At 39.4% G+C, this 72089-nt stretch overlaps 2 protein-coding genes across 13 annotated transcripts; one reads left to right on the top strand and one right to left on the bottom strand.

The window, feature by feature from the left end:
* Positions 1-39855: 39855 nt before the first annotated feature.
* AUX1 (Transmembrane amino acid transporter family protein) lies at positions 39856-45140 on the top strand. Of its 2 annotated transcripts, XM_077358798.1 has the most exons (9): positions 39876-39892; positions 40014-40814; positions 40943-41128; positions 41442-41554; positions 41630-41813; positions 41948-42045; positions 42847-43054; positions 43158-43415; positions 44556-45140. In XM_077358798.1, the coding sequence occupies exons 2-9, from the start codon at positions 40659-40661 to the stop codon at positions 44763-44765; spliced, it is 1413 nt and encodes a 470-aa protein (XP_077214913.1). In that variant the 5' UTR covers positions 39876-39892; positions 40014-40658; the 3' UTR covers positions 44766-45140. The 2 variants fall into 2 exon arrangements, with proteins under 2 accessions (XP_077214912.1, XP_077214913.1); XM_077358797.1 differs by having other exon boundaries at positions 39856-40814.
* Positions 45141-51958: 6818 nt separating this feature from the next.
* LOC143851522 (uncharacterized) lies at positions 51959-68375 on the bottom strand. 11 transcript variants are annotated; one of them, XM_077360973.1, is made up of 8 exons: positions 67688-68375; positions 67586-67606; positions 67439-67487; positions 67156-67194; positions 66330-66368; positions 66201-66238; positions 65403-66089; positions 51959-52274 (listed from the first exon to the last, which is right to left on the bottom strand). In XM_077360973.1, exons 1-7 carry the CDS (start codon positions 68240-68242, stop codon positions 65406-65408), a joined length of 1425 nt encoding a protein of 474 aa, XP_077217088.1. In that variant the 5' UTR covers positions 68243-68375; the 3' UTR covers positions 51959-52274; positions 65403-65405. The 11 variants fall into 11 exon arrangements, with proteins under 11 accessions (XP_077217088.1, XP_077217089.1, XP_077217092.1 ...); XM_077360974.1 differs by having other exon boundaries at positions 66201-66235; XM_077360977.1 differs by lacking the exon at positions 66201-66238 and having other exon boundaries at positions 65403-66088.
* Between the last annotated feature and the right edge of the window lie 3714 nt (positions 68376-72089).

Below are 72089 nucleotides of genomic sequence, written 5' to 3'. Positions count from 1 at the left end.
AACCTTTTCCTACACAGTTTCCCTGGATTTCTTTTCCTAATGCCACGTCAGATTCCCAGGAAACCTTTTCCTTTCCTTTCCTGGGAAAACAAGTGAATAGAGTCTAAGAGTGACATTGTCGTTAGCATTTTACTTTGGTAATAAATTTGTAATTAATGAAGGATAGTTTGGGAATATATGAAAAAGAAGTGGGCGTGTATGTGCAATATGGTATGGTTATCTCCTCACCGTTCATTATTAGTTATTAAATGATAAATGAAACATTTTTTTTCTATGGCTTTCCAATGCGCTTGTTTTACTTGTTTTCAATTAGCTAGAGGACGAAAGTTTAAATAAATATCTAGCATGAGGCTGAAGGACGGACGGTCCAGAATAAAAGTTGCAGTGATGCCATAAGCCAACTTGGTATTCATGTTTACATCATGCAGCGGAGCGATAATGACACGCCAAACAATAGAGATCGTCCGGAAATATTATTAATGATCGAGATTGAAGTCTATGCAAACCCAGATAGTATACATACAGAAGAAATTGAAGGTGTTACTGTCTGTCAAAAAACTACTGAGTATACTCTCATTATCTCGGGTTAGAAAAACTTGATGGAGATTATGTTGGACTTAGCCCTGGCATGTATGATTATGAGTTTATGACATTGAAACTCGCCCAAAGGTAAGTGGTAATGTATTATGTAACAATTAATTAGTTTTATTTATGTTTAATTACGACTTATGTTTTTGTTGTTGGAGTTCCACGCAAAAGCAAATAGTCCACATCGGTAAAGTTGATTGGATGGAGATGGGTTATTAGGGAATGGGCACCCTCTCTCTATAGGCTAGCTTTTAGGGGTGAGTTATACTCGGTTAAATTCCCTAAAAATGATATCAGAGCTCAGGGCGTGGAAACCCTGGTTTGCCTCCGAAGACGGGAATGTCCATTGGGGAAGATTTCGGAAACCGCAATGTAGCATCTTGTGGTTCCCACGTTGTCGCCGCTTAGAGGGGTGAGATTGTCCACATTGCTTTCGCGTGGAGGGGGAGATAGTTGGGGTTCCACGCAAAAGCAAATAGTATCACATCGGTAAAGTTGATGGGATGGAGATGGGGATGGGAATGGGGATGGGGATGGGGATGGGAATGGGGATGGGGATGGGGATGGGTTTTAATTAAGGGAATGGGCACCCTCTCTCGAACGGCTAGCTTTTCTTTTCGGGGTGAGTTCTACCCGGTTAAATTCCCTACATTTGTAACTTATCATTTCTCTATGATTTATGCTTTGTGCATGTTTAAGACAGTTGTTTCTCAATGGGTAACAAGAAGTAATAGAAAAGGAAAAAAACAATTTTAGCAAAAAGCAAAGCCCATGTAAAATGAGAAATGCAATATTTAATTGAATATATTTCCCAAAATAGAAAACTTCATATGGCATCTTAAAATAGTCATACAATAAACTATTCTGAAAATTTCCATATGAGTCTTTGTTCATTTTCAAGACTCTTGTTCATGTGTCTTTGTTCATTTTTAAGACCTCTATTCATTTTTATGGTTTATATAGTAAAAAGATGTATGACTTATCATTTCTTTATGTTTTATTATTCATTTTTAATTTAGATTTTGAAGTAATTTATTGGCGAATTTTGTTTAGGTAAGTGATATAGGCACAACCATGTTGTGATAATAGGCACGAACTCAACTTGTCATGGCCCATATGCTTTAACCAACTGTCAAAGTCTGCTCGCGATATTTTTAGAATTGTAACTGCTGGGTAAGCATATTGGACAAGGTGAGTTCACATCTATTATCAAAACATTCTTGCGCCTATATCGTTTTCTTTCTTTACTATTACTTATGAATATGCATCTTTCAAGGGGACTTGAGTTATTTATGAACTGTTTGTAGATATCAAGAGTAACTAGAGGCAAGGGTAACTAAGTACAGTAAGTACTCAAGATCCGGGGTTCTTAAAGCTCTTGGTGAATGAAGGCAGCAATGGTGCTAGGGAGACCGATGAGTCTTTCTCAAAGAATCTCATCACCGAGAAAGTCCTTGTGGCCATGAATTCTACAGAATTATGCATAACTACAGAAGATGACTCTTGGTGTTTTATTTTCCTTGTAGGTCTAAATTATGCATAACTACAGAAGATGACTCTTGGACATCTTATGGGTAATAAAGCTGAACAAATGGTACATAGGATGTGTAGATGCTCAATATGAAATTCAACACTAGATTAGAGAGATAATATTTAATATTTGACGGCTGGGAAAAGAATCCAGTGTTGCTGTATAATATTTAATATTATCTCTCTTATCAAGGTATTATCAAATATTAAATATTATCTCTCTAATTTTGACAATATGCATCATAAATATATGTTTTTGTATAATAAAACTGAAAATATTATATTCCCCTTGATTACTCTATTGATGGTTGGATTCTTAATTTTTCTTATTTTGATTGATCTATTTTCATTAGATTGTAATAGTTTCAATGGTTAGTTGAAGAAAAAGAAAGAAGAAGAAGATTTGCCTGCAACTTGATTTTGTCTTTCGGGCTCTGTTGGATTATTCCTGCAATAGGAACACATTTTTGGGAATGTTATTGGCTGTTAAAAGGTAGATTTTTATGACATGCCCATATTCCCTTTAGCAAAATTTCCAATCAGACATGATTGTTCTTCTACAAAGTTTTGTCATGACATAGAACCTTGTTTTTTATGTAATCAAATTTTTAGAGAATTTTATTTCTCAAATTTAAATTATGAGAATGTCATAACATTTCAAGAATTGAAAGGGTTAGGGTTTTTCGTTTTATGATTGAAATTTTTTCTTAAAAAAAAATTATAATCATTAAAAGTTTTATTTCTATAAAATACGATCTTCATATGTAGTAGTATGCGTTCTTTCTCTTATCTATCCATATTGTTTGTGGGCAAGTAAGCAACTCCATTTGTACCAGCTCGCTCTCCCTCGACCGAGGTCTTATGTGAGACCATGAAGGGGGTGTTGGATGTGGCCATGGACTCTAATGTGGGAGTGCCATCACATGGAGGAGTGGGAGCTTCCCTTTTGCCCCTCCCGGACTACAAAAGATTACATCATATGGTTGGTGGACAAGAATACGAGATTGCTTGTCATGTGGCAGCCCCATCATTCTTCAACATGCATGGGAGTGGTTGGCTAGACTGGGTGGTGAGATGAGCGAACCTCAGCTTGATAGCCTAATCAAGACATTTGAAATCTAACTGTCTTCCTTTTTTATGGTTTGATGATACTTTTAATTGATGATGACTTGTGAGCGTCAAACCTTGAACACATCTCTTTTTTTCAAGATGGTTCCGAAATGTATAGATGTGCAATCAATATTTTAAAAATACATTTCGGTCTCTTGTTGGTGGCTGCATTTTGTATAAAATATTAGTATTAATTAATAGATAGATGTGGTCAACTCCCCGCCCTAGTCACGTGTTAATTCCTTCGCCCAACTCTTTATTCTTGCTCTATCCACGTTTCTAGAGTACCAAATTTTATACATGTCTGCCTGGCAACAAAAACCCAGTGACCTATTGCCACTGTGGAGCGGGAGTCTAGTGTTGCTGCCTTGCCTATGTTTGCCATTGGTGTTGTCACCGCCATGATAGAGTTCATGGCTATTGCAACAGCCACAATGAATTCCACTGAAGAGACTAAAAAATGTTTCACATATACCTATATACAATATGTACTTACAACATGTACTTTGAACAATACTATTGTCCACGTCTATGCACTTCGAACAATTTTTCCTAAGAACGTACTATTTTATATCTTATAGCACTGGATTTTTGTATTGGGTATTAGAAATTATGGAGTATAAATTACCAGCATAGGAACATTGCTGGTTCTTTCTCGGCCATAAGATATAAGAGATTGTAAATTTATAAAAGCATTAATTATTAGATTCGTTATCTTGATGTACTTAAACAGTTTAATAGATAATTGATGGATGGACCCTTAACATACTTTCCTTTCGAAATTTTAATGATTACTAGATCCATGTATGATGCTTTGATATGCTTGGATAGTAGGAATTCGGCTTTGAACGGTAGCTTGATCCCTTGTGTGATATATGGGTGTTTGAGATTGAATGCTGACAGAGAGATGCCCTCCCTCTTTTCTATCTGATCATATGCTTTTTGGTAGGTAAGCAAGGATCAAACCTCTGACCTCGGGGTTGAAGAGCTAGAGGCTCAATCCCTTTTTGTGATATGTGTGTGTGTGTGTGACATGAATGATGTTAGAATACGTACGGTATGCCAGTCCCATTTGACACTCAAACTGTCCAAGTCAGGATATTTCTATCTTTTCTGCCGAAATATCTAAGAAATATTTATACATACTAGATTTTATATGGCGTAAGGCCTTACAACAATACGGTAGGGTTACTGCCCTTGATATTTGATCCAACAGCTGTTGGATCAAATGTCAGAGTGGTACTTCCACCGTACAAAGGCCTTATTGTTGTAAGGCCTTACACCATATTATTTCTCTATGCATACATGCATGAGTAGTTGATTTTCACAAAAAGGAAATATATGGAGGGAAACGGGCAACCACACACAGTCCTTTCATATCCCTTTACGTAACAAAAGAAGCATCTTTCTATGCCCCGAAAGGGAGAGAGAGAGAGAGAGGGGTCTACCTGATTTTTCTCCACTTCTTGCTATTGTTTACTTTAGAATTTTCTCGTCTAGACTTACTTATTGGCATGTAGAAATAGCCAACAGAGAAAACGTAGGGGCTCAACTTCACGTGGATTCGACTTATGAAAAAATAGGGACCGCTAGCCTTCAACACCACGCCAATCTTCTTATCTTTCTTCTCTTCATTCACACCCACTACTTCCATACAAATAACCCGACCCCATTTCCCCTTCCAATCTCTGTATTTCTTCTTATCCATCATTTCTCCTTTATCTTTCCATGATTCCTTTTTACAATCATTGTCACATGAGTTCATTCCATCTTATAACACATTCTTCTAGCTCTATTCATTTCAAAACAGGATATATCCTCTCTGTCTACACACAGATGATTTCATACATACATACATATACATATATACACATACGGAGTGCCTAGGTAATTTGGTGAACCCCATTTGGCAGCCCTTCTTTTTCACAAAAGAAATGCTACCTATGCAATGAAACAATGGTATTAAATAAAAAATTAAAATCAATGCCTAGGTGGCATTTCTTTTGGGGAAAGAGGGGCTACAAAATGGGTTTTGTGAAATTGCCTTAGATATATAGGCTACTGATATTGGTACTGCCATGTTTAATTTTGATAATTGCACTAACCCACTTTGTCTTTTAATTATAAGAGATGAAAGATAAAGAATTGCCTCTCCTGCACAACCCTTTTGAAGGGGCGAATCATCTGACTGACTACCTATTCTTTATTCTTTCTTTTCGCGAATGATGCAGCTACAGCCTTTTCAACTGCTAGTTGCTCGGTAGAATTACCCTATCTATTATTTTGGAGATTTATAATTCTTCCGTTTTACTGGATGGAATTTCAATGAGTTAGGTTCATAAGAACCATCAAGTCCTAGTTTTCAATCAAAAACGAATTACTTAGGAGTGGCACTTCTCTCATGAGAAAGAAAGAAGGGATGGGAAATCTCTTTAACGAAATCTGCCAGGTCATTATTTTCATGCCCCGGCATGAATATCGATCACCGATGCTTTGTTTTTTCCTGTTTGCTCACTAAAATTTTCTTCACAGGAAATTAAAGCATCTGTATCCTTACTTTCTTCAATGCCGGACTTGTACCACAAATCGGTTATTTTGCAAAGAAATAAGACGGTTTCGGTAAGGTGGCAGATAAAATATCTGGGGTCATTGATTCTAGCTGTTATCAACATGAAATCCGTCTCAATGCATGTGTACTCTTGGGAGTCAATTAAACATGAATGAATGTAGTATATGGGCATGCGTTTGGAAATTTTCTTTTGTTTTAAGTACTAGTAATATTCTGTCGGGGAATATGCTCACATTCAAGCGTAATCCAAATCCATGAATTTCCTTTGTCATATGGGGATTGTTGATTTATGTACGTACTACTAGTGTAGAGTGTAAAGATGGTGGGCATGCACGTGAAGTGTGCAAAAGTGTATGACCTTTAGGGTGCATCTTGCAGGATACGGGTGTAGATTAAAATCTCACAAATTCTCTCGTGATAATCTGGGTTAATTTAATTACAATTTATAGGGATTTTACACGATCAATGTCCACTTAATCTCAGTTAAATTGATAAGTCATTCGTCAAGATAACTAATTTGGTGGCTCAACTTTTTTTCATTTCTTTATTATGGGAAAATCACTTACAGTATGTTTCATTTCTGATATGACAGCAGAGTGAGGGCTTATTTGAATTCACATTGAAATTACACCGTATGAGAAAAAGATGAAATTGCCCCCTCTTCTTCTGTAAGGTTTTTCTGTTTCTTCGTCTCCACCACCGCCAACGACCATCACCATAACTCGGAAGAAGAAGAAGGAAGCAATGAGGAGAAGGAAAAAGAATAATTAACGCCGATGCCCAAAAAATGGAAAAGACGGAAAAAAATAGAATTGAAATCAGAAAAAAGGAAGAATAAGAATAAGAAAATTTAGTGAGATTTCGGGTCGAAACGATGAGATTTGGGATCTAAACGGTGAAATTTCAGGTCAAAACGGTGAGATTTGAGGGTTAACTTGGTAATGTGGCGGGTCGACTTGGTAAAATGGGAGGGTCGACTCGTTAAAATGGAAGGTCATCTTGGTTAAATGGAGACGAGGATGACCCCATTTAAGTGAGACAACCTCCCCCACTCCAATTTTACCGAGTCGACCCTCCAAATCTCACCGTTTTGATCACAAATTTCACCAGCTTTTCTTTTTCTTCTTTTTCCTCTCTTTTTTCAATTTATTCCAGCGTGTTCCATACTTTTTTGTGTTGATTCTTCTTTTTCCTTTTTTCCTTTCTCTTCTTCTTGTTCTTCGTCCTTCCTCTTCTTTTATTCTTGCTCTTCCTCTTCCGAGTTGGAACGATGGCTGCCAATGCAAGAAACACAAAGCAACCCTTGTTCATCCGGATAAAAACGAAGATGAAAAATTAATTTGCTCCTTACGTACACACATGAGGTTAAAAGTCTCTTTTTATTTGTAAAGCGCCATCCGAAGTGAAAAAGGACAGTTCAGCACGGTCATTTCAGAATGAAGACTCATTTTCGCATTCATTATTTACATGAGCTGTAAAAGTCGCTGAAGTGCATTTATTAGCTGAAAAGTCAATGAACATTAATTGCCCTTTGAAGATGGCCAACCAACGGGGCCGCCCTTTCATCCCATTTTTGCAGGGGTGACCCTGAGTTTAGCATTCCTTTCCTTTTTAATTGAGATTATTTTAAAAACCTTCGATATGTGAATATTGATCAGATGATCAAACCACAAGAGATGGGATTCTACTAGGGGTGCAAGTTTGGCCCTGTCAGCCCTGACCCACCCTGAGCCCGAACAGGGTCAGGGCTGGATTTTCCAACCCTAAAGGCGGGTCAGGGTTCATTTTTTTAGACCCTGACTCAGGTCGGGTCGGGTTCTGGGTTAATGCCTCTAGTAACCTGACCCGGCCCGACCCTAAATTTTCTATTATAGAATTGAACCATATATGCATGTTTCTTTTGCTAATGTTTTCTATTATCTTGGATTGGTGTTTCTTTAGATCTTTAGATTAGTATTATTAATTGTCTATGTTGCCCATCATGTTGTTGAATTCATATTGTCTTATTTTGTTCTCTTTCTCTGTTTATTGATCATTTTGTTCTATATGATAAATGGTTGCTTTATTTTTGGCACTCTTAACATGTATTTGCACTAGGGTCAATTAGGGCCGGCCCGGCCCCGCCCTGCCCAATCAAGGTCAATCAGGGCGGGTCAGGGCCAGCACTGAGCCCTGTAGGGCGGGCCATGGGTTGAGATTTTTCGGCCCTGACTCAGGGTTAAGGCGGGTTAGGGCCGAGATAATGGGATCCAGGGTTGGGCTAGGGTTTTGAAAAACCCGACCCTGCGTAGATTCTACTTTCATATATTATCTTCATATCGTATACAAACCTACAAGAAAAACTCTTGAGTGCCTATCAAAAAAAAAAACCCTCTTTAGCGATTGGCAATTAAATTGTTGCTATTATCCGTTGTTGGTTCATCTAGGTTAGATGGTGTAATCTAGATTGCAAAGCGGACTTGCTAGGGACCATCGCAGACCAGCTGATGCATAACAGAGCAGCCACATAAGATCACTTTCTGTCTTATTCATATAATTCATCCTCTGTGGCTGCTCTCTCATGCAACAGCCGTTTCGTTAAATGCCTTCTGTGATGGTCCCTAGAAAATCCCTTGTAAAAGTTATGATCCACACTGAATTCACTCTTTTCTGTGCACTAGCGTTTGGAGTACATGGTGTGATGTTGACTTGCACAACCCAGGAATTGTATCTTTCTCCTTTGTTGCCTTATACGTGGGCCTTCACAACCAATTCTCTCATTATTAAAAGTGCCCATACCGCTTTATGAATAATGAATTATGTCGTTGTTGCTAAACAAAGAAGATTGAGCAATTATGTATACGGATTGCAAGTGTTAAATCGATGTGTAAAAATCATGATTCAGATGGTGACATTTGATTGGATTTGTAATGAATTGATATAAGTTGTAGCTGCAGGTTGAAGGATCTTGCCAGAGAAAACTTCCATTGACGTTTAGCCTACATCCTCTGGACCATCGACCCCACAAATTAAAGTTTCCTTCACAGCCAATACTACCCTTCAAATATTTTTTGGGAGTTTAAGTTGCTAGATCTTCTAAAGGGATTTCCCAACAAGACAATTCACTTTGGAAATCATAGCTGATATGGGTCTTCTTGGCACTAGAGTTGCTGATTTTCCAATGAAGCAAAATTTCAAGCTCGATAGATATATATATATATATATATATATATATAGATATATATATATATATATATATATATATATGAGGAAAGTGAAGCTACACCGCCGGTGTAGCTAACTTAGCTACACCGCCGGCTTAAAATACAATGGGCCCACATTGTTATGGTGATCCAAACCATTCATTTGATTGGCCCTCACATAGATAGGGTGTCCACCAAAAATCAGCTCCATAGGATCATCCCAACCCTTCAAACTGTGGAGGCAAAAATGGACAATGGTGATCCTCTATATATATATATATATATAGAGGAAAGTGAAGCTACACCACCGGTGTAGCTAACTTAGCTACACCGCCGGCTTAAAATACAATGGGCCCACATTGTTTTGGTGATCCAAAGAATTCATTTGATTGGCCCTCACATAGATAGGGTGTCCACAAAAAATCAGCTCCATAGGATCATCCCAACCCTTCAAACTGTGGAGGCAAAAATGGACAAATTTGTGAAGGTTTTTACACGTTCATTTTTGCCTCCACAAATCGTAGGGTTGGGATGATCCTATGGAGCTGATTTTTGGTGGACACCCTATCTATGTGAGGGCCAATCAAATGAATTCTTTGGATCACCAAAACAATGTGGGCCCATTGTATTTTAAGCCGGCGGTGTAGCTAAGTTAGCTACACCGGCGGTGTAGCTTCACTTTCCTCTATATATATATATATATATATATATATATATATATATATGAGAAAACATTTCCTACACACTTGTGTAGGTAAGTTACCTACACACTAGCTTAAAATACAGTGGGGGCCCACATTGTTTGGGTGATCCAAACCATTCATTTGAATGGTCCTCACATAGATATGGTGTCCACAAAAAATCAGATCCATAGGATCATCCCAACCCTACGAACTATGGAGGCAAAAAATGGACTAATTTGTGAAGGTTTATACACGTCCATTTTGCCTCCATAGTTCGTAGGGTTGGGATGATCCTATGGATCTGATTTTTTGTGGACACCATATCTATGTGAGGACCATTCAAATGAATGGTTTGGATCACCCAAACAATGTGGGCCCCCACTGTATTTTAAGCTAGTGTAGGTAACTTACCTACACAAGTGTGTAGGAAATGCTCTCTCTCTCTCTCTCTCTCTCTATATATATATATATAGAGAGAGAGAACGGTTCCTACACATATGTGTAGAGAGTTCTCTACACACTAGCTTAAAATACAGTGGAGGCGCACATTGTTTGGGTGATCCAAGCCATCCATTTTAAAGGCCCTCACATAGATAGGGTGTCTACAAAAAATCAAATCCATAGGATCATCCCAACCCTACGATTTGTGGAGGTAAAATGGATGTCTTTAAACCTTCACAAATTAGTCCATTTTTTGCCTCCACAGTTCGAATGGTTAGGATGATCCTATGGATCTGATTTTTTGTGGACACCCTATCTATGTGAGGGCCTTAAAAATGAATGGTTTGGATCACCCAAATAATGTGGCCCCCACTGTATTTTAAGCTAGTGTGTAGATAACTTATCTACACATGTGTAGGAACCGTTTTCTCATATATTATATATATATATATATACACACACACTAGCTTAAAATACAGTGGGGGCCACATTATTTGGCTGATCCAAACCATTCATTTTTAAGGCCCTCACATAGATAGGGTGTCCACAAAAAATTAGATCCATAGGATCATCCTAACCATTCGAACTGTGGAGGCAAAAAATGGACTAATTTGTAAAGGTTTAAAGACATCCATTTTACCTGCACAAATCGTAGGGTTGGGATGATCCTATGGATCTGATTTTTTGTAGACACCCTATCTATGTGAGGGCCTTTAAAATGGATGGCTTGGATCACCCAAACAATGTGGGCCTCCACTGTATTTTAAGCTATTGTGTAGAGAACTCTCTACACATATGTGTAGGAACCGTTTTCTCATATATATATATATATATATATATATATATATATATATATATATATATATATAGGAAACTTATGGTGCGCTTAAGCACCCAATCACATGGGTCCCACATTTTCTGTGGTGATCCAAATCATTCATTTGCAAGGTCCTATCGTAGATAGAGGGTGTACCAAAAATCAGCTCCATAGGATCATCCTAGCCCCTCCATTTGTGGAGGACAAAACTGGGCAGATTTGTGGATGGGTTAGGATGATTCTCCAAAAATGGATGGGTTAGGATGATTCTATGGAGCTGATTTTTGGTACACCCCCCATCTATGTAAGGACCTTGCAAATGAATGGTTTGGATGATCACAGAAAATGTGGGACCCATGTGATTGGGCGCTTAAGAGCACCATAAGGTTGGTGAGCTTAAGCGCACCAACAGTTTCCTCATATATATATATATATATATATATATATATATATATATATATATATATATATATATATATATATATATATATATCGGCGAACTACTTCATGGTCCTCCATGGTCCTCCCCTTTTCAGACACCTAATAGGCAAACTCATTCATATGACCATGGGATTTGCAAGGGACCATCGCAGAAGGCATTTCACGGGCGGGTGGAATGTTGCATGAGAGAGCAGCCACCTAAGATGGTTTGCTCTCTCATGCAACAGCCCGCCCGCGAAATGCCTTTTGTTTCTTCGACAAAGAGAGTGGCATTGAAGAAAGTTGCCAGGCACAAGATCAAGATCCTCCGCTGTTTTTGCCAAGGCAGACCAAAGTCTTTTTTGGACTCCCGTAAACTCCAGTATAGATCCAGGGGGGAGGCCCCTGGGTGTCAGCTGCGGAAGCCTCATATGGATGCAGCTCTTCGCCTTCTTCGGTATTGATGCAGAGTATCTTTGCGGGAGTTGTCGAAACAAGAGATCTCACAGACTTAGATCAGTTAGATGTGCGGTGAAGGCACTAGTGGCTGAAAATATCAACAAAGGAACCTCATTCAAGTGTCCAATGATCAACTGAAGTGAAAGAGTCACTAGGCTCGGACACTGTTTGCAATTATCTATGATGAACTTGATTTTCCAAATCTGACAAGCGTAAACAATTGAATCCTCTTATCAGATTAGAGTAAGCATGAGAAGTGGCTGTCAGCAACCATGCACAACAGATTCTGTTTGCACACAGTGACATGTATTACATAGGTAATTAAGAATTATGAACAATAACAAAATTCATTTCCTTCAGCACAAGTTCTCAAAAGCCTAACATCTCTGGACAAAGAGACTATATGCAAGCATGGAATGCCATAATAAAACACTTGAAGGCAGAGTATTTCTGAATAGTTACCCTAGCGCCATAAACCTCAAGAATTAATGACAAAGTTGCCTTGGACCCAAGGCTCCTTGCAACACAATTTGAAGTTCAAGAAGCTGGGGTACCTTAAATTTTTTAAGGTAAATTTCAAGGTTAGCTCCAATTAATAGTAAACCAGCTTCTCATGGCAATTCCAATTTAGCATGCAATTTACCTACTAGACAGAACCGAGCAAAGGTGCTCTCTACGTTGGTCAGGTCACTGGTAGGACTTTCCACAAACAGATCCACTCAGTTTATTAGGCTTTTGACGGTCCAATGTCCAATACTCACTACACTTATAGCAAGAAGACCTCGGGCCAAATTTCAAAAGAAAAAGTCACCAACAATTTCGATCTGGATTGTTTTTTTTTTGTTCAGGAATCTTAACAACTCAAAAACGTGCAGCCCAGGCCTTGCAATTTCGTTCAACTTGAATGAATCTTGCCAAGAGACTCCTCTAAACTTCAGATCTTGATTTTTAAAATCACAATGCCAGGCCTTGATTATATAACTATCACAACAATGGGTTCTGTCAATTTGCATGTGCAATGGTTGTTCCACCAAAATCTTCAATGTTACTTGAGATGTAAGCCACAAAAGGTAGAGAGACTAACAAGTTTTTGTGCGATCCATAAGAATTCAGCAACAAGATCCTTTTTTTTTTTAAATCGTAACAGATTTATTAAAGAAAAGGGAAAGACTGAGGAAGTCCGCCCAGAAGGTACATAGAAAAACGCAAAAACAAACAATCCATACAAAACAGCCCACCAATACTGGGAAGACCTATCACGGGTCAAGAAAACAAACAAATCTAAATCTTGCTTATGAACTCTATCCCTAGCAAGCTTGTCAGCAATCCCATTTGCAGATCTCCGCACGTGCACAAAACGATGGAGGAGCTTGCTGATTTGTCCTTTATCTCGTCAAAGAAATGAGCAAATCTCCAAGGAGGGACCGAGAAGCCCTTAAGCCACCTAATGATGTTGAGAGAGCCTCCTTCCACAATAGTTTGGCTCATTCTTACCTTGTCCAAAAGCATAAGTCCTCGATGTACCGTCCTCACCCCAGTTTCACTAGCATCAGCTGATCCAATAGGACCAGAGAAGGCCCATAAAACCTCCCCTGAGAATCCCTTAACACAACCCCAATAGCAGTGGGCCCTGGATTGCCAAAGCTAGAACCATCGAAATTTAACTTCAAAAGCCAGACGGGAGGAGGTTGCCAATGTTGTACAACCAAAGGACGGATTTCCTTACTATTACAAATTTCTCTCCATCCCTCCCACAACTCAAAGGTCGAGACAAAGCGGAATAGAGGGAGTGACTTTGCCCAAGCAATAGTTAGCACTAATACTTTAATAAATAGCCAGTAGGTAATTTGGCTACTCCTTCAAAAAAGCACTCGCGACAGACAAATGTTTTTGGGATTATCTCGAGATACAAGCTGCCCCATTATGCTGTAACTCGAGAGAAAACATAGACCATCTCTTTTTTAAATGCCAATTCTCAGCATGGGTCTGGAGATCTATCCTTCGCCGATTCAACATCAGAAGAAAGCCTAAGAAAACCCTCAGGGAAAAAGAAGGTTGGTTTCAAAGTCATTTCAAAAGTAAAAACCTCATCTCAGTAACTCTAAAGCTTGCTTTCCAAGCTGGTATATACTGCCTTTGGAGAGAAATAAACAACAGAGTTCATACCCAGGTCAGAAATCACAAGCAGTACACTCTCCAGGAGATTATTCTATGAGTGAAAAATCACATAAGTCATCTCAATCTAAATGACAACATTTCCCAAATCAATAATCAGATAGCAGCAAACTGGAACCTTCCCCTTTACCAATCGATCAAAGTTAGGCTACTTGTATTTGGGAAAAACCAGGGGAAAACATCATCAAACTCAACTCTGACGCCTCTTTAATGGCTGATGGAGTGGGAATTGGTGGCATTATTCGGAACTCAGAAAGCAAAATCATTGGCATTTACTCGAAAAACATCAGCATTGAAAAAATTTACAAGCTGGAGATAGAAGCTGTACTCCATGGAATCATGTTGGCCGTCAAAAAATTAGTTCAACATATTTGGATTGAAGTACTCTAAACTGGCCGTTGACGCAATCACTGGAAGAACAAAGGAACCTTGGAAAAAGCTTCCAACAATCATCGCAATTCGGAACTATCTCAAGCAGTTTCAATCTTGAAGGATGACCCACATTTGGCGGGAGGCAAACTCGGCAGCGAACTTCTTATCAAAGACAAATTGCCCTTGTAAAGGAGACAACATTCCCCCATCCCTTTCTCTTCCCTGCTCCTTGATATTGTATCCCGGGATTCCCTTGGGATCCCCTTCATTCAGATGTAATTCTTTCTTTCTTTTAATGAATTCTGGTCGGGGTCCTGCCCAACTCCAGCTTGCCCACCCAGCACATACAGAAAATAGAGAATCAGAGCTTTATCTAGAGTTTCTTTATGGAAATCTTGAAAGCAAGCAAGGAGATGCAAGGCTCGAGTACAACTGGTTAATACATTCCTTGCAAACAAGGAATGTATTGATCAAAACGGAGAGAAGCTGGTAGATGAAGCTCAGAATTCTGACTTGTCTTGAACGAACTCACGATAAAACCAATTTTCCCCAAAACTCCCTCTAAAGTTTCAAATGAAAAAAATACAAGCTCTGAAATGAAAATGTGGAGAGAAAGGTATTTATAACCCCCTTTACAATCAAACTCAAATAAAATTAAATTCCTAGACTAACATGTGCAGAAATTGCACTTATTAGAGTCCTAAACTCCTAACGGATCATGTAAACTAAGCTCCTTTTCTAGACAAGTTCTCAGCCCTTAGATTGGCCATGCATTGGCCCACCACCATGTATTTGAAGGGTAGATGCTAGGATCCCTTGCATCACTCTCCCCTTCTTTGAAGAACTCATCTTCATGGATGAGTGCCATGAAGCAAAGATCATCCTTATTAGCTTCCCCTTCACTCGAGCTTTTTCCCGAGGTACTAGAAGCATCCCAAGCGGCTACAAGACCCTTGTTCTTCTTCCAATCATTCTTTCCCTTGTACTTTGAGGAAGATGACTTGAGAAGTGGACACTCCGGTCTTTTGTGTCCCGTCTTCTTACAATTGTAACACCTTATTCCTCCTTTTACTTCACTTTCTTCTTCTTTTTATCCTTTTTGTGCTTCTTTCTCCATAAGCTTTTGAATTTTCTCAAAGCTTCTTCTTCATTACTATCCGCCTCACTTGAGGATGATGAGTCCGCTTTCACCATGAGTGCTAAGGATCTACTCTCTTTTTCTTTCTCTTTTGGCTTCTTCTCCTCTTGTCGACTAGTGAGGAGCATCTCATGAGTGATAAGAGATCCTACAAGCTCCTCCATGGTTAGTGCCTTGAGATCCTTTGATTCTTGTATTGCGGTGACTTTTGGATCCCAATGTGGAGGAAATGACCTAAGCAACTTACTCACAAGCTCATCAGTAGGATAAGATTTACCAAGATTAGCTAATTCATTTGAAATTTTAGAAAATCGGGTATACATTTCGAAAATACTTTCATTTTGACTCATTCTAAACATTTCATATTTGCTCTTTAACAAGTTTATTTTGGAATCCTTGACTTGTGATGTTCTCTCATGGGTAACGGTAAGGGTATCCCAAATAACCTTGGCGGAATAAAAAAGAGCTACTTTATTAAACTCCTTCGTAGATAAGGCGCAAAACAAAGAGTTTATAGCTTTGTAATTTAAATTTGCATGCCTTTTCTCTACAACATTTCATTCTTCAAATGGTTTGGAAGGCAAAGTGTATCAATTTTCCACAATATGCCAAAGCTCCACATCTATCGAAAGAAGATAGATGCGCATCTTGTCTTCCAATGTCTATAGTTGGACCCATCAAACAAAGGAGGTCTAGTTGTGGAATGGCCTTCCGGAAGTTTGGTTCCATTTATATTTGCCATTTCACAATTAGAAAGTTGCCAAAGATCTTATGATCTTTCCCTTGTTAAATTTTTTTTTTAAAATTTAGCAAAGATTTTAAGAAAAGAAAATCTTTTAAGAGCCAAGGCTTTGATACAAAGTGAAATTCCAAGGGTAGGCCCGAGTACTTACTCTAATGGCAACAATGAGGAGGTAAAATTAGGTTACTAATAAGTTTTAACCTTTTGAAAACTTCTAACCCAATTTTGGAGAATAAGAGATCAAAGATGAAAATTAAGCACACAAGTTAAATCCTAAGTGCAATGCAAATGTAAAGCAAGAGATAAGAGAGAGTGCACCTGAGATTTAAAGTGGTTCAGTCCTCAAAACGCAAGGCCTACTCCACTCCACCAACCAAACCCGTTGATGGCTTCACTATTTGATCTTCTTAACTTCGGCGAAGATCGGTGCCAATTACAATTCCAATCGTCTTTAACCTTGGTGGCAATCCTCACCACGGAGAGAGGGCTCTGCTTCTCCGAACACTCGCCCTAATACAATCGTCTTTGAATAAGAAGGAAAGAACAAAAAAATCCCTCACAAGGGTTTACAGAGTTTACAAGATTTGTAGAAGATGTACAAATTTGAGCCTAATGATCCAAATCCTAATTCTAGAGGATGAGAGGCATAAACAAGCTTGATTCACTGTTAGGATATTCCAATAGGTTTTTAGAGTGTTAGGATTCATCATTTGGAAGTTTAGAATACCCATTTATATAGAAAAACCAAAATATGACCGTTTGGTGGCATAGTGGTAATTCTGGCAAAAACACCAACGGCTCTTTTTTCTTCCCGAAGTAGTGGTCTCAGAGTTCCGAGAAATTCCTCGGAGTTCCGAGAATTTCTCTCGGAGTTCCGGGAATACAAACAGAAGTTAAGAAAATGTTACTGGACCATTTCTCAGAGCTCTGAGGAATGTCTCGGAGTTCCGAGAAGCGTCTCGGAGTTCCGAGAAGCCTATTTCCAGCAGATTTTCAATTCTGTTCATTTGGGCTTCCAACTCTATACCAAGTTGGGATTGTTACGAGGGTTCAAAATTGTTAGAACACCACAAGGACACTCTTAAATATTTAGAGTGTGTGAGATTAATTTATTTATGCCTCTAAACACCTAAACTAGGATTGGATCTTTACATTCTAAAACGACTTCGATCTTCAATTGCGATGCTTCAAGTCTTCATGCGTCTTCGATCTCCGATGTCTTTGGCCTTCCGAATGTGGTCCAATGAGAACTTCTTAGCCTCAATCCAAGCAATCTTGTCTTTATAGAATCAAGATCTACAACTTAGACAATCAAACACATCAGTGATATAAAATCGCTTGTGTATTGGAATCATCAAAAGAAGATGGGAATTGCCAAGGTGGGAACCATTGGGCTTATAGAAGAACTTGCCCTCGAGTTCATTGTCTTCAAATTTCACCTTCCTCCTTACTCACTTCTTAGCTAACCCTGCATCCGCGTCGACTTCCCCGAGTCGACTCCTTGCCCAACAAAGTCAATAAAAACTCCTTTGACTCTACCAAATTATTACCGCGTAAACCGAGGACTCAGCCGCGTCAACCGAATTATTACGGATATTACAGCTCAGCCTCTTCTCATTCAAATTTGAATCAATTCAAATTTGAAAAGAGTTCTTCACTCATTCAACTTCTTCATCCTATTTTTACTCCAGCTGTAAATATTACAGCTCAGCCTCATCTCTTGCTTTTCTGTTTTACATTTCTTCTATTTATGCACCCCTTGTAATCATTGCAGGTATGACTTTGTCTGGTGTAAATTTTTCATCTCTTACACCATCATGGATAATTGACACAAGGGCAACTGATCACATGGCGCCTTCCTTAGATTTTTTAACCAATCAAACGAAGAAGGTGATTGGTCTGGGTGAACAACGTGATGGCCTTTATTTTTACAAGGACCCGGGAACAAAAAATTTCTGTAATCAAAGTTCCCTGTTTCAACTTTGGCACAACCGTCTTGGGCACCCGTGCAACCAACGCTTGAAGGAGCTTTCTCAAGATCTCTCGTTTTCCTTTTCCGACATTAATAGTTGTCCTTGTGAAATCTGCCCTGTAGTGAAGCAAACACGAAATCCTTTTCCTTTAAGTTCTAATAAAAGTCAATTTCCTTTTGAACTCATTCATTGTGATATTTGGGGAGCATACTCATCATCCACACACACCGGTGCACGTTTCTTTTTAACCATTGTTGATGATTTTAGCCATTGCACTTGGACCATTTTAATGAAGTTCAAAAGTGAGAGTTATAATCATATAAAGGATTTTTCTGCCATGGTCCACAATCAATTCAATTTATCCATCAAAGCCATCCGAACCGACAATGGCACCGAATTTCTTTCTCACCAAATGCAAAATTTTCTGAGAGAAAATGGCATTATCCACCAAAAATCTTGCTTCAACACACCCCAACAAAATGGGGTGGTTGAATGAAAACACAGAGACTTGCTTGAAAAAGCCAGAGCCTTGCGATTTCAAGCAGGCCTCCCAATTGCTTTTTGGGGAGAATGTAGTTTAGCTGCAACCCATTTAATCAATCGCTTACCTACACCTATTATACAAGGCCATTCTCCTCATGAACTTCTACTTAAAACCAAACCCAACTAGCAACACTTGCATGTGTTTGGATGTTTGTGCTACGCTCATGTCAAATCCAATGACAAGTTTTCTCCCCGTGCCCGCAAATGCGTCTTTACTGGATATCCCTAGGGGTGTAAATGGATATTCGGAAATTCGATCACCGTCCGCATCCGAATCCGTTTAAAGCGAATATTATCCGAATCCGTTTCAAGCGGATATTATCCGAATCCGTTTATGAGATATCCGGCTCTTAGCGGATGCGAATCTGGTAAATGGTATATCCGATCCGTTTAACATCCGAATCCGAGAAGTAAATCCTTTTTATTTATTATTAATAATATCATTAATATTTATTTTTAGTAATGACACACTATCTTTTGTTTCTATAAGAAAAGTGAATATTCTTTTTAGAAAAAAAATATAAAAACAAAAATAGCCCAAACCCATTCCATCAAAATAGCCCAAACTCATTCCATCATATACAAAAAAAAAAGAGGAAAAACCCAAAGACCACTACCAACACTATCATCCATCCCCATCCCCATCGCCTCCCTCTCTCTCTCTCTGCCTTCGTTTTAAAAGGAAGAAGAGGATCTCATATATTTTAGGGTTTGAGAGTTAATTTTGTGAAGAGAATGTAGAGGTCTAGTTTTAAGGTTTGGAAAATTCATTCGAGTAAGTAGGAGAAAAAAGATAAAGTGCTGCAATAAAATGTTCGAATTTACCGGATAAACGGATACGGATAATATCCGAATTCAAACAATATCCGACGGATACGAATTCGGTAATAGATATTATTTGAGACAAGTTGCTTGAAGGGGTTATTCAGACACAATATCTCAAAACGGGTCATCAACGTGCAGATATCATTACCAAACCTTTGGGTAAAGAGCAGTTCACCTTTTTACAGTCCAAGTTGGGTGTTACTGATCTCCACACACCAACTTGAGGGGGAGTATTACGGATATTACAGCTCAGCCTCTTCTCATTCAAATTTGAAAAGAGTTCTTCACTAATTCAACTTCTTCATCCTGTTTTTACTCCAACTGTAAATATTACAGCTCGGCCTCATCTCTTGCTTTTCTGTTTTACATTTCTTCTATTTATACACCCCTGGTAATCATTGTAAATACACAGAAAGTGTAACAGAGTTATCTGCAGAAATACAAAGCCTTATTCCATTCTCTGAGTTTGGTTTGATTAGATTTATTACGAATACTCGTCCGCACTGTGCCAAGTCGAATAGAATTTTCTTCGGCCGCATTCCGCGCAGCATCCATGTTTTTAAATACTAATCCAAACTAACCAGCAGGAATTAAGTCCTTGTTGCTGCCATGTATTCTTGAATTCGTTAAGTGCTTGTTTCTTCCCAAACGGCTGAACCTGTGTCTTGACAAGAGCCTTCAAAAAACTTGTCCAAACCAATCAGACCTAAACACTAGTAAAGATTGAAATTAGACTTGATTTAGAGCACCTATCATGTGTCCTGACATATAACATACAAATTCAGATCCATGGTGCACTTGGTTTACCGTTTTCAAATTACCTTTGCTGGCCTTGAGCAGCACTTTTAACTAAACCACTTCTCCTATCTGCTTCCTCTTCGCTATCGAAATACATCACATGCCCAGCATCAACACTGACTCCATCATCATCACTCAATCTTGATAAAAGACATTTGATGTTCATTCTTAAGTAGAAATAAAAATGGGGCCAATCGAACCATATAGTTTACCATTTTTCACTTACAGAATGAAGAGATCACTCATTCAGACTAGCAATTGCATCTGGTACAAAAGTGGGCACAATTCGAACCACATTACAGTCTATGCAATGAAACCCATCAATCATTCCACACCTTAACTAATAATGTAATCGGTCGCACTGAAGAGAACCCCATATACATACTTATTCCTTAGTGGATCAAGTGTAGAATAAAATTATTGAGAAAAAGGAGGTGGGGGTGGAATCTAACCATTATTACAGAACCAAATAAATGAATTACCCTGATTATCTAGAAATTCTTTATGAGATCATATATGTATGTTGGTTTGTTTCTAACACAAGATAACAGTCATAAAAGTTCAATACGGAAAATAAACTCTAATGCAAGCGAGGAGAAAAACCCTAATAGGGAAAAAACTCCTTATGATGATTTTGTCACGGAAGAAGACGGGAAAAAAACCCTAATGTTGATTAGTGCAAAACAATAATGATAAAATTAAACGAATCAAAACATACCTTAATGATGTCGTCTTTAATAAGTCCGGCAAGTTTGTTGTCGTTGTTGCAAAGATTCAGTTGGAGAAGGCGTGAGGAATGGGGAAAAAATGGAGAATAGGGTTTCGCGGGTATCGAGTTTGGGGCGAGTGATTTTTATACCGGCGTATGTTACCCGGCGTTCATATAAACACGCCCTCTAAAATGATTTCTCCCGAGCATTTTTGTATGAACACCAAGGAAAGTTCGCCGGCAAAAAACAGACTTTCTTGTAGCTGGAGTGTACGGTTAAAACTTAAAGAGAAGATTAAATACTTGGGATTTGCTAGCGTCCATTGCAGAAGGCATTTCGCAGAGCTGTACTGTCCCAATATTGGGTTTTTCAGGTCTTTGCCATCGTTTTAAAATGCATTTAGGTGCAAATTCTTTCTCCTATAAATTAGATGTGTAGGTTAGAATTAGGGGTGCAACTTGGGTTGTGTTCAACTCGATTCTGACTCGGGTTGGTTTGGCATTTCCTCAGGTTGGGAAAAGCCAACCCAATTTAATTTTGGGTTGGGTTGGGTTGGGTTAGGGTTGTGAGCTTGGGAACCCTACGCGACCCGACGTGAAACCGACCTCCATCCTTTAACTTTATCGTGATTTCGGGTTTGTGTTTTTTTTGTTTTTTTTTTGCATTTTCATGTTTGACCTTAAGTTAGCCCGAACCCAACCCGACTCGATTTGACAAAAAACAGATTAGATGGGTTGGGTTAGGATTGAGAGATTTATAGGTGGATTGGTTTAGGGTTGACCAACCTCAACCCGAGGCTCGGGTTGGGTCGGGTTAGATTGAAGGAATGCTATCTCGGATTGGGCTAGGGCTGTCCTCAATCCTATCCAACCCAACCCTATTTGCACCCTAGCTAGACTTAATACTATGGAAAGTGGCCTGGTTTCCCACTATTAGGTTTTGTGGTTTCGTGGGAAACCAGAGTCTCTTTCTAACCTGAGAACCAAAGGAAAAGGCGTGGCGGCTATAGGTGAAAGATAAGGTGTGTGTATGTGTGTGGCAAGCTAAAGAAAGGAAAAAGTGTAGCAGCTATAGGTGAAGGATAATGAGAGTGCGAGCGTGCGAGTTTGTGTGTGTGCGCGCGCGTGTGTATGTTTGTGTGTGTGTGTGTGTGTGTGTGTGTGTGTGTGTGTGAGAGAGAGAGAGAGAGAGAGAGAGAGAGAGAGAGAGAGAGAGAGAGAGAGAGTTTCCTCTTGGGGTTTTCCTCTCTGGTTACTCATGTGTGCAGTCATGGTTGGGTTAGTGGAAAATCATGTTCTTGCATGTGGATATTGTGAAGCAACCAGTAACTCAAAAAGCCTAAGCTTATGGAGTAACTGGTTGTTTCGCATGGTATCAGAGCAAATGCCCGGGTTCAAACCTCCTTGATAGCAAAATCCACATGCAATGGCAAAACCCAAAAGAGGGGCCACATGTGCCACGTGTAGGCCAACCCTAAAAGGAAGGGCCACACGTGAGGAGGAGTGTTAAAGTATAAAAGATTGATTAACGTCTTCTCCAACAACTTAAGCTTTTGGAGTAACTAGTAGTTTCACAGATGTAGGCATCATGGCCAAACCACGTAAAATTTCAATGTGTTCGTCTTGTGATTGGTTTATTTCTACTATGCTAGTGAGATGCACAGGGCGAAGAGAATGGAGAGGGGTGCATTGCAAAAAAGCCTACTTCTAGCTTGACCCTAACTACATATGAAAGAAAAAGGTATAGCTCTGGGTCATGTGTATGCAACATGTGTAACATCTCGTCCAAGAGAATATATTTTTGTAACGGGACCAAGACCATGTTGGTCCACCAGATCAACGGTCGAGATCAAATACCCATGTCCCACGTTGAACCTAATAATGATTTGTTAAGATTCAATTAGGACGGTGATTTTAAGTATAGTCCACATATGATTAGATGACATGTTGGTGGAAGAGGGGTTGCGCACATCATAGGTTAGGTACCAATCTTATTGCTATTATATTACATTTATAAGTACACAATTGGATCGGAGTCCTCGCTCACTTCAAACAAAGTAAGATAATTCACACATGGAGGGAGGCCAATTCAGCTGCTGATTTCTTCTCCAAAACAGATTGCATGCTCCATGGAGAAGACATCTCTATTTCCCAGATCCCCCATTAACTTTTGTTAGCAAAGATGCTTCAAAGACAATGAATCAACGTTTGTAAAATTTTCATTACCTACGGATTTTTCAACAAATACTATCGTGGTAATAGTTTAAGGGCAAAAATAAATTCGCATCCCCTATAGGATAATTCTATAAAGGAGGATATCTTTAACACTTTCTAACGTACAAGGGGTTCGAATTATCCTATAGGGGGTACGAATTTATCTTCGCCCTAGCTTCAATACGATACGAGATTTGAATTTAGGCTGATTGAAATCGGATCGATAGCATGAATTGGATCTTCCATCCCGTTCATCCCACCTGGTCATGGCTCAACTTTTTTGGATCGGATCTTCTTAACCATGTGGACAGTAAATGCATGACTTTTCTAAAAAATAAAAAATAAAAAAAATATTGAAGCCTCGGCAAGAATTCACATTCACCAAAGGTAGTCCAGTAGATGAATTGTATAGATCATGCTTGTGTCGTATTGATGAGCTCAATCTCTATTTCTAATCAATTGCTAGCCTCTCATAAAGAACACTGAAACAATCTCTTTCTCGTCATGAATTTCTAGGTATTGGTCACTATTGTCGCAATTTTCGTGCTTTTCGGGTCCACCTATCAATTTTTAAGATGTTTACAAATGTGGCCCACTCTATTTTTTTTTTTTGAAAAGGGCAATAGAATATATATATATATATATATATATATATATATATATATATATATATATATATATATATATAAACAGAACCGAGGTGGTCCTGAAGGAACAAAGATAATACAAAGATAACAGTACAATAATTCAAGGAGGTAGATAGTCAAAGCACTCAAACGCGGCCCGAAAGACTCCTTTCTTGGCAAGGGTGGCCCACTCTATTGATTAATGCATTCTCACACTATCAACAAATACTAAAAGAAATTTAAGGATAGTTGTCGCCGCACTTGTTTTAACAAATCAAACATCTTGACTACAAGAAATAAACCTTCTAGCGCCGCACTTGTTTTAATAATTTACTAAACACTCCCCCCATGTGACACCTTTCTTAGCTTGGCTGTACATGTGGCACATGTGGCCCTTCTTTTGAATTGGCCGTACACATGGATTTTTAAGATCAAGGAGTTGTTGGGTTTAGAACCTAGGCCTGTTGTGAGGCAACATCTACCACGTGAAACAACCAATTACTCCAAAAGCTTAAGTTGTTGGGGGTGGTGTTATTTAAGAATTTATACTTCAACACTATTAGTCTTCATTTAAAGGTCACATTACATGATCAAAATCTTTTCATGGCCGGCAAGAAAGGAAAAAAATTGCAACTCCTATGTAAACGAAAATAAATCATAGTTGATTGATTTCTAATGCAATTGAAGTTGTAGGTAGCTGATCTTCTAGTAGAGTGTTTAGGCTAAAAGCAAAGAAATTCTACAGGCAACACATTAACAAATGAATTGAAAAAAAAACACCAAAAGCTCATTGAAATTATAGTGCTTAGCATATTAAAATTGGTCAATATGGCACAGAACTCAGAGAAATGACAAAAATGTGATGTGATGTGATGAGACGTGGCGAGGTCTAGGGAGTTTGGAAAAGGTTTGTTCAGCAGCTGTCTTCTGTGTGGGGTTGGAAGCAAAAACGTTTTCCATACATACAAGCAGCCTCTTAGGACCTTATATCCAAACACCCTCTAGGACCTGTTTCTTTTATCATAAAATGGGCTTAAAACCCCCTTAATGTAATAATACACTAAAATTGTCTCCACCTCCCTTGCCAATATGATAATTTTGTACAAAACTTAATGCCATTTTTATAACTCCAACTTTACGTGAACATTTAGCATCATAGGCTGTGGGACTAGACATGGTAAGTGGGCTCTCCTTTCACAGCTAAACGAAGACAAAATTCTAGGCAGAGAGAGAGAGAGAGAGAGAGAGAGAGAGAGAGAGAGAGAGAGAGAGAGCAATAACTCCAAAATGGCCCCTTATCTTGGGAGATCTATGTTGTTCCCCAAGTTGGAGTTCTGTGATTTTAGGCGAGGTGGGGTCTAGCATCTAATATACAAAAATGAAAGAAGGGTCTTGTCTTAAATAGAGTCATAAGGTGAAGGACACTTAACTTTCTTATCGTGTCCAAATGGCGGTTTATGGCCACATGATTCCAAAACCCAGTCCTCATTTCCATCATCTATGAAAATATTGGTGGAATAGCTACGTGGGCTTAGCAGCAGAAGATTGTGGAAGGGGTTCTGTTTTCAATGCTAATGTTTCGTAGGGACAACCTTTCTGGGTTAGTGGGGTTCAATGGAGATTAGAGGAGAGAGAATGAGAGAGAGGATTTTTATGTATTCAGTTTTTTTTTTTCTTGATGATTAATTGATTGATTCCACTTGAGTCCTCCTTTCCTCCCTCAATTTCTTCTCTTCTTCTAATTGTACTTCGTTTCTTCTTCCGCTTCTTCTTCTTAAAGCTAATCAAGCCTAATTAAAACCCTAAGCACTAAACCTAACCTAATTACATCCTTTACAATACTCAGGAAGATTACTGGTTTTTTTATACTAGTATTTGCATTGGAACAATACAAAGTTGCATGAAAAATCGTGGACATTCATCCAATGGGTCTCACCGTGCATAGCATATGGGGTTTAATTGAATATTACAGTGATTAAACAATCTTAATTGTTCAATCAATGGCCTACAAACTAAGAATTCAAAAGAAGAGAACAATGAGCCACATTCAGTGGAAACTGAGTATTGTATACTATATTTCCTTTTCTATAGGACAACTCCATGCGGAAGAAACCTTCTTCATTAAATGAATGCTTGCTTAGAAGGAAAATCATGCAAAGATAAATGCATTTCCCTAATCCAAGTTAACTAACTTACAAAATCCTTGATCTGACACCAAGCACCAGAGAATCACATGCGAAAATCTTATGCAGAATTACAACTACAAATTATGATAGTAATCAGACTCGCCCTTAACCCTCACATGCCCATGTTTTAACAAAGCCAGGCATCTCTTCTGACATTTCCTTCCTTTCTTCCACGCCAATCTAAGTCTTACCTTCATATCATGAGATTAATATATAAACTATAAATTTTAAATTAACTAAAACTTAGAGTTTCTCTCAAGTCTCCATACAAACATCGCTTCCTCCTTAATTACAAGAAAAGTCAACTTTTTAATGAAAGATTTTTTTAATCACATTACTTACTGATGACAATAAGAGGGAAGAGGATTTGAACAAACATAGCCACAAAATGAGATCTGAACATTAATGGGCAGGATTTGGGCATAACAACTGAATCCAATGCGCGTTGATTGAATCTATATCCAAAGGTCCATAATTATTTCAAATCGTGTGCCAAACATAGCCACAAAATCTGATAGAGCGTCATAAATCCAAATGAGGGCACTCATGTACGAAAATACCCTTCATGATTTGTTCATTTATAGAGGGATATTTTTGTTACATTAAAAAACCATTACTAGAAAATAACATACAACATTTCATTTTTCTTGCTTTTAGTTTTGAGCATGGTTTAAAATTTGGACGGAAATCCGAAATTTCGGTTTTCGGTGGGGACCGAAACCGGTATTTGGCGAAATTAAATATTTTGCCATTTACCAAATTTTAGCCGAAATTTCGGACCAAAATTTCAAGAAAATGCATTTTTTATTTTTTATTTTAAAAAAACGTTGAATTCCGAACAGGAGTACCAAATTTCGGTCGAAATTTCGGAATTTCGGTTTAAATTTCGGTTTTCCGAATGTCCGAAACGGTTACCAAAACCGAAATTTTAAACCATGGTTTTGAGGACAATTATCATATCTCTAGAGTTTCTTTCCTCTTTTCTCTCTTAACCTTAGTCGAAACTAAGATAGCTGGCTCTGCATCTCCAAACCAGTTCAAGACTCTTAGGATAGAAGCTCCAACTCAACGGAACAGTTATCTGGTGGGGTCCAATTTGCCAGGGTCTCCAATCACTCCACAAAAGGGACCAATCCCAATTTTAGAGGATCTTCTAGTGAGAACCAAAACAAATGGAATCGACAAGAATCATTACCACCTCGAGGTCCATTATCAGAAGCTTCCATTTGTGTGCCAGCATGCATGGACCAAAATGGATCCTCAAGGCAACCCCTATGGTAGAAAATCAGCAACACAGTATGGTGCAGACAAAAGACTGAAATGGGCATTCATCTAATCATAGAGATTTGCAGTATGCATATACCTGCGGCTAAAAGATATAAGATTTGCAGTATGGATCTCAACCTAAAGAAAGTAAGAAGATCCCCCATGGTGAGGACTTTCAAGGCTATTTCTTTCGGATGAAGGGTCTCGATGGAACCAAAGAGCATATCCGGATAGAGACGGGCGAAGCAGAGCTTCAAAACCCTAACCATCTCGCACACAAAATCATAGAAAGCCTAGAGATTGGCCTACGCACGAGATGTACGTACCGCGGTGTGAGGAATCGTTACATTCAACCTTAGCAAATGTGGGTGAGGACACAATCACGGAAAAGGAAGGGCTTGGTCTCAGTCCCTTAAGAGGTCTTATTCGAGCTCTTGGAAGTTGCGAATGAGTCGATACGTGATTTGTGCAATTTGTCTTTAATTGTTTGGAAGAGGATTGACTGTCATGGAGTCCATTTGTGTTGACTATAGTCAACACAAGTTCTCAATCTATGCTCTATGATCCATTCAAGGAAATGGGCATTATGGAAAAAATAGAAGTTAGGATTTATTGTTTTGACATGGGAGGGAGTGAACTGCAAATAATGTAGAAAAGCAGCTCTGTAATTAAATCTGTTATAACCACGACCAGAGGAGTTCAAGTGTTCAAAAAATTTCATTGGTAAAAAAAACCCTTATTAAGAAATTTACATAGAAATTGTGTTAAATTTCTAAAATATTGATGGGCTGGTAGCGTATTTTGTTTGCACTGATGAGTTGCGGCCTATGATGAAAAGACTAAAATGCCTCTTCTTCTTCTCTTATTCTTTTTTTTCATCTCCACTAACGCTGCCAACCATCGCTGAACTCGAAAGAGGAGGAAGAGGAAGAGGAAGAGGAAGAGGAAGAGGGAGAGGGGGAAGAAGAAAAAAGGGGAAGAAGATGGAAACATGAAGAAGGAAAAAATGGATGACGCCGAAAAATAAAAAATAAAAAGAAAAAGAAAAAAGAGAGAGGAATATATATGAAGGAGGGAAAGTTAGGGTTGAGTTGTCCTGACATGACGTGAACTTTTACCAACATGACCCGAAGTTACTTTTCCTACTTGACCCCAACGATTCCTATTTAACCCCAACTTTTTCTTCTTCTTCCTCCATTTTTTTCATTTTTTTGGCTCCTTCCATTTTTCTAACATCTATTCTTCTTGTTACCTTCTTCTTTTCTATCTTTCTGATCCCTCCATTATCCAGCATTGATTCTTCCTTTTCATTCTCTTTTCTTCCACTTCCTCATCCTCTTCGTATTTTCCTTCCTCTTCCTCATCTTTCACTTTTTTTTCTTCTCCCTCTTCCATCTCTTTCGACTTATAGCGATGGTCATCAGCGGTGGTAGAGATGAATTAAAAAAATAGAGAAGAAGAAGAGAGTGAATTCAACAAAAAAAATGTCATTCCCTTGTCATTTCAGAAATATAACACAATTACTTCATCAATTATCTGAAATATAAAGGGAGCAAAATGGAAATTTGTTTTCTGAAAATAAACTGTCCTGTATCGTGACATGTGCACAAGAAGACAGGGGAATAAGCTCAAATCCTCACAAAACACCAAAAAAGTTGTCAAAATGACCAAATCAACAGTCATTTTCACTTTCGGTTTTATTTTCCCTGCATAAATATATACAAGGAAAACACTTCCAAAAAGGTAATTCGGTTGGAAAATAAAGATGAAAGTTCGAACACTTTCACAATGTTTTTTTTTTTTTTTTTGCATTTCTTGACGATTCGAGCTCACTTCTTGTCTACTGGAACTTTAGAAGGGCAACAACTTGTGAGGCAGATGTTCTTGTTCATGCGGGGGTGAATAGACCTAGTTTGGAGATGTTTGATTCCCTTCCACCTTGAAGCTGAGCGGCATAATATATTATGATGTAGCTAGTCCTTCCTTTATGTAATTTTAGTTTCTCTCTTTTTCATTAATATAGATCTTTGTCGTTCGGGAAAAAAAGGATTGCCCTACATAAAATGAAGCCCTAGAAGCTCCTGATTTAGCAAGATGGTCACCCAAATCGTTGGTGCTTCTAGAAACTAGAGAAAATGAGAAAACACCATACAAACATATATCTTTTATCTCATCTATATGATTGGCTAGTGTCCACGGGCCGACACCAATTCCTTCGACCCGTCGGGACTAATACTAAACTTACTTAATTTAAATAATATTAGCTTAATTAACAAAACAAATGCTATTCTTATAAGAAAGACTTCTGAACCAAGCTAACCTTATGCAAGGCTCATTCTCTCCCTCGCTGCCTAGGACATCAGCCTAAGAAAGGGTCTGAATCCAATCTACTTGCATAGCTCATAAAACTACTAGTACTTAACAATTCAAAATTTCCACCTCATTGCTAATGTGGATTAGTGTTTTGTGGGATAGGCAATACACCCATTATTTTAGATGGCGTCACCTTTTGAAATGATGAAGCGTATTGCACTCATTGAAAGATTCAAGTGCATGATTAGATTCGTGTAAATGAATCGAGGAAGAAAATTAGTTTACAATTATTCACATTCAAATCTTCGAATCATACATGGTTTCCAATTTTTTGGCAGTGGCATATGTATAGCATGTTCCACCAAATGAATGGTCTCATATCACATGGGTGGGATCCAATCACGAAGCTTCCAACTAGCTTTACATATGTTTGTGCCTCGTACTATCGTTTCCCTTATGTTAAGTAGTATATGAAAATTAATATATAAACTTAATTTACTTTGGCTCTCTTTAACTTAAATAATGATTATTGGAAGATCACGCATGTGAGCATGGTAAATAGAATCAAAGTTCAATCATAGGGGTTCCATAAGATAGATGCACATATTTTCTAATTAAATAGTATGACATGATTAAAGTATGAGTAGGGCCCACTTGTTCCATGATTCAAACTATTTAGGCCGTGTTTGCTTTGGATCTTGAGAATTGATCGCGGGCATTTGCTTCACGGTTGCAAAATCGAATTTGGACTCAAATCTATTATACATTCCAACAAAAATACACTGGATGTAGAATCGATTTGAGTCCAACATCAATTTTACTCAGCAAACCAAACACTTTAACATTGCAAGAATTGGTTTTGGACTCAAATCGATTCTCAAAATCCAACATGAATCGGTTCTCATCTGTTAGGCCTTTCCATAGTTGGGTCATGCAACAAAATCTACTCTTATCGGGCGATTCTAACCCTCTAATTTGTCACAATAATTACAAAGATATACACATATTGATGGGATGTAAAATCAATTTGAGTCCAAAATCGAGTTTATTGTGCAAACAAAATGCTAAACTTTTCCGGGAATCGGTTTTGGACTCAAAATCCAAAACAAATAGGGCCTTATATATTAGGCCTCGGTATGAATGGGTCCTGCATCAAAATCCACTCTCAACGATAATTATAACCCTTCAATTTGTAGTCATGAATACAAGACCGTTGCTTCTTTGTTTTCTCACTGTCCATTTAACGACCGCAAAATAAGGGGTTAAAATGGTTCGAAGATATAAATTATGATGCATGGATAACCCATCGCAACGCCTGAAATATAATGATTTGAATCATTCCTCACATGGCCCCACCTGTACTTCTACCCCACTCATATTTTTCATTCCTCACATTGGAACCCCAATCATAGAGGGGTTTACTATGTATATAATGATTTGGATCATGGCTAACATGGCCCCACCTGTATTTCTACCCCACTCATATTTTTCATTCCTCACATCGGAACCCCAATCATAGAGGGGTTTACAGCATAGTTTAGTTTCCTTTCCTTTCCTTCTACATAAATTGGGCATAAAACAAAGGAAAGTGATATTTACGCCCCTTTTAATCACCAGGGACACCCAGCGCCAGTGTACGTGGCAATCAAACCAACCGGATTCTTCTAACGTCAAGTACATTAGCCCCCTTTAGTCATTGAGAAACTGGTGCCGGGTGTTCCTAATAATCAAAAGGGGCGTAAATATCACTTCCCAAAACAAAGGGCGATAATAAATTCACACCCCTTTAATGCTTTTTAACCTCAAGTCATTTTAAAGGAGTGTGAATTATCGTACAGGGGGTGCGAATTTATCATTTCCCAAAACAAATTATACAGTATACACCGATTTTTTTCACTTCAAAATGTTTCATGCCCATTTTACCTAGAAGGAAACAGCCTTAATAGAGGAGATCGATTTCCATTTCTTTTCCGCCGACTTCCAAGCGCAGGTATTTTTTATACTGTGTAAATGATATTTCCACCCTCTTTTCCTTAGGATACTGATATTAGAAAACTACCATGTTTTAATAACTGCACAGACTCAGCTTGTCTTTTCTTTTTTAATATGCTTCTGACAGTTTTTTTTTTTTTTTTTTCAGGCAGAAATTATCAATAATAACCTTTGACAAATGTTTAATAGTAGAAGACAAGCTGAGTTAGTGCAACTATAAAAATATGGTATTTCTATATCATTAGCCTTTCGTTATTATAACAAGATTATTATCAGGGATCCCTTATTATCATACTTATCCCTTCTCATTATAGCTATCCCTATCAGGGTAGGGAAAGAGGGCTTTCAATCTTGAGAGACGTTTTATCCTGAGTGCGGGTGGTATCGAGTATCCAATGCACACTCACCCAAAAGGTATTTCCCGTCTTAGTGTATGATGTGTTGTTGGCCTCTCTCTTCCTCTCCTTTCCAAAGTAAAAAAAAAAAAAAAAAAAAAGATTCCGAACTGCGTCAAAGAAGCCCCATTAATCAGTGTCAAAAGACGCACGCGTCAGTTTTCAATTTTTCTAAGTTCTTATCCGAGTAGGAGGAGGGGGCCACGGTGTTTAGGAAGAGAGGAACATATTCCGAATTTTTCCAAAGTGGTCTGCGTCAAAATCCGGGTATTAATCATTGCACCCTCCACTAAATGAGTTGATTTCTTGAAAGATTAGGGTTAATTGGGTATTAGGGTGCGGCTATTTGATGGGGCCGATACGAAACGAAACCGCGCACCGAGCCGACAAATCTCGTTTCAAGGGATTTTGTAGTGAATTAAAGTAACAGCTTATCCGATTCTACCAATCAAAAAAAAAAAACTTTTCCTTTTCTAAATAAGAGTAATAAATCAACAATCAAAATGTGCCATTTGTACAAAAAAATATCTTACGTTTTGTGAGTTTCCTAAGATAAAAGAACCTGTACCTCCCTTGTGATGTGGTGGCAACAAGCGATTTGTCTCGTTTCCTTTTTCTTTTGGTAGGTAAATGGGGTTAGGCAAGACCCCAACCAGATTCATTGAAGAGAAACATTGTCTCGTTTCCTACTCGGTTTTAAAACCAGTTTCCTTAGAATTACTCTAAATACAATTAGATTCAGAGGTTAAAAGCCGGGTTTACTCAAATTTCTGACTAAGTTACCTCGGGGTTCTAAAAAGCAAATAGTCATTAAGGTGACAATTTGGCTTCTTTGGGAAGAGGTTAGGGCAGGGCCTTTCTCACTGGTTGCATCCGAGTCTATAGTCCTTTCCTAAACCACTTCCCGTTCGGTTGCGATATACTGAGTGTGGGGATCTCTATGAAATATTATGGGAAACCATCTCTTGCAGCTAATGGAAGTGGGGTTTGGGAAATACTACATTGAATTGCAGGATGTGAATCTTTCATTGATGGGCCTCCAACTTCTTGGCCATATGGTGTGAAAATTACTCAGAGTCCGTTTGGATGCTGGGAATGAAACTGAAGGGGAAAGGAATGATGGGGTGACAAGGAAAGTGAATGGAATGGGAATATGTTTCCACGTAATATTTTTCGATTCCATAAGTTGTTTGGTTTTCAAAATTAGAAAGGGGAAGGGAGAAGAAAAGGTTGATAGCTTTTAAAGGTAGCAACACATATAATCATTCCATCATAGAACTGGTTCATTTGTTGTTCGTGTTTGGCATCCATGTATGTTTGACTTAGTATATGGGTTGTTGCTTGGTACGTAATGAGAGCTATTTAAGTATGGTTTAGTTATTTGAGTCACTTCATTTTTTATATGGTGTTTTAACTTCATAGGAAAATAGTTAGAATGTATGGGAAATATCTTTGGTCTTTATTTGGGAGTTATGCAGTACATCTATATCTCTATGAACATCAATGAGAATAAAACGGAGTTTTCGGTAAAATTAAATTTTCTGGGCAAGCATCTTGCTATAGTTTGGGGGGGGGGGGGGGGGGGGGGGGGGGGGGGGGGGGATATCACTGCCCAAATTCAAAAGACTATTATTTGGAAAATTCCTTGCGGACTAGGGATCAGAATGAACAGTGAACGGCAGCCAAACCAAAATGCCTATGAGAAAGAAAAAGTGATGATCAAGGGTGATGAGGAGGTTCTTGTGGGAAAGTGCTTTGGTAAGGTGCATTAGGCCACATGAGACTGATCGATTTACATTGTTGATTCTATTCCATCTAAGGCAAGGGTGTTTGATTGATTTAATGATTTGGTTGATGTTTGCCTAACCCCACTTACTCATTAAAAAAGAAGAAGGAAAGAGTGATGCCATTTTACATTCCTTTCATCAGAAAACTTTGTTTCGATCGGTGGCAACCAAACGGACTCCCAGGGCAAAGTAAGGTAATTAATAGCTATGAAAAAAGTTAATTTACTTTTAGAGGCTGCTAAGGAGATGAGGCAATTCGTTCAGCTCAACACTCGGTCCCACTCTCCGTTACCGTATCATTTTTCATTTTGTATGCATGCTATGGTGAAAATTACATTTGTAAGGTAAAAGATAGCATGATATAGATATTTAATAGGCGGATGAAGAAATCTATATTATAAGGTATTTAATAGCAGTGAAGAAATCTATTTTAGGCCAAGTGGGCTAACAGTTTGGTGGGTTACTTCCTCGGAAGGAGGTGCTATTTCATCGCCCTCAAAGAATCTTGCAAAGAAACGGAAACTCAAGGTGGAAATGCAGCTCTATGCATAGGAGTGGCCGCGGGGCGGGGCCAGATGTTGCACTCCCAGTCCCCGTCCCCGTCCCCGTCCCCGTCCCCTCAAGAAAAATTCCCCATCCCTACCCCGTCCCCGCTTTGGGGATGACGGAGAATCCCCATCCCCACCCTGCGGGGAAAATCTAATCCCCATCCCCGCCCCACACACGATGGGAAAAATTCCCCGCCCCTTTCCTGCCTCTCTATAATAAAAAAATTCTACTTTTTTAATCTAATTAAACACTTATTAAATAAGAATCCAAATTTCTAAACAAAATTATAACAATTTATGGAAAAATAGCCACTTATAGGGATATTTATGTAATTTTATAGATGATGATTACGAGGCAGAGCGGAGCGGGTCTAGAGGCATCCCCATCCCCGCTTCGGGGATTTTTTGCGATCCCTGCCCTTGTACCTGTCCCAGCTTAAATCGGGGAATCCCTGCCCCGTGCGGGGCGGATCACCGTTTCCATGGGTTTAATTGCCAGCCCTATCTATGCACTTTCAAGGGGCTTTTTCTTATTCAAATTCACCAACCTAGTGCTCGAAGTCTAATGCGGGTGCTTAAGAGGGAAGAAGAAGAAAATTAGAACACAAGAACACAACTTAGAGAAGAAGAAGAAAATGGGAGCAAAGCTCAACCCAATTGATATTCCATCAATTACATAAGTTTATCAACATCCAAAATCCCCTCTAAAGATGGTTTCTAACTCTTTAAATAAAAGAAAACCAAAGCAAATTCGTTCAAGATCATCCACTAGCTAGCTTAGGAACTAACATAACATTAATTGCATTAGAACTCACTAACTTTGACTGTTTTGGGAACCCACAGACACAATCCACCAAAACTGCCATAACTTTCTACCATCTTATCCAATTTCCAAGCACAAATACTTGTTGAAAAGATCTCAAAGAGACCTACAACTTTGTAGTTTACCACTTTCCATAATTCTTCCATTTAGAAGCTCAAAAAGCAGGTTCAAAATGGGCCAGCAACATTAATGAGGGATTGCACCTTGGAACTCCACCAAAACCACTTAGGCATGACATGGGTACCATGTTGGCACTGCATCAAATCCCTAAACCTCCAACCTGATCCTCAGGAGTGGGGGCAGAACTCTAATCCTCTGCAAATGGGTTCCTGGTATGTCTCTGGAAAAACTTACGCTTAGCTCAATCCTAGTTTGGATCCGCCTCCAGGTCTTCCTCTTAAATTCTGGTCCCCTTCCAGTATCAGCCGAATAGCAAGTAGCCTTGGTATTCCACTTTACATGGACTCGCAAACTACTAGCACACTAAGCTATGCTCATCTATGTGTATAAATAGACGCCAGGTGTGAGCTTTCAGATTCTATTGCTATAGTCTTTCCAAATGGAACCATTAGTGAAAGAATCGAATGTGAATGGAGACCAAGCTCATGCTCCTTCTACAAAAATTTCAGTTATTCTATAGAAGCTTGCCATCAATCCACTAACGCCGAAACTCAAGAAAGAAAGGCAAAAATAGAATGGAGACCAGTCACAAATAGGAAGACCGTCCAAGAAACTACCCTTTTCAATAACAAGGTTAGTGACAAGCTAATGACCGAAGATACTTTCAAAGTTGATCAAATTCAGGAGACTGAGGATGGGAATCCAAGCAAAAGCGAACGTCAACTTGAAAAACAGCTTTGCTATCCTCAATTCTTCAATTGGAGATGATAATGGATGATTCATATCAAAGTGATACAGGTCACTCTCTCACAGAGAACAATCCTCTAGATGGATAAGATCTCGACTAGAACTGCTGGAAGTTGACCGGGCAAAAGGAGACCCTCTCCAAGAAAATGAAGTGTGGCAGGAGGTGAGTAGAAAGTGGTACATTTCCAGTCCTCAACAAGGCCACCATAATTTAAGGAAGAACCAGATATCCAGGAAGTTGATGTTGTAGATTTGGGGAATAATACGGCTTACCAGGCTTCTATTGAGAAACAGAAAAAACAAACAAACGATGTTAGTGAAACATTTTCTAGTGCGGCGAGATAAGGTACGGACTACGTCGCTCTCTTTAAGGTGAATTTGCGCCTCTGCGGAAACTAATTCCGATGCAGCAGATTACTGGCTGTAATCACCCCCAAGATACAACAGCCCGACGCACCGACGATCTCTAAGAACTGCATGATCTTAGAGATTCGAACCCCCGAACACTCCAATTACCCAACAAAATACGTAAAATAAGAGAAGAAGAAAGAAATCTCTGTTTACAGTAAAATAGAGAAAGCAAGAAGAAAACAACAGTTTTTCGTTGTGAAGTTCTGTATATAAAACACAAAGAACTTCCTCTTTTATAAACCAAAACTATTCAATGCACCCTTTAATGGAGTAAAGACGACCTTTAAGAAAAGAGCCGTTAAAAAACGCTACAGATGCGAAGAGACACTTCCCCAACAGTCACAACGATTAGGTACGCCGGCGGTTTACCCAAGAACTGCACCGTTATTTACCCAGTAAATTGATGTTCTAGTAAGCTGGCTTACTTCAGGTATGCCGGCTTACCTTATCAATAACGACGAAGGTAAAGGAAAGTTAAACGGACAAAAACAAAAATTAAAATGCAGGGGAAGGAAAAATCTTGACTTACACACGCGGGACCGGGCGGCACGCGTGGTATAACCAAGAGCCCACCGGGTCCACTTGGTGGTTTATGCGCGAAGGCCTACTTTCTCATCTTCTCATTCACAAAGCTAAAAAAGTGAAAAGCTATATAAACACATGAAGTTTTTCTCAACTTTCCAATACGGGACTATTCGTTTTTGTGAAGGAAGTGAGCAAACACATTTTCAAAAACAAAGTGGCTTCTTTTTGTAAACAAAATAACTTTGTAAAATACCAACAAGGGTTATTTTTGTATTAAAATACCAACAGTTAATTCAGAGGAAGAGAGACGTCTTGGAACATTAGGGATTAAAGTGGTTCTTGGGATCTTTTGTGTTTTAACTTTCCCTTAAATATTGTTTGTAAAGGTAATTCTTGTATTTGCTCTCTAGCTTTATATCCCTGTTCTTGTGATAGGGTTTTAATGTTACATTCGCTTATTGCAATACTTTTCACATTTTAATAAACCGGGAGGGGTGACCACCAAAACCCAGCTTGCCTATAAAAAGAAAAAATCTATTTTATAAGGTTTTAAATAATTTGGGGGATTGTCCAAAGCCACCTAGCTTTTCCTGTACATTTTTTCTCCTGCTTGCCACAAGCAGGAATAGAGAAGCTCAACACTCAATTTATGGGCATGCTCATGTTCATGATGGGACCCCTTGATTTCCACCAAGAAGCCTTCCCATTCAATGGACGGCATAGAATGTGAGCTCTTGCTTAAAAGATTAATTAACCATCCCTTTTAAGTCCTCAATCCAATGGTTATTAATGATCAATTGGTCAAATTTTCAATGCATATCATCTATACATGGTGGGTCCCGTGGATGATGAACGGTTGGATGTTGTGTGGGTAAACCGGGCAGTTCTTGCGTTCTTAGTATTGCAGTATGTTGCCGGTGATTAAAAAGAAGAAGAAGAAAATAGCTGAGTTGAGTCGCCACCTAAGAGTCAATCAGATGCATTTGGTTCTACCCAGGTGTGTTGACTCAGTGGATTGTGGATACTCAATATCGTCGCCAAACAAAAGCCAAGAGAGTATCCAGAATTGGAAAATGCCGAGAATAGGGGGACCCCACGATCATCGGCCACTTTCCGATCCATCGAGCCACCAGCAAAAGGGGATCAAGCCGGCGGGGAGTGGGACTAGTGCACTAATTTGTTTTTAAAGGGTGTTAGCTCTTGTGAGTCTGGATCTATTTTACAAGGTACTTTGAGAGGAGGTCTGCCAAGCCCCACATTACCCACTTAAAAAAGGTATTTTGAGACCTCCATATTTGCTATGAAATGGTCCAAATGGATAATATGGTAGGGCCACTTATTTTGTTGATCTAAACCGTTCATTTGGCGGTCTCCATCATAGATGAGTTGTTGGTATTTTAAGAAGATTATTCTACCCTTCTCATTTGGATGGTGTAAAATGAACAATTCTATTTACATCATACTATATTTAGTCAATGGAACACGGAAAGTTAAATACGCTCCTTAGTTTACCTCACACATTAGAGCAACCAAAATTATTTCAAAGGTAAACCAAGTGTAGGGTAAACAAAATACATCAAAATAGTTTACCTCCATATAGTTTACCCCGTCGTATTTACCCTCGCTAAGACATAGCTAAAGACTAAAAATGTCTCGTACTTTGAGAATTTACAAATAGAGTCATCACATCTGAGTTAATTTTGCAAATCGGTTATTGAAGAGCATGTTATCTACCAATTGAGCTAGAGGCAAAGACAAGGTGAGTTTGTGTCATTATCTAAACATGGGAGTGCAAGTATGGAAAGCCCTTTTTTAAATCGGACTTATATCCGCACCACCTTATTTTGATAAAGACACTACTCATTTATTTACACCTTCAATAACTAGGGAAAATTACAAAAATTACATTTACACCCCCTCTAGTTTCTAACACATACACTTCTACCCCTGTGGTTCTAAACATGACAAGTACACCCCCTCTGTCAACGGTCCGTCAGTTTAACCTGAAGGAAAGACTGAAACTAACCATGGTTAATATTTTGAGGACAAAAATACCGTCATTTGCAGAGGGATTAGGGTTACGCCATTTCCCACGGCCGTCGTCACACCTCCGGCCACCGCCATCACCTCCACCACAGAGAATGAAACCCCACCCCCATAGCTACATCAAACCCACATTTCAAGAAAAAATATTGATAAAAACAAAAAAAAAACCCTAAAATACTAGGGTTTGTGTGCAAATCATGACAATTGTGTGAATGAAGACAAATAAAACTCCTAAATCGAAGGTTTATGTTGATAAATAAACAAGGGTTTGAATCAAACCCAAATTTTTAGTTTTCAAGTCTAAAAATCCTAATTTTCAGTTGGAGAAGACGAGGGCATTTTGGTCATTTTCACCTCACCGTCTTGTCCGTCCAGCTAAAAAAACCCAATGGCACCACAGGAGGTGTACTTGTCCACGTTTAGAACTAGAGGGGTAGAAGTGTACGTGTCTGAAACTAGAGGGGGTGTAAATCTAATTTCTCTAATAACTATTAGAGTACTCTAAGATGATGTAAGTCATATGACATCAATCAATATGGAAGAGTGTAAAACAAAGTGAGTGGTGGGATTATCAAAATAAGGGAGTGTGGATGTCAGCGGCTTTTTTTTATCTCTCTGTTTTTACCCAAAGTGCACAAGTAGGCTGCCCACGAAGACAGGTAGGGGTTTGATGGAGCTTCAACAAGTTAAATGTGAGACTGAGAGAGAGAGAGAGTGGCTGGAATTATTTGAGTGAGATTGTGATATGAACGTTTTAAAAAAGAAGATATATATGTAGGGAGATAGATAAAGAGAAGGAAAGTCCGAAAGTTAAAGAAGGTCTCTCCTTCAACCGTACCCTACGCTCTGTTCCTCTTTAAATCAAAAGCCGCAGAGAGAGAGAGAGAGAGAAAGAAATTTTCATTTTCCCTTTTTCTCATCCATTAATTTTCCTTTGCAGAGTAACGGATTTCAGCACAGCTATTTTGTCGTTCCCGTTTGGATCTTTAGTCAGATTTTTCCCATTATAAAAGGCAGAGCTCCATCCCAGTTTTCCCCCCTTACTAACTGATCAGATCCACGTCTTTTTCTCCAGATCTCAACTCTCCCCAAACCAAAAGAAAAGTTCTTATCTTCTCATCCCCGTTTTAGAACTGCTATCCTTAATTTAAAGCTACTACTTCCTTTGCTTTCCTTCCTCTGTTTCATTACAACCCTCGCATTTAAGGTTTTTTTTTTTTTTTTTTCTTTCGGCCGAGTTTCAGTCAGATTCGGCGCCGCGATTTGCTATAATTTTGGCATTTAATCCCTACTGCTACACGTCTGCTGCTAGATATTGATTATCCTCTTAAATTAACAACAAATGGAAGGAAGAAGAGTCAAGATCTGTCTGTCCCTTTAAGTTATAAGTTAAAAGGATTTTTCTTTCTACCATCAGATTTCAGAAAACCCAAAAAAACGTTGGAATCGTTTCCTTCTTGGATCTGAGTTTTCGCTTTCCTTTCCTCGGCTCTAATTTTGTCTTTTTTCCCGTCCGTTTTATGTTTCAATATCTCCAAGGATTTTGACGTAAACTTTCTATCGAGAATTTCCCTCAGACAACAACATGTTACCACAAAAGCAAGCCGAGGAGGCTATAGTTTCGAGCTTCAACGAGACGGAGAATGAAGAAAAAGAGGATCAAACTGTGTTGAGTGTGAAAAGCTTTCTATGGCATGGAGGCTCCGTTTATGATGCTTGGTTCAGTTGTGCTTCAAATCAAGTAGGCAAAGTTTCAAAAAATTCTAAAATGAAGAACAAGAGACTTTCTTTCTTTCTTTCTTTCTTTCTGTTATTCGATTTTAGGAAAGCAAAGCAGTTCCTAAGCTTTTCTTTATCATTTTTTTGTAGGTGGCTCAGGTGCTTTTAACGCTCCCGTACTCATTTTCTCAGCTGGGGATGCTGTCCGGAGTCTTATTCCAGGTATTCTACGGACTGATGGGGAGTTGGACTGCGTATCTCATCAGCGTACTCTACGTAGAGTACAGAAGCAGAAAGGAGAAAGAGAACGTTAGCTTCAAGAACCACGTCATTCAGGTTAACTCTCTCGCTTCACTTCTTCAAATTTTTTTGATGAGTAATCAGTTCTTCTAATTGAATTCAAAAAGAAAAACAAAAATAGATCTCCCGTTTTCAAATAAACCCATGAAACCCTTAGGTTAAATTTAAATTTCAGAGAAATCAGACCCCTTTGGCTCGTTATATTTGATGTTTATGGAAAAGAAAAAAAAACCTGGAAAAATCTCAGCTTTAGGAATCACACATCCTAACTGCTCTCAAAGATCTACGAAATTAACTGCCATTTTCATCAATTGATTGAGATTTTACGGCCTGTATCTTATAATTACAGTGGTTCGAAGTGCTTGATGGGTTGTTGGGACCTTATTGGAAAGCCATCGGCCTTGCTTTCAACTGCACGTTCCTTCTCTTTGGTTCTGTCATTCAGCTCATAGCTTGCGCTAGGTAAGTTTTGCAATTCTACCCTTTCCTTTTCCTTCACTCTTCTTTCTTATTATTCACTCTCTTTTTTTAACACAGCAATATCTATTACATAAACGATCGATTGGACAAGAGGACATGGACGTATATCTTTGGAGCATGTTGCGCAACCACGGTTTTCATACCTTCTTTTCACAACTACAGGATTTGGTCTTTTCTAGGCCTTGGGATGACCACTTATACGGCCTGGTATATGACTATCGCAGCTCTAGTTCACGGCCAGGTATCAAAATCAATATTTCTTTCACCCATTTCTATTAATTTCGTCTCTTATTTACGTCTGTTACTGAGTAAAAACCCCTTTTTGTTTCTTTGCTCTTTCTTTTTTCTGGTTGGGGGAGGAAATGGATTTGATAGGTAGATGGTGTTTCTCACTCAGCCCCCACAAAGCTGGTACTATACTTCACCGGAGCCACCAATATCCTCTACACTTTCGGCGGACACGCTGTCACTGTGTAAGTAGAAAAAAAAATAGGGAAATGACATATTCGCCCCATTTTTACTTGGGACAACCCGCTCTAGCTTTAAAGAGTAGTCATAATACAGGGGCTGTCCCAAGTAAAAAAAGGGCGAATATATCACTACCAAAAATAAGCCTCCTCTTTTTACTTTTTTTTTTTCATAGCGCTTCTCTCTGGCTCTCTGCAGCTTTTGCTGCCTATTAGGGTGGAAATGAAATTTCGATGAAATTAAAGAAACTCACCCCATTACCTTTTTCTCCTTCCAAATGATCACACTACTGCTCTTCGTTACAGTTGGTCTGGTTAACGCTTTGTAAAAGGTAATGATCCACCTGACTCGGGATTATTAAAAAATCCATTTTCTAAGAAGACCTTTACTCTCTCTTTCGTTTCTTCTGTTATTTTAAGTATTTACTCTATAGTCTATATTTGAAAGAGACCCAACCGAGTTACCGATTCAATCCTTCCGAGTCAGGATTGTCCGAGTTTTTTTTTTTTATTAATTAGTGCATGAACCGGTTTTACCGGTTTTACTTCTTCGAGAAACATGAGGCAGCCGTTTTTCGAGCCGCTCCTTCCGTCACTCACTCCTCCCGAAAAGCTACACACTTTGATTTCTTCCCAAAAATTCTACCCTTTCTGTCCTTCGGAAATCGGAATGTTACAAGAAGGGTGTTATTATCAAAAAGCGCGAAATTTACTATCATTTTTTTTTTCTGTTTGACTTATATCTAGTCCGGTTAATAGTAGAAAAGAGGGTGTGAAAACGATAGAACTTTGGTTAAAATGTTGCAGGGAAATCATGCACGCAATGTGGAAGCCCCAGAAATTTAAGTACATTTACCTACTCGCAACTCTTTACGTGTTCACGTTAACGTTACCGTCAGCCTCTGCCGTTTACTGGGCCTTCGGTGACCAGCTTCTCAACCACTCCAACGCCTTCTCTCTCCTCCCTAAGAACGGTTTCCGTGACGCTGCCGTTATCCTCATGCTCATCCACCAGGTAATAATAATGCCCCTAACCTTTACTCAAAACTGAATTCACCATTTTTTAACTATTCAATTTCACGGATTTGTTATTCTCCGTTTTTCTACTTGGAATTCAGTTTATTACGTTCGGGTTCGCATGTACGCCATTGTATTTCGTGTGGGAGAAAGTGATCGGAATCCACGACACGAAGAGCATTTGTGTGAGGGCGTTTGCAAGGCTGCCGGTAGTGATTCCGATATGGTTTTTGGCCATAATTTTCCCCTTCTTTGGGCCCATTAATTCTGCCGTGGGCGCCCTCCTCGTCACCTTTACTGTCTATATCATCCCCTCCATGGCTCATATGCTCACTTACAGGAAGGCCTCTGCTCGACAGGTAATTCATTGGACTATAATGACCTTCTCTAATTTGACCGACACGAGCAATGCCAAACGGTGTTTTGGTCATTCCGAGATAGTATCATTCTAGATTTTATGCGGTCGTATGGTCCAGTATTTTTCAAAAAACTACTACTTAGGCCATCGGATGTTCCAAACCGTTCATTTGATGCCTCAATAGATCGGAGGATTGTGATCACCCCCCATGGAAATTATTTTTGAGGCTCTATAGATTGGAAGGCTAGGATCATCCTAAGGAAATGAAATTTTAACCACAGCCTATTTTACATTGTGGCCAATGAAATGGAGGGTTTGGATCATCCTATGGTGTAAGCCTTATAGTAGTTTTAAAAAGATACTGGACAATATGGGAAATGATATTTTCCCCCCTTTAACAGTTTCTGTGAGAATGGTTGGGTCACTGCTTGAGGATCAATTCACCCCCTGTTAACATTTTTCTTGGCCTTTAAAGACGGGATTGGAGGGGGTAAAATATCTTTCCCCTTCTTTTTTCTGTAACATTTTTACATGGGCTATGATATTTTCACCCTCTGCATTTACACATTCGCCCACTGTTAACGTTACTGTTCGGTGTTTCACGTTATAAGGGGGCGAATGCGTACTGTAGATGGGGTGAAAATATCATCGCCCTTTCACCGAGTCAAGGGACAAATGACAGATACGGCCCTACTTTCGAGCTAATCACTTATAATTAGGGCTTGTATATATTTTCATAATTTGAGGGCATTTTGGTCATTTAACCAACGCTGAGTTATTGTGATGCTGACTTCCATACCCTGCCTGGCTGCCGCTAACAAAATCCTTCCAATCTTTTACCAACACTGGACCACGTGTGATGCACGTGACTGAGTGTGGGCTCCCAGCCGCATTAAATGCTAGGGATTGGGATATACTGCGAGACGTTGAGATGTTTCTTTTGAAGGACATGAACAACTGTAATGGGCCTAGTGGCTACGGGAAGCTACTTTGATATTGGCACTCCATTCTTCATATGTTAACTCGTTTCGAACTCGGTAGCGGTCCGCACTTGAGTTGACTCAACTCAGCTCTTGGTTGAGTTATTTGTAAGTAATTCAGTTGGAAGTGTAATGCATTTTATACATGGCTTATTTTGCAGAATGCGGTCGAGAAACCACCTTTCTTCCTCCCGAGTTGGACGGGTATGTACGTGGTTAACTCGTTCATTGTGATATGGGTGCTTGTGGTTGGATTCGGATTCGGCGGGTGGGCTAGCGTGACAAATTTTGTGAAGCAAGTAGATACGTTTGGACTTTTTGCTAAGTGCTACCAGTGTGCCAAGCCTCCCCCAACCCCACCACCCCACTGAGATCACTCCGAGTCAACATGAGTCCAATAACCATACAACCCAACTTCCATCAGTCAGTGACCCCGCCCACTTTTTTCTCTCTCTTTTGTATTATATACAAGGGGAGGTACCAGTTCCCACTTGTGGCATTTGGTGCTCTCTTTTACCCTGCTATTTTTCCCTTCTTTGTTGGGTATGAAAAGCTTAGGATAATTGCTATCTAGGGTTTTATTTTCCTTCTCGATTTGGGTTTTTTTTTCTTTTTTTCTTTTTTATTGTAATCTTACCTCAAAATATGAGAGGGTTTTTTTGGTTTTGTTTTGGGCTGCTATTAGTAAAGGATTTGTGGTCATTATTAAGTAGGAATGAGATTAAGAAAGAGCATATGTTGTTTCTCATGTGTTAGAAAATAGGGCAAGGTTGGTGGGGTCATGTGGGTGCGGAGGGTGGAGTTCCTCCTCTTTTTGACTGGATTCTCGCAGGTGAGGTGTGCTGCTTTGTGTTGTCCTCACATGGGTTGCACGTTGGGAGATACCCTATCCATCACGTGAGACACTATGCCACTAACTTTTCCTTCTTTTCTCCGTTTCTTTTTCTCTACCCAACTCCAAACCTAGACCTTTTTTAACGAAGTTTAAGCCTCAACATTACTCTCTCTCTCTCTCTCTTAAGTGTCCATTTGTCACACTCCCATAAGCTACGTTTTGTATGCAAGGGCATATAGATGAGCCAGATAAGTCACTCACGAGTCTCACATGGATGCATCTGGTGGTACCATTCCCTGTTCTTTCTTATCCAGAAAAAGAATAGTTCCCAAAGAAAAAAAAATCCTGAAACGAACAGCCAATTGCTTTTACGCTTCCAAGTGATGAAATTAGAAGGGATTCAATGGTCAATGTAAATTTCATAAAGAACTGAGGCTAAATGCACGTCAAAATTAAAGTAAAAGCAACTAATTTCAAGACGCACATGCATTAATCACCAGAAGGGTAGTATTTGGCTAATGGGCAATCATAGTTTAATGTCCTTTGATACTTCTATAGGGAATAAAATAATCCTACAAAGTCATTATTTCAGCTGTTCTACCTAAAAAAGTATCTTTTGATGCGACTAAAACATGGCTTCAGTGTGACTTTGTTTGTAGCTGTTCCCCACTACATAAAATCATGGTTTTAGATTTCGACGGATTTCAGTGGGGACTGAGAAAATGGCATTTTTAAAAATAAAAATAAAAATGTTACAAAATTTTGGAATTTCGGTCCCAAATTTCGAACCTTAATACCAAATTTCGGACCGAAATTTCTGATTTCGGTGGGTCCGAAATAGGTACCAAAACTAAAATTTAAAACCTTGCATAAAATACAACTTAGAGCCTCTTTGGATTCCGGGTTTCGAAATTAATGACCGTAACAGTAATGATATAAACATGGTTTTTAGGATTTCGGTAGGGACCCAAACCGAAATTTGAAATTTCGGAATTTCGGTAATTTCATTCCGAAATTTTGAAATTAATTAAATAATATATTTTAATTATTACCAAATTTCGGGTCCAAAATGGTACCGAAACCAAAATTTAAAACCTTGGATATAAAGTCCAATTTGTTTTGGATTTCGGGAACGACAAGAAAAACTATCTGTGTTTGTTCGTTGTATGATGAGTCCAAGTCCAATAATCGATTTGACAATCACAATCGGTTGCCATAATCTTAAACGAACATGTCCTTATTGTCACAAAAATATGGCTACCATTCTTATATAATTAAATTACTTACACTTAATAGAAGTACAAAATCATTTAAGTAAACAAGAAAATAAATAATTTAAAAGAAATAATATGAGAGAAAAACTTGTAACCAATCTTTAGACATTATGCAGTGGAAATGTTGCATCTCCTTCTGAACATAAGCATAAGCATAGTGCCGAACCATATAAATTACTGAAAATCTAGAATTCTCTAATATCCCCCGAAGTATAATCAAATTCCATGTGCAACCAATGAGGAGATGAGAATTGATAAATGGCCAGAGCCTAATTCAGCCGATTCTTCAGCTGAATTAGAATCATGGGTTTTCTGCACTTAATTTGTTCTATTGATTGAGAGAGAGTAAACTCCATAACCTTTTTGGGGATGCTTAGGCTAAACTAAGGCGACACCTATCTAATCATGGGCCATAAAATTGAACGGTCATGATCATACAGTAGAGAGCAGAGATCGTCCTGATTGTCAACCTCTCTACTTAAGCGGAGTGTCAACTTCTCTACACTGTCGTCGAAGACAGTCGAATTCCCAACACTGAAACTTTCCAGCTAATGGAAAGAAAAGACTGCACTCACAGACAGACCTAATACGGGTCAGATCCACCTATGTATTTGAATCCGAACTTGGTTGGGCCCAATTTGGTCGGGTCTCGTATATCTTAGGTTTACTGTCCGTGTCAATGTCCGTGAATGCCCCTAGGAGAATCTTAGGTCATTTAAAAGCTACTGATATTGGCACTACCATGGTTTGATAATTGCTCCAACTCATATTGTCTTTTATTATTTAAACAGCTATCAAAGGTTATTACAATTCCCAAAAAAAAACTCTCATAAGCAAATGTTTTTTTAAAGGACAAGCTGAGATTTTGCAATGATTAAAACACGGTAGTGCCAATATCAGTAACTTTTAAATTTTGTATAAAGCTAAAAAAATATGTGTGTTTAAGTCCCCTACAAAAATGATATAATGTATGTTTTTACCATCACTCTTTGTTTTCCGCGAAGATGATCGTGATCAGCGAAGAAGGGCATTCATTCTGATAGCGAATAAAAATTGCAAGTGAAAAATGGGCTTTAGGATCCTTAGGGTAGAGAGAGAGAGAGATATTGAAGGAGACTTCATCATAATCATTCTATTCCTTTATTTTTTAAGTTTTACTCAAGGTTGCCAAAGCAGGAATCGAAAGTGAAAATCGAAGGCTCCTAGGGAAGAATCCTGCTCAAAGTTGCCAGAGCAGGAATCGATACGGGAATCGAAAGCGGGAATCGAAGACTCCCAGGGAAGAATCCTGCTTCCTTGGTTTTACTATCAGATGTTATATACCTAAAATACCCCTTATGTTTATGTTAAATTTAAATTGTATATTTTTGAAAGCACATTTAGTTTGTTTTAGTTTTATTTTCGATAGATGCAGTGAGAACAAAAAAGTAAATTTGTGTCGATGGGTGTTTTGGTCATTTGTTGACCTAGCTTGCCATTGCGTGGATCATGCATGGTTGCTCCATCTTTTCCACAATCTTCCCACTTCTCCTTTTTCAAATTCATGACTTTCTTTTTAAAATACTAAAGCTACCATCTTTTTCTTAAGTCTACATTTTTTATACACCACCACTACCAAGTCCTTAATTCTTCATTTACATTGACCAACCTAATCTCTATTTACTACTCTTTGCTGGGATTTTTAAAGAGATTTTTCAATGAGAAATACCTTCATTGAAGCACCATTGAAGGCAAGCTTGTGATTTTAAGCAAAGTTCCAACTAGCCTCATTTGACAAGCCGGTAGTCCGGTTTGCGAAAATCATCTTTCTTTACAGTTTAGCCATATTTAGTATAAAATATAAAATATATTTTTATATTACAAAAAAAATAAAAAAATAAAATGCGAGACATTGAAACTTTTCAGCAGTGTTTGAGCCTTTTGACTTTCATCCAATTAATTAAAAGTAGTGGCTATTTCCCACATGGGATTTGCTAGCGTCCATGGCAAAAGGCATTCCGCGGAGGGTCTATTGCATCTGACAGTAGCCACATAGGCTCACTTATCAGCAGATTTTATCTTCATTCACGAAGTGGCTGCTGTCAGATGCAACAGACCATCTGGGAAATGCCTTTTGTGATGGACTCTAGCAAATCCCTTCCCACATAAGTGTAACAAGACAGATAGAGGGACAGACAGAATTATCAGATACAAGGAGAGTTAGCAACAGGAGGAGGAGAGTGCCAGCGAGGGTAAGAGATTAATTACAAGTAACAAATTCAGTTAGAAGACTGTTATGACAGTTAGGAGTAGTTAGCATCTGAAAGGTATTATAAATAGGAAAGGAAGAGAACAACAGGGTATGAGAACATTGTGTAGAATTTTCTTTTTTTCCTTGTAACAGGAGGTACTGGTGCCTCGAAGCCAGTTAAAACACATTTTCTTTCAGAAATTCATGATTCTTCTTCTTCTGTTTTTCTTTAATCTTAATTACTGCAAATACATCTAAGCTCGTAACAATAAGACACGGCAAAAGACTCACATAATCTGTAAAAGTCCCAGCTGGTATTTACAGTGGGATATGGGCCCACTGACAGGCATACCCACAGATAACTGGGGTGGGTCCCAAACTAAGCACAAGTGCTCCCCAAATGGATCTCTCAAAATAAAAACATTGTCTGTGCTCTGCAATAAAATGAGATCGGTCCACTTTGTATAGGAGATTCGGGTGATGGTGTAAACACCATTAGTAACTTCATGCCTAATTTCCTTGACAAAGCTTGCAAAAAGTTCATGCCACTAGGTAAGAGAATAGTCCAAGTTTGGATAACTTGATAGCTTCTTTAATGAAATCACACACTGAGTGGGTTCAGTGATATCTTTATTGTGGGATGTAGTAGCCCTACCAGCTTGCACTTTACTGAACGAAAGATTTCAGAATCCAAATTGACAGATACATGTCATTTGAGCACTGAAGAACATGGACATATCACATGCCTAGATAGCTCTGAAATTCTCTTGTTGGGATGCTATAAAACTTTTCAAAGAAATAGACATACCCTAGTTTAACTTTTAGGCCGTGTTTGGCAACCATGAAAAATTATTCCATGGAATGATCTTGGGCCTAAATGTGTGAGAGTGGGGGAGAAAGAGAGAGAGAGAGAGGGAGAGATGGGTCGGTGGGAGTAGAGAGTGCACCACCAATCCCTAACGCCCCTGTTTGGATTGCATGAATCTACTGGAAAAGTTTAGAAAGGAAAATATTTCTATAGTTTCCTACTTTTTTACACATGAAAAAGGATGACTTGAACCAACCCTATTCAAGTTTTACTTAGAAGGACCTTTAATTTATAATAATATCCCTCTAGACAAACCATAATTAATTTTAAACACATTTTTTTAACCAACACCGCATTAAACCCGGATTTTTCCATCCCATCTTGCTAACTAGGGTCACAACAGGTGGGGCAGATTGGGGGGGTTTTGGAGGCGAATTTATCAGCACTACAAAATAAAAAGAGAGGGACGTCATTTCCTTTCTCCCTCTGCATGTTGGGTTTTTTTTTTTCCACCAAAAATGATACCAGATCCTTCCATTTCAGAAATAAAAGTACCCGACAAATTGACAAAAATACACTTATTTAAGGCTAAATTTTGAATCAAAATGACATCATCATTTAAGGTTCTTTTGAATGTAGCATGGGCATTTTAGTCATTTTGTTGAAAGTCTATTTAGCACATTTGCTTAAAGCCGGAAACAGGTGTTTAAACTAGGGATTTGAAGTTGTAAGAGAAGAAGAGAGAGAAAAGAAGATCCATCTCACGCGCATTCGTTTGTCTTTTAAAGAAAGACAAAACTGAAATGGAATTTTCCCATGGTTTCCTTGACATTGGTATCACAAGAAGATAATAACGACTAAGAGAAGTAAAAACAATCTCTCTCTCTCTCCCTCTCCCTCTCTCGTAGAGGCTGCTATCAAATATCAATCATCTTCCGTCCTATTCTTTTTAAAGGTAGCTTTTGCTGCCCTCCAGGAATCCTTAAAAGCCATCAAAATAAAGCGGCCCTCTAAGACCCAACCCGAAGGGTTCAACCTGATTTTGGCTCAGGTTGGGTTGTTGGGTTGCCTTAGCCATTTGTTTGGAAACAAAAAAACCCGAATTAATTTTGGGTTGGACTAGGGTGAGGCCTTAGTAGGGGTGCAAGTTTGGCCCCGTCAGCCCTAACCCGCCCTGAGCCGGAACAGTGTTAGGGCTGGATTTTCTAACCCTGAGGGCAGGTCAGGGTTCATTATTTTTTTGACCCTGACTCAGGTCGGGCGGGTTTTGGATTAATGCCTCGAGTACCCTGACCCAGCCCGACCTTGAGTTTTCTATTTTAGAATTGAACCATCTGTGCATGTTTCTTTTGCTAATGTTTTCTATTATCCTGGACTAATGTTTCTTTAGATTATTATTATTAATTGTCTCTGTTGCCCGCATGTTGTTGAATTCATATTATCTTATTTTGTTCCCTTTCTTATTGACCATTTTGTTCCATATGACAAGTGGCTGCTTTATTTTTGGCACTCTTAACAGGTATTTGCACTAGGGTCAATTAGGGCCGGGCCGGGCCGGCCCTGCTCAATCAGGGCCAGCACAATACCTTGTAGGTCGGGTAATGGGTTGAGGTTTTTTGGCCCTGACTCAAGGTCAGGGTGGGTCAGGGCCTAGATAATGGAATCCAGGGTTGGGCTAGGGTTTTGAAAAATCTGACTCAACCCGACCCTGTTGCAGCCCTAGGCCTTAGGCAACCCGACCCCTCACACTAATTTTATTGTGATTTTATTGGAAATTACAAAACCTTAGGCAGTTAGGCTTATGGGCTTTTTTGTCTTTTTTTCCTTTTTTGCCCTAAGCCAACCTGACCCCAACTCAACCCAACTTGAAAAATCAAGTTTGATGGGTTTGGGTTAGGGTTGACCCTCCTCGACTTGTAGCTCGGGTTGGGTCAGGTTGAGGTTGAGGGTAATGCTACCTCCGGTTAGACTAGGGTTGGCCTCAACCCGACCCAACCCTCCCAAGTTGCACCCCTACTAGTCATGACCCCAGGAATCCTTAAAAGGGTTAAGAAGCCACAAAAGGAAAGCAACACCAATGACAACAAGCCGCAGATAATGAGCACAGCATGGTCCGTGGTGGCATGGCCCATACGATTCGTAGAACCTTTATCATGTCACCCTAATGGGTCCTCAGTAGGGGGAGTGATTTGACTCGAAGTGAAATTCAACCACCTACCACTGCCATATATCAGTTGATGCCAAAGTGGTCACCCTCACTAAGCTGGCCTTATTGGCATGCTTCCTTGGAAAGTCACCAAGTTGCTCAAGAAGCTCCTGAGTGAACCCATGAGAAGATAAGAGATATGAATCCAAAGTCACTGTCTCAACTGCCAAGTGTTGTACTATGTGGGTCAGCATCCGGGTAAACCTGAAACTTAAGCAAGAAACACTCCTGTCCTGTATAAACTCGTTTTTAATTACAGAGATGAAAGTCATTTGGTGTTGAATTACAGACCAATCTGTTCAAATCCCCTTCCGAACCCAAATATACTAGTAAAATCACGTTTTAAATAGAAGAGATTAAATCTCACTACATGCAAGACTAAAGAGGTTATCGAAACATATTCACATTCTCCAGTTAGTACATGCAGAAAAAATAAAACAAACCATTCTTCACATGAAACCGAGAGTTGACTCGTCCGAAATCTCAAAGCAGCCAAACAGTTTGCCAATTTCTGGATACTCGCCAGCCTAATGTCGCACGGAGAGATTATTAGTACAATTTAAAGGGTAGAAAGTACTGTAGTATTATTGCCAGAAAAAGCTGAGAAGCAAAGAACATGTCAGCATAAGTTGAAAGCATTGTTTTACCTATATGAAGATTTTCGAGTAAAAAAAACAAAGTCCATAATTCAAAGAATATAAGCAAACCATACATAGAGTTTTTTTTTTTTTTTTTGAAAATTGACATATAATACATATAGTTAATATAGTTGAATCCATATTACAGAAAATAAGAAACATAATATTTAAATGGCTCTAGGTTGTTCTTAGAAGTTTTTTTTTATGGGTTTTCTTAGAAGTTTATAGAGGGGCAGCTCAAAGAATAATGCAAGATAGAGTTTCTAGGTGTTAGCAATGTAAAGATAAAAAATACCTTTTCTTTAGAATGGCAGTAAAAAAAATTACAACAATCATCTTACCCAGTGGAATGGCTCGATTGAAGGAAAGATGAGGGGTTTCTAGGTATTAGCACGGTTGGATTCTGAATTCTTATGAAAGCCAGGGTCAGGAAGCATTTTGTAGATGCAATGTTTTGGACGGATATTCCTATCAGGAACGACGACGAGAATCAGATTTGGAAATTGCAGAATAGGATTTTTAACAAAGTATAGAGTCTAGAGAACTTGATCGGCTCATCTACGGGCATTATGCAGGCGTTACTGATGGAGAATTCTCTTCTGGAATCACAAGTCTTGGTTGGATTTCTGCTATACTTTTCCCAACCAGATGGTAGTGATGACCAATTGGCACGCAAGAGTTGTACAGGATTAGTGTCTTGTTTCCACGCAAGAGGAGTTCTATACTATAGTAACCTATTAGTATTAGGAATGGAAAAGTGGTTTTGGCTGATTTCTGAAACTGTAAGACTCTTGTTGTTAGTTAGACTAGGCAGAAGAAATTTTAGGTTTACAGTTGAAAAAAAAAGAAGGAAGTTTTAGGTTTAGGAAACCAAAATTATACAAGTACTGCTATACTGTATGCAATGTAAGATGAGAAAAAAGGTGCTTGAATGTGGGAAGAGACAGTGGTTTCATTTGGATGGAAGATGCTCTTGGTTTTGATCTTCCGAGTTGAAAGCTGTAAGGAATGCATTAAGGGAATGGTGGTTATGTCCTTGTAAAATTTTGTGTTGCTCATAATGGAAGATGGTTTCTCTACCTCATATGTTGGTAATCTTGCCAATGGAAAGTGGTTTCTCTCCCTCATATGTAGCTAATCTTGCCAAAGCATGTAAACTAATGTCTTCATGGTGAGTGGGTGCGTGGGTGGGTGTGTGCGTGCGTGCATCTCAAGAACATAGTTTTTTCAACAAAATGGTAACTAGTTGGAGCGATCCTCATTGAAGAAAGATCAAGAACAGAGTTTTGAAGCTCAACATAGATTCTAGCATGAGGTAGAGTTCCATGGAATTCCATCACAAGATTTATTTTTTTTGAAAGGTGACAATTTCATTTCAATGTAAATAAGAAATTTACAATGAATAGGAGAGTACAATCCCCCAGACGAGAATAGTCCGGGACATGACGACGCCCAGTTAAAAAGCAAAAGCAACTAGACCCTCATCAATACAAGGATAAAAATCAACTCTCCTATTCTGCACCATTCGCCACAAGTGAGATATTTACAGCAATACTAGACAATTTTTTATTTTTTATTTTTGAAAATTGACTTATATTACCGAAAGGTGAAAATTACATGCAGGGTACAAGTCGTCCCCATCATAATTTGGGACAAAGCCTGCAGAATTACATCACATTGATATCCTCAAATCATAGCACCAAGTTTATAGTCTATCCTTCCCTGACATCCTCACGAGCATTTGAGGTGATGATATTAATATATTCCAATAATGCGCCTTCCTTCACTAGATGATCCGCCAATTCATTTGCCGATCTCCTTCTATGCTCAATTCATGGTCTGATTGCACGCACTAGATCCCTGATTTCTGCTATGTATTTGTGAAGTTTCTAGGGTCCTGGAGCTCCGTCCTTTGCCCATGCAATTGCATTTGCAGAGTCCCCTTACAAGTCCCATGTTGTTGTCAAGATACCATTTAATACCAAACAGAAGTGCCCTTACTTCTGCTTTGTTTGCATCACAAATACCAACAGGTCTCTAGTATGACATCATAAAGTTTCCATTCTTGTCACGAACAACCAGCAGGTGGAGCTACCCAATATCAGCCTTTCCGAGATTGCCAACGGAAGTTCAATTTCATCAAACCAGCTGGTGGAGCTACCCATTTTGGTAGTATCTTTGTAACCATTTTCCTTTCCAAGATAACTGCGCTCACAAATAAACCCCATCCTTAGCCAGTCGGTCTGCCATCTCATTAGCCGACCTTCACCTGTTGGATTTGAGGGCGTATAGTACAGACCAAACCCGAATTTCAGCGGATGATGTTCTCAAGTTTCCACGGACCTCTGCTCTTGTTATATGCCTAGGCAAGTGCATTCCAAGAATCCCCTTCGATGATAAGAGGAGCCAAATCATTACTCTTATACCATCTTAGCCCAAATAGTAATGCCCTCGCCTCCGCTTCTTTTGCATCACATACACCGGCCAGACTGGAATATGACATCAATACTGAGCCATTTGTGTCTCGAATTCCGTCACAAGATAACCATCATCTCATATCTCGGGGTGGTTTAATTTATTTGTTTTTTTTTTTAAGATTTGGGGGGGAAGGGGGGGATGTAGGTGGAGAGAAAACTATAGAAACCATAGTTGTAAATACCGTTTCGTTTCGTCCGGAATGGACGAAACGAACCGGTTTCGTTCAAATTCCGGAATGAAATTGACAAAATTTCGTTTCGGACGAAATTTCGTTCCATTTCGTCCATTCTGGACGAAATTTTCCGAAATCCGGAATTTCGTCCGGAATGGACGAAATTCTCCATTCCGGCCAAAATCGTCCATAACAGCTAGTTTGACTTGCAGAATTTACGACAATGCCCCTGTAACGGCTCTTTTTGGTTTTTGACCATTTTAACCTCAAAATGTGACCGTTTATAGCTGTTGGGAAGGGTATTTTAGTCATTTTTAAATGCACAATCAATAAAAAACTCTATAAATAGCATTTTCCCTACCTTCTTTTCCTCCACCTTTACATAAGTGATTCTCCTTCTCTTCTCTACTTTCACTTACACTATCTATTCTACTAAATTTCCTACAAGTCTACCCTCTTCTTCAACTCAATCCAAGTCTATTTTGGAGCAAAGGTAAGGCATACATTCAACTTACCACTACAAGAAGTCAAGAACTATTTCCAAAGGCTTATTTCAAGTGAGTGAAGGCTAATTTTTTCTTCTTCTCTTCAACTCAAGTTCAACCCCAAGGTTCTCTTTATTTCTTTCCATTTCCTTTCTTTTATTTCTTACTTCATTTGTCCCCTTCTACTTCATTTTTTTGTAATTTGTTTCAATTTTCTTTCTTCTAATTCATTTTTCCCCTTCTTCTACTTCATTTCAGAATGAGTGGGTCGGGTTCGGGACCTTCTACAGGAGCATCCTCTATTGGTTCGGCACCCGCTAGATCGGATGACCCGGCATGGTCTTACGGTACATTGGTTCCGGGTCAAAGAAATAAAATAACTTGCATATTCTGTGGCAAAGTCATATCGGGTGGAGGTATAACCCGCTTGAAAGAACATTTAGCGGCTGTTCCTGGTGAAGTAGCATCATGCAAAAAAGTGACTGAAGATGTAAAATATCGAATGAAGCACCTTTTAGATGCAAAGAGAAAAGAAAGGGCTAGGATGAGCATATCCAGAGCAGAGGTTGGAGGTTTTTATGGCACACCAGACGAAGAAGAAGAGCAGGATGAAGAAGACCTTGGCACACAATTGCCTCAAGTCCCTCAACGAAGAGGTAAGGAAGTTCTTGTAGAACCGAGTGGTACAAAAAGGAAGAAGAAGGGAATCACAGGAGGGATCAGGAATTTCTTTGCAGCACGAACAACCCCTGGAGCCCAGCCAAGCATTAAAAGTGCTTTGGCTACTAAAGAAACAATGGATAGAGCAGACATGGCGGTTGGCATGCTTTGCTACGATGCCAATCTCCCTTTCAACGTTGCCAATTCACCTTTCTGGCAACCTATGTTTGACGCTGTGAATGCCGTGGGTTCAGGTTATAAGGCACCTACTTATCATGCTTTAAGGGGTCCCATTTTGAAGAATACAGTGGATGAGGTAAACAACTACTTGGAGGAAATTAAGATGTCGTGGAGATACACTGGTTGTAGCATTATGGCAGATGGATGGACAGACACCAAACAACGTTCCCTAATCAACTTTTTGGTGTACTGCCCTAAGGGAGTCATATTCCTCAAATCCGTTGATGCATCTGGCATAGTGAAGAATGCCGATGAATTATACAATATCTTTGCAAAGATTGTCGGAGAGGTGAATCCGGAATATGTGGTGCAATTTGTAACTGACAGTGAGCCAAGTTACAAAGCTGCTGGGAAAAGACTAGAAGCCGCGTTTGGTACATTCTTCTGGACTCCGTGCGCAGCTCATTGCTTAGATCTCATCTTGGAGCATCTGTGCAAACCGACTGTATTTCCTCACATAGCAACCACAATTGAGAGGGCTCGAACGATTACAAAGTTCATCTACAACCATGGAAGCCTCTTGAATTTGATGAGGAAGAAGTTCACAGGAGGGAAGGAGTTGTGCCGCCCTGCTGCAACCAGATTTGCTACAAATTTCATTAGCATACAAAGTCTGGTGTTGAATCGGAAAGCACTTCAGCAGATATTTGTGTCTGATGAGTATAGTATTAGCAGGTTTGTCCAACACCCACTGAGTGAAGGGGTAGTTAGTACTGTGTTGGATAAATCTTTTTGGGACCAATGCAAGTACATTCTAAACATCAGCGAGCCTTTAGTGAGAGTGCTGCGCTTGGTAGATCGGCAGGACAAACCGGCGATGGGTTACCTATATGAGGCTATGGATAAGGCCAAAGAGAACATCAAGGAGAGGTTGTAGAGAAAATCAGATTACAATCCCATCTGGAGGATCATCGACCAAAGATGGGATAGGCAACTCCACAGTCCCCTCCATGCAGCAGGATATTTTCTTAACCCTGCTCTCTTTTTCACTCCTACCTTCTCTAGGCACAGTGAAGTAACCAGAGGCTTGTTGGCATGCATCACTCGACTGGTACCTGATGAAGGTACACAAGACCTCATCACCAATCAGATTGAGGATTATCGAGAGGCTAAGGGTATGTTTGGAATGAAGCTTGCAATCCGCAACCGAACGAAGTTGGGACCAGGTATATTTGAGTTTTTTGTTTAATTAAGTATAATTCATTTTAACTTTCAGTTTCTCAACAAATAATGATTTACTATTTGTTACTTTACAGTTGCATGGTGGAATCAATTCGGAGGTGACGTGGAAGAATTACAGACATTTGCGATCAGAATTCTCAGTCAGACCTGCAGTGCGACTGGGTGTGAAAGGAATTGGAGCACCTTCGAACACATTCACTCTGCAAAGAGAAATAGGTTGGAGCACCAGAGATTAGATGACTTGGTGTTTGTCCATTACAATCTTAAGTTTCGAGAAAGGTATACAACGTAATATAATGTTTTCAACTCTCACCTCATCACTTTAAGCTTTTAAGTTTAACCTTTGACATTGATTAAACTTAATGTTTTCCTTTTCAGGGACTTGTTGAGAAAATCATCTACCACTAGTGACCCTTTGAGCATAGACCATCTGGATGTCATGATGGATTGGGTTGCAGAAGAAGAAGATGTCATATTCACGCCGTAAGACATTGGGTGGGAAAATCTTGAAGCACCTACTGTTGTGGTTGGGGCCGGGGACGACAACGACGACTTTCTCATGCCTCTTGAAGAAGATGTCCATACTGGTGGTCCAGGTGGTGATGACGGCGGCGGCGACGACGACGACGACGAAGAAGACATTGAGTATGATCATCCGGGTTATGATGATTGAGAGTTGTTGCTACTAGCTATTGTCTATGTTTCATTTTCATGTATCTTTTTTTTTTAATGTTTTTCTATGTATCAGACTATCAGTTGCACTTGTGCAAGACTTTATGTGTTTAAGTAATGAATATGCCTTTTGGGAGACATATTTTGGACTATTTATTAGTTTTTCATCTTTTTCTATTGATTTTTTATTTTTTTGGATTTTTCTCATATTTTTTAATATATTTTTTGTGTGAACGAAAAGTTTCGACCGAAATGCACCGAAATGACCGAAATCCCACCGAAATTCCGTTTTGGTGGCCAAAACGAAATGGCGACCGAAACGGAATTTACAACTATGATAGAAACCCTTTCGAATTTATGATACATAGAGTTTCTTATCTAGGCGGTAAAGCAACATCTGAGTGATACTCCAATCAGACGACCAGAGGCTGATTGGGCATGTCCTACCCAATCAGCTAAGTGATACTCTAATTGGATGACCAGAGCTGAAGTTGAACAATTTTTGCTTTCAATGTTTACAAAGTGATCAGAGGTTCATCAGAAATTGCGACAAAGGACTCAACTCAAAACTTTAGGTTGAAAATGTTAATGAAAAAGGTAGTGCCACAATGGAAATTGCGACAAAGGACTCAACTCAAAACTTTAGGTTGAAAATGTTAATGAAAAAGGTAGTGACACAATGGAAATGAAGAGTGAAGGACATCCTAACTCAACAACACCTTGCTAAGGCGTTAAAGGAAACGAGTGGCAAGCGAGAAATATGGAGCTAATCGAGTGGGAAGACAGTAAATAGAGTGTTGCCAGCATTATTCGAATGAGTCTTACAACCTAGTACAATGTTCGAAAAGGATATAGTGAAGTTGGAAGAAGTTGCGGCAGTGTTCTTATCAAACGAGACTAGGAAGAAGTCTAATCGAATTGATGGTCAAGAACAGGGATCCAACATTGGAAGGTCATCTGAAAAGGGATTCAAAAATGGAAGGTCGAGATCCAGAGCAAGAAAAGCGTGCAGTGGTGCTGTAAATACAATAGTGTCGGTAATGAATGACCAGAGCAAGTTGGTTGGAGATGTCATCATGGTCTCCATCAGTGTTTCAAAACAAGGATGCAAGTCAAAATGCGGCTGAAGAAAATGCTAGTCAATTTGGCATGACACGGTCGAGTACTCAATTCACGCGGTCATAATTAGAGAAAGGCGAAGGAGTTTTAATTGACTCTGTAAGGCAAAATGCAAAACGCGGCCAAGGTAAAAGGAAGTCGACTCGGGGGAGTTCACGATGACGCACGATGACGCGGGGGAGTTGTAAAACTATAGTCTCCACAATAGATTCACCTCAGTGTGAATGAATTCAAAATTTTGGTTGCTCTACACATATATGCTCCGGGTGGGAATAATATGTTCTAAGAGTGAAGGACAAGAGTTGTGTCCTTGAGTGATGGGTTAGCGACTTAGCGTGTGGTGACATAGGATTTGGGAATTGGGACTATGATGATCAAAAAGTTGGACAGAGTGATAAATACTTTGGATGGTGTGGTGTATATTCTAATTATGCGATGAAAAACTAGTATATCTTGCCCAGTTGAACTTCAGGGTTGTAACCATTCAGATACATGTGGAGTCATAGAAACAACTCGTGGTTGTATGGGCTTGATGAAAGAGGAGTGTGACGGTTCGCATCGTCTGGTGGGGCACACAGTGACAGACGGTGTTCCGATTATCTCAATTGATGATTAGAAACAAAGTGGCGTGTGTGCGCACAAGGTAACGATTGTAGTTGGTGCAGGGACAATTTTCTACACTGCAAGGATGTTGAGCAAGGTTTTAAATTTCGACCGAAATCCGAAATTTTAGGTTTCGGTGGAGACCGAAACCGAAATTGCGTAAAGTCGAAACGTTACAAAATTTCGATCAAAATTTTATTTCCCCCGAAATTTCGGGCCTAAATTTAAGGAATATCTCCAAAAAATCAGATTTTTAATGAAATTTTGAAATTTTGTAACGGCTAAAATATTGCCTAATTTTATTTCGATCGATTTCGGCTGAAATTTCGGTTTCGTTGAGGACCGAAACGCATTCCAAAACCGAAATTTAAAACCTTGATGATGAGGAGATGAAAGTTCCTGCTAGTAGATAGGAAAAGTAGAGATCCCTCCCTAGAGTTGACCATGCGAGTTGAGCGAGGCAAGCTAATGTGCGTGTATTAGTCATGTTGATCGAATCAGAACAAGGATAATTCGATTATTTGTGCAGTTAGTGGTTACAGAAGGCTAATGGATGTTGGCGATGATCTATGAGATGCCAACAAAGAATCTTTAGGGCGACTAGGAAACAATCCACAGTGGAGATTAATGTCTTGTTTCCTTCTTCTTTTTTTGAAAATTCACCTTAATTAATTGGAAAGAAAGTACACCCCGAGGGGGACAAGCATACACCGTAATGGACTCGATCAATACATCGGACATTTGATTAACCTTCCCCTTCCCTAATTTCATTTTAGCCATAATTTCTACCAATGGACATTGATTACAGATTAACTACCTATTTGGCCAATTGGTCCGCCATTTCATTCACAGATCTTCTATGTTCAATCTTTGGACGAATCCTTCTTACCAAGTCACGTACTTTGGCAATGAAATTATGTATCCTCCAAGGGCCTCTCGAATGATCAGAAGCTCAGGAAAGTGTGTTTGATGAGTCCCCTTCAATAACCAAAGGGATTAAATTGTTTGTAACACACCATTTCAACCCGAACGGCAGAGCCCTCGCCTCTGCTTCATTCGCATAACATATTCCAGCCGGGCCAGAATAGGTCATCAAGATGCTCCCATTATCGTCTCTAATAACTCCTCCTATCCCAGCTTTCCCCGGATTTCCTATAGAACTTCCATCAAAATTTAACTTTCCCCATCCCGGCAGTAGAGCCTGCCACTGCGGCGTTGTTTTATCCACAAAAAACTTTTCCCATATGGCCATATGACTGCCCGCCAGTTACGTAGGATGTCACACCAATCCCGCACACGATACCTCTCTTTTTACCTTTATAACTGATATAATTTCAATTTTGACCTCAGTAATTACATGATCCAAACATTTTTCAGTTTGTTCAAAGATACGCTTATTCCGCTCCTTCCATATGTCCCATATGATTGCGTATGGAATGAGTTTCCACATCTCCTGCCCGGTATCTCCGAATGGTCCCGCGCTCCAGGATAACATCACTCTTCTTATACTTCTAGGACATACCCAAGATACACCAACAGATCAGATCACTCCCAACCAAATCAGAGATGAGAACGGACTATGAAGAAACAAATGGTCTAACTTTCTTCTGCTTGTTTGCACATAACGCAGCGGCTTGCCTTCTAGATCTTCCTGCATTTAAGACGGTCAGAGGTATTGATGCCTTTATGTTCCACCGTCCACCCAAATGCTCCCATCCGTGGTGGAGCCTTTCTCCTCCAAATTGTAGCCCGCCGAGACGCCCTCCATCCGCCATTATTTAGGGCCTCAAAAAAAGATCTTACTGAGAAAGAGCCATTAGACTCTGGCATCCATATCCTTTCATCCTGCACAAAGAACGAGCAATAACAGGATTGAAGAAGGTTAAGAAGTGATGTAAAGTCATTAATCTCCTCCTCCTTCAAGTCCCTTCTGAGTCTGATATCCCAACATACAATTTCTTGTTCCGTCCCACGGCTAATGTACTCAGCCACTTTTGCATTTTTGTTAATAGCAAGTCTAAACAGCCCTGGAAATCGGATAGTTAATGTTTTCTCCCCCACCCACAGATCCTCCCAAAACCGCACGAGATTTCCTTGTCCCAACCCAGTAACGAGCAAGGGAGTTGAATTCTTCTTTTACCCACCCAATAGACCTCCACGCTCTGGACCCTCTTCCTGTCGATGCTTTATTTGCATTCCAATACCCCCACTCCTTGCCAAATTTATCCCCAATGATTGTGTGCCAAAATGCCTCTTTTTCCTCTCTGTACCTCCACAGCCATTTGCCAAGCAATGTCTTGTTTCCATTATAGTAGTCTTATTCTCTTTGTAGTTTTTTTCTGAGCGGTGATTACGTTAATGACAATCCCGATGACTGAACTGGTCACGAGGCAAAATAAAATAAAATGAAAACATAAAAAACGAAAGATACGACTCAAGTTCTCCTAAAATAAGCATCCTCGGACTACCACTTCAAGGTCTCTTTGGAGTGTATTGGATTCTCCCAGAGAATACTGCAGATGTTTTTGAGGCTTGGGACAAGTGGTATTTAAGCGTAGTGGGGTCCTTAGTTTAGATGGACACCTCCCCTTGAGAGGTTTAAGATGATTTTGATGCCTCGGGTTTGGGTAGCCTGGGTCCCGGCCTACTCAGGAATGCGGCAAGGGAGTTGTTATGGGCATTCTCAGATCTGTTAGGTGAGATGGGAGGTATTGATGCACAGGTCAGGGCACTCATAATTCGTATTCAAGCAGCCTTGAGGGAACAGCTACAACATCTGATCACCAAGGGGAACACTTTCAACCTGGACAGATGGGTGAGGGAGGGCGTGCGATTCTCATGGCGGTTTGCAGTTGCATAGAGATGATCAGGGACAAACTGACTGGGATGAACTCTAAGATACGACATGTGTGGCTTTCGGCTACTGCAGATGTGAAGTCACTTTGCCCGGGCGGGAGTCGGTAGAGAGGAGTTCCAATTATTCGACTTCCCACCACCTTGAAGTGGTGGACTCGTGTCTTCATTGAGCTTGTAACCAATGTTTTGAAAATCGGAATCGAATCATAAATCGTAATCGGGGTTGAATCGTATCGGATTGTAAATCGTATCGTAAATCATAAGATTCATTCAAAAATATAAAAAAATATGTATAATAAAAAATTATAAATAAATTAAAGAATAAAAATTGCCAATTATTCATTTTCATCCAAATTCATTAATTCAAACAGAAACTACCATGATTAGAATTCAATATCGTAATACGAATTGTTTGCTAACAAACTTGACACATACTAATCATCTAATTCTCATCCAAACCCATGCATCTTGGTTAATAATCTTTAAAAAAAGACACAAGATCATATCAATTCTCAAAGTCTCAAACATCAAATGACAAATAACAATCATAAAAGACGGGAATCAATGTTGTCCTTATTATGGTAGTCTCCCACCTCGACTCCCACCTCGATGTGAGTAATGCCCTCAACAAATGCTTTGTGCTCGATTGGTTCGAAGTCCTACTCCTCCTCTGTCTTCTTCCTTCTAATGAGAGGGATTTCAAAGGCTTCTTGTAATGTAGAAAGGAAATGAGGTCTTTTGAAAGAAATACATATTTTCTTTTATACAAAACTTAATTTGGATAAATCGTATGAATCGTACGATTTACGATCGAATCGTAAGATTCATACAAATTAAGATTCAATCATGGGATTCAAATCGTTTTGCCTAAGAATCGTAAATCGAATCGTAAATCAAACCGTAAATCGTTAAGATTTTCAAAACAATGCTTGTAACTAGTGGTGTTACTATTTTCATTGTGGCTTTACCTTGTAGATCTTCGTGGGATCATGATTTTAAATTTCCATCGAAACAAAAAAAATTACAGAAGCCTTTGGTATTTATTTAAGTAAGGATGGGAACAGAAACTGAAATGTTTCTGTTCCCATCCTTAATGAAATAAATACCGATATTGAAACGCATGCTAAAACAAAAATGGTAAATATATTGGTGGTGTTCCGAAACAGACACAAAAATTGTACCTATATTTATATGACTGCATGAAAAAAGTAGTGAATATATTACGTATGAATATTTATATGAATTATATGAAAAATGTAGTAAGTATTCAATTATCAAACATGCAGGACTTCGTATTTCATTAGGTGATCGATGTTGCTAAACCATTATGGATGGCTATCTTACTTAAGTGATGATTTCCAAGTTAGTATTTATGCTTATTGTAGCATCTCCCGAAGTATCAAGAGAAGGATACCTTGTTTGACACTGACAACTCAACTACAAGTCAGGAGAATATTGATCAATGGTCAAAGGAAGATCGAAGGCAACGGTGAAGAAGAGAAACAAAACTGAGAAAGAAATTGCCCAAACCGAGCAGTGTATGACAATCGAAGGCAGCGGTGAAGAAGAGCAACAAAAGCGAGAAAACAGTTGCCCAAACCGAGCAGTGTATGACAAGCGATGCTTGCAGCTACAGAGAGACAGATATATTTACTAGAGAGAGACATTGAGGAGTGTATCCTTGAACTATGGCGATTGGAGAACCAAAAAAGTGGCGATGCCAAACAATTGAAAGAAGGAGATTTGTAGTAGAGAGATCGACAGGAGATCTGTAGTATAGAGAGGTGGCGATCAATGAAAGTGGTCACTCTCAGCGAGAGCGACAACAGAGATTGTGTGTGTGTGTGTGTGTGTGTGTGTGTGTGTGAGAGAGAGAGAGAGAGAGAGAGAGAGAGAGAGGGAGTAACAAGTCGGAAGGACCCGATTAAAGTGAAATGAAAAATTAAGGATACGAAGGCATATTTAGTAATAGAAGGGATCGCATGAGAGTTAAGAAGATTAACAAGGGCTATCGCATAGAATCCCCTTTTATCATTTGAGATATATTACGTGAAAAAGGTACAAGTGAGGTTCATTTCTATGATGGTATTCAAAAGTATTATACTACGAAGGGAGAAGGTCTTGAAGGGAGACAGCATTAACAGCACTACAGCAGCAACCTTGGAAAGAGAGTTGGAGAGATGAGACGCAGACTTTTTAGCAGCAATTCGACCTATACAACAATAACATCACCAACCCTTCAAAGAGGGTAGTGGTCTTTGAATTGCTGCTGGTTTAGATGATAGGGAGACACCAACATTAAGATGCTTCAAAACCAATTCAACCAGCTGCATCTGCCAAATAAATCTTTCCAATCCATTCAGACCTCATTCAACAGCCAGAAAACCATGCCACTTAGCACATCAAGAGATGCGGCATTCAAAATGAGGAAAAATAGAAACCTGAGCGATGTAATATCATCCACATTCCATCAAAAGAAAGTAAGAAACTATAAGCAAGAATAAACACACAATAATTACTTTAAAAGGAAAGATATTCATGTAGAGTTACCCATTATAAACTTGTCGAGGTTATCTTTGCAAACTCGGCATTAAAGACTTGCAGATTCTCTTCTCTTTTTGTCGCTTCATTCATCAGCTCATCGATGCCCACTTGTTCCTCCTCCGCCTCTGCCTGCAACTTGGAAATCTCGCTCTTGAGCCTTTCAAGCTTTATCTTTCGATCTTCAACTTTCTTTTGCAACACTACAATGTCAACCCAAGATTCCTTTTTCGTCACCATCACCTCCTTGAGAGCATCCAATCGCTTCTTCAGTCTCATTACGTTGTATCCCATACTCTCCAGCTCACTCAGTGTTTGTTGAAGCTCGTCAATGCTTTCCCAGAATTCTTCAACAAGCAAGTTCTCAATTTTTTCTGTGATCTCAACACAAGTCTGATCCCACCCACGAATCAAATTCTTTTGAACCCTCTTGGAGTAAATTTGAAGGGGGTGGAAATGTGGGTTTTGGGGAATACCCTTTAGAACCCTCGTTTCTTGCTCAGAGATGCTGTTGTGGGAAGAAGGCGATGAATATGTTTTTGGTTCTGACATATTTTCATCTTTTATACTTGAAGCACTAGTTCGCTTCTTATCTTCTCCAATAATTTCCGTTTTTATCACATTCTCTTCAGCCTGAGGCCCTTCATCTGCATTCTCAAGATATTCTTTTTCCTGGAGCTTGTCTCTGCTTTCTTCTGTAAGAGCAGAAAGACTCAAAAATATACAAAGCTCATGTAAAAACAAAAGCAGAAGAAAGTCTATCTTAAACCTAATGCATGTTTCAAATTCATAGACAAATCACTTTCCAGAAACAGGATTTCCTTCGGGGTTCTGCGTCTCGTCTTCTGTATAAGTGGGAAAACATATAAACTCAGTGAAAAGAAAGAAAATTGAAAACATCCAAATGGATGCATGAAACTCATAGACAGCATTTACCAGAAAGAGGATTTTCCTCAGGGTTTTTGGTGTTGTCCTCTGAGAAAAAAAGAAAGAAAACATATAAACCACATACTAAAAACAAAAGAAACAATTCCATCAATAACCTAGTGCATGTTTGGAATTCATAGACAAATCACTTTCCCGAAACATGATTTTCTTCAGGATTCTTCGTCTTGTTTTCTGTAGAAGGGAGCAAACATATAAAGCTCTCAAGGTGGCAAACGGCCGTGCCGGCCTGCGGATCGGCGAGGCACGGATAGCTACAGTAACGCGTGCCGTGCCATGCTGGCACGAAGTCGCGGGCCGTGCTGGGCCGTACAGTGACGCATGCCGTGCCGGGCTTGGTTGGGCGGCCCGGCCAGGCCCGGCACGCTAGCCCGGATGCCCCTTTAAAAAACGTGTGTTTTTTTTAAGAAAACCCGAGAATACCCCCACCCAAAAGGTATTTGAACGGCCCGGCGGGCTGCGGGCCGTGCTCGCCTAGGAGAAAATCGGCCCGGCAAGGCCCGTTGAACCCTTCCGTCCCGTGCCGTGCCCGGCCCGCGGGCCCTTCCGGGCCGGATTTTTCCGTGCCGCACGGCCCGTTTGCCACCTTGATAAAGCTCAGAGAAGAGAGAGAAATAAAAAAGGAAGATGATATTTTTCACCCCCCGCATTACGTGCACACACCCCTTATAACCTGATTTGACGTGAAAAGTGGGCAACTTTATATCAAATCACGATATAGGGGTGTGTGCAAGTACTGCAAGGGGGGTGGTGTGAAAATACCATCACCCAAATAAAAAACTCAAATGGATACATGAAATTCATGGACAGCACTTGCCAGGAACAAGATGTTCTTCAGGGTTCTTCGTCTCGTCGACTGAAAAAATGAAAAAACCTATAAACTTCATAGTAAAAACAAAAGAAGATGATAATCCATCTTAAACCTAATACATGTTTGGAATTCATAGACAAATCACTTTCCAGAAACAGGATTTTCTTCCAGGTTCTTGGTGTTATTTTCTGTATATGTAGAAGGGGGAAAACATATAAAGCTGAGAGAAGAGAAAGAAAAATAAAAAAAATCCCAAAATGGATGCATGAAATTCAAAGACAGCACTTACCAGGAACAGGATTTCCCTCAGGGTTCTTGGCCGTTCTTTGTGTTGTTTTCTGTAGGAGGAGGAAAACATATAAATCTCAGAGAAGAGAAAGAAAAAATGAAAAAACACAAATGGATGCATGAATTCATAGACAGCAGTTGCCAGGACCCTGAATCTTCGTCTTGTCCTCTGAAAAGGACAAAACTCATAAACAAAAGAAAGACAGATGAAAAAATCCCAAAAATAATATGAAGTAGAAAAAGAAGGTACCTTTGCCGGTGAAGATGAAGAAAAAAGAGAAGGCCCGAACAAAGGCGGAGTAGAGAAAGATGTTGCAGAAGACGAGAAGAAAGGGGCGGGAGAAGAAGGTATTCCAAAACTAGGGTTTGAAGAGGAGGAACTAAATGAGAATCCAGACGAGAAAGGCGCAGATGAAGGTATTCCAAAACTAGGGTTTGAAGAGGAGGAACTCAATGAGAATCCAGACGAGAAAGGCGCAGATGAAGAAGAAGAAGTGGGGGCAGAAAAGGAAAATGCATTCGACGAAGTAGAAGGAAATGGAGAAAAGGAAACAGGGTTAGAGGGCGAAGAGGGGTCAAATCCACGAGAGAAAAGCGAGGGTGAAGAAGCAAAGGGAGCAAAACCTGCTCCAAATGCAGTGTTTGAAGAGGAGGAAAACGCATTAGAGGATGACGATAATGAAGAGGAAGAAGTGAACTGAGATCCTGCGAAAAGATTTGCTGGTGTAGTAGCGGTTGAGGAGAAACTAGGGTTTATAGAAGATGAAGAGGAAGTGAAGGGACTGTGAGAATAAAATGCGCACATTGAGGAAGAAGAAAAAGAGCTCAAGGAAAACAAAAATCCAGGAAGTTCAGATGGTGATGAAAAAGAAATGGGGATTGGAGAAAATCCCCGGCCAAAACTGTTTCGACTCTTTTCTTGTTGTGGAAGGAAGTGGGGAGAGTACTAAAGTAAGAAAGTAAGGGAGATGATATTTTAAGCCCCCCTGCATTACGCATTCGCTCCCCTGATGATGTGATTTGACGTGAAAAGTGGGCAACTCTGACTTTTTTGACGTCAGATCACGTTACAGTGGGGCGCATGCGTAATGTAGGGGGATAAAAAATCAGCACCCCTAAAGTAAACTCCCAGAGTCTTTTTTCGAATTTCGAGGCTTATGAAGATGAAATTACGAAAATGTCCATCGAAAGGCCAGTGCTTTCTTGTATTTTTCGGGGGCTCTCTGGTTTCGCGCTAGACCGTTGATCTTCTGGAGTGGCGGGAAGCGAACCAATTGTGCCGGTCGCATTAGATTTAAATCCCAACAGCGGCTAGCTGCAATTTTTTTATATAGAAAATGCTTACAACACCAACCATTCCTAGTAGTTGCACTTGCACCGACTTAGCTTGACTTTTCCTGTTAGAATTGCTTTGTAAGAGCATTTTGGGAACTTTAAATAATAACCCTTGGCCTTGATAGCTCTTTAAAAAATAAGTACAAGATGGGTTTGTGCAATTATAAAAAACATGGTTGTGCTGATATCATTTTCCTACATTTATTGGGCCCGGTTCTGCGTCCTTTATTTGATCAAATAGTTGATCCAAACAGTAACTGTTAAGGCTTGCCCATTGATGTTGGGAATACTTTCATGAGATGATCCTAGGCCTAGTTTTTTTTTTTCTCCTCTCATGTTGTTTATTTGTTTTCCTTTCCAGGAAAGGATTTCGACATGGAATCCAGGTAACTGTCAAGGAAAAGGTTTCATTTTCCTTAGAAAGCCTCTTTCCAATATATTTAATCAGAAACCAAATATTGAGTAACAGGGAAAAAGTCAATTTCCACGTCATTTTCAGCTTTTAAATAAGAAATTCCACATCTGATAATATTTTTCCCTGAAAAAGAAGTGAACACAGAAATTCTGTCTTGTCAAGGTCTTGTCAGGAAAAAAAAAAAAGGTTGTTTTCCGGGAAAAATAGCACTAGGGAAAAGAAGTGAACAGAGCCTATGGGATGGAACCAAGACCAAGTGGGTTACGTCATCACATTCTACAACCTCAACCATCTCGATCTTACATACTTGTCCTAGTAACTCATGTAGATCCAAAATTTGCCTCTTACAATTTATCCAAAATTTGCCTCTTACAAATTTGCCCTAAGGTGCATTGGGAAAGGAATTCTACACATGTTTTGATAAAAATGACTCAAAAACATTTGTAAAATTCTCAAACCATATGAAAAATGATTGGAAATTTCCTTTCCCAATGCACTCTTTAATAAAACCCTTCTAGTTATTTGCAAATGGAGAATGAACATTGGGAAATTAACTTTTATAATCAATGGTAAAAGACAATTTTTGGGTCTAACAAACGGCATATGGGGCACAGGTGCGATCAAGACCATTGATCTTGTAGAGCATCACAACTTGACACTTGTTGGGAGCTGAAGTTGGGTACTAACCACATGCAGACACGTACCCTTTAGACCCACAAAGAACCCCCGAGCAAATTTTGCCATGCAGCAGGACACGCCGCACTGCAGCTAATGATGAATCCTCTGGCCAACACGAGGCCTCCACCCAGCACAAAATCTTCAGAGATCATGCATTGCCTCAACCACCGATCAAATGCCGCCATGGAACTCTCGGATGGAGAAACAACAGTGCTAATCATGGCATCTCCTTGCAACGTCCCGTCAACGATTAGAACCGCCACCGCAGGAAATGGACAGACCGGCGACACTGATATAGGCAACAATGCCAGTAGCAACACTCATGCTCATAGTGTTGACCACATTTCTTGTGGAGTTGGCGAAGAAAATACATGTTCGTGCATTCAACCAGATTTGAGCCGCAACAACACTCACGCTCTTGGTCTCATCCAAATGAAAATCCTCCGTGTTAGAGTATAAATGACTAAATAACGACTTCTCTATCAACTTAAGCTTTTGGAGTAATTGGTTGTTTAACATGGTATCATAGCCAAAGGTCCTGAGTTCAAACCTCCTTGATGGCAAAAATCCAGATGCAATGGCCAAACCCAAAAGAGGGGTCACATGTGCCACGTATAGGCCAACCCTAAAAAGAGGGTTCAAACCACCTTGGCAGCAAAAATCCAGATGCAATGGCTAAACCCAAAAGAGGGGCCACATGTGCCACGTATAGGCCAACCCTAGAAAGAGAGGGCCACACGAAAAGGTGGGGTGTTAAAGTATAAATGACTAAATAAAGCTTAAGCTTTTGGAGTAACTGGTTGTTTAACACTCCAAATGATAAAAGGATTGCAAAAATCAATGGTTTTATCTTTCCTTCTTGAAACACATGAATGTGGCCTGATCTAGGCTTTATAGATAAAAAAACATAAGATCATCCGATCAACTTGGTCTCAACGCCATTCGACTGTACTTATGGTTGCGGCCAGGATTGATGGGCCCGATCATATAAATGAGATAAAAGTAGTGTCTAACAACAACAAGTGACTTTTAGGAAGGAGTGTAAGAATTACTCTTTTTAATGTTTTCCTCACAATTTATCAATTTTAACTTTGAAAACCATCTGATATAATGATAATGAAGAGTTGTAAAAAAATTAGTGCTATTGGGCTATTTTTTAAGCCACTTTTTGGGTCCCACACGTCCAAAGTGGACATGGTCGTCCACTTGACGACCACAATTCGGGCCCATTGCTATTGACTCCACCTTAGTCAGATGTTCCTAGCTCCCTTGATCCTTCGAATCCCTATTTCATTGTTTTGCTAGGAAACACTGAATTTGTTGATCTTTATAGTCATTTGTCTTAAGAAGGATGTTATTCATATTAAGAAGGGATGTTGTTCGGCATCAGATCCAGGCCATTCGGGTCACCTTATGATGGTCTACAAGATCAACTGTCTTGATTCCATATCATCTCCTTCTGGGGCTCTAAAACTGATCTCAACATGTATTAACGCTCTAATAATATCCACTTGACTGTGTTTTGAGAACGGGGTGAACTCACCTTGTTTTAAGCTTTTTTTAATTGGCTGTTGTGAGCTTTATGGGAACTGTCATATAGCGTTTGGTAACTAGTTAAACCATGTAAAATAAGGTGAGTTCTCCCTTCGTCTAAATATTAGGCATTTTTGCAAAGGGAAATGATATGAGTACAACCATGTCATGAGAATTATGCTTTACTAGTTGTTACAATTCCCAAAAGTTGTAATCAACCTTTGGCACCGGGTCATATGCGACGAGTTGAGTTTGTGCATGTTATCAAAGCATGGTTTGTTAGGTACCCAACCACACAAAAAGTAACAGAATTGATGGAACATGTTAGACTAATCTCTTTAAATCCATCTCATAGCAGGATAGGTCCCACCAAGTCCCATACTAGGTAGGCTCCCACTTAGGACCATAACGTTTCACCATGCTTGCCCATCCACCGTTTTTTTGTATCCCAATCGATGATGGCTTTCACTCTGGTATTTTTTTCCTGTAGCCCTTTTTCACAAGTCGCCCATTTTGCAGTGGCCCACTTCATGGTTACTCACTCCCATGGCTTACATTTTGGCTTTTTTTTATCAGGTAGTCTTGCTTACAAGTTGCCCTTTGTTACTTGAACGCACGACGTGGTGGCTGCTAAGATACAAACCTTTAGATACTTGGAGCGTTTTATAACGGGGTGTGTCCCACCTGGTCT

Source organism: Tasmannia lanceolata, unplaced genomic scaffold (assembly GCF_043159265.1).
Source record: "Tasmannia lanceolata isolate RefF3 unplaced genomic scaffold, GAP_Taslan_0.1 ptg000018l, whole genome shotgun sequence".
In the NCBI taxonomy this organism is placed as follows: Eukaryota; Viridiplantae; Streptophyta; class Magnoliopsida; order Canellales; family Winteraceae; genus Tasmannia; species Tasmannia lanceolata.
This window is presented reverse-complemented; position numbering and strand designations above follow the sequence as displayed.

Coding starts and splice junctions, on each gene's coding strand:
- AUX1 (XM_077358797.1), top strand. CDS start 40,659: ATGTTACCACAAAAGCAAGCCGAGGAGGCTATAGTTTCGAGCTTCAAC. Junction 41,814..41,947: donor CAGCTCTAGTTCACGGCCAG/GTATCAAAATCA, acceptor TGGATTTGATAG/GTAGATGGTGTTTCTCACTC. Junction 43,055..43,157: donor TCCTCATGCTCATCCACCAG/GTAATAATAATG, acceptor CTTGGAATTCAG/TTTATTACGTTCGGGTTCGC.
- LOC143851522 (XM_077360973.1), bottom strand. CDS start 68,242: ATGTGCGCATTTTATTCTCACAGTCCCTTCACTTCCTCTTCATCTTCT. Junction 67,488..67,585: donor GGACAAGACGAAGATTCAGG/GTCCTGGCAACT, acceptor CTCCTCCTACAG/AAAACAACACAAAGAACGGC. Junction 67,195..67,438: donor TGAGGGAAATCCTGTTCCTG/GTAAGTGCTGTC, acceptor TCATTTTTTCAG/TCGACGAGACGAAGAACCCT.